The 72,089-nt window shown below is 34.0% G+C and overlaps 3 protein-coding genes, 2 long non-coding RNA genes and 1 other non-coding gene across 6 annotated transcripts; 3 read left to right on the forward strand and 3 right to left on the reverse strand.

The window, feature by feature from the left end:
• The first annotated feature begins 921 nt into the window (after window positions 1-921).
• Window positions 922-3,159, forward strand: LOC126681229 (uncharacterized). Its single transcript, XR_007641360.2, has 3 exons — window positions 922-1,005; window positions 1,089-1,166; window positions 2,455-3,159. It is a non-coding gene; the product is annotated as an uncharacterized LOC126681229 (long non-coding RNA).
• A 1,613-nt stretch (window positions 3,160-4,772) lies between these two features.
• Window positions 4,773-4,880, reverse strand: LOC126685211 (small nucleolar RNA R71). The gene has a single exon (XR_007643322.1). It is a non-coding gene; the product is annotated as a small nucleolar RNA R71 (small nucleolar RNA).
• A 9,671-nt stretch (window positions 4,881-14,551) lies between these two features.
• LOC126681227 (uncharacterized) lies at window positions 14,552-16,819 on the forward strand. The gene is made up of 4 exons (XR_007641358.2): window positions 14,552-14,619; window positions 14,722-14,808; window positions 16,153-16,225; window positions 16,630-16,819. It is a non-coding gene; the product is annotated as an uncharacterized LOC126681227 (long non-coding RNA).
• A 12,143-nt stretch (window positions 16,820-28,962) lies between these two features.
• On the reverse strand, window positions 28,963-31,249 carry LOC126681223 (MLP-like protein 28). The gene is made up of 2 exons (XM_050376709.2): window positions 31,008-31,249; window positions 28,963-29,453 (listed from the first exon to the last, which is right to left on the reverse strand). The coding sequence occupies exons 1-2, from the start codon at window positions 31,189-31,191 to the stop codon at window positions 29,164-29,166; spliced, it is 474 nt and encodes a 157-aa protein (XP_050232666.1). The 5' UTR covers window positions 31,192-31,249; the 3' UTR covers window positions 28,963-29,163.
• A 20,067-nt stretch (window positions 31,250-51,316) lies between these two features.
• On the forward strand, window positions 51,317-53,032 carry LOC126681226 (MLP-like protein 328). Its single transcript, XM_050376712.1, has 2 exons — window positions 51,317-51,540; window positions 52,575-53,032. Exons 1-2 carry the CDS (start codon window positions 51,360-51,362, stop codon window positions 52,841-52,843), a joined length of 450 nt encoding a protein of 149 aa, XP_050232669.1. The 5' UTR covers window positions 51,317-51,359; the 3' UTR covers window positions 52,844-53,032.
• A 4,048-nt stretch (window positions 53,033-57,080) lies between these two features.
• Window positions 57,081-58,248, reverse strand: LOC126682038 (MLP-like protein 328). The gene is made up of 2 exons (XM_050377596.1): window positions 58,060-58,248; window positions 57,081-57,380 (listed from the first exon to the last, which is right to left on the reverse strand). Exons 1-2 carry the CDS (start codon window positions 58,238-58,240, stop codon window positions 57,097-57,099), a joined length of 465 nt encoding a protein of 154 aa, XP_050233553.1. The 5' UTR covers window positions 58,241-58,248; the 3' UTR covers window positions 57,081-57,096.
• Window positions 58,249-72,089: the final 13,841 nt, after the last annotated feature.

The raw sequence follows: 72,089 nt of genomic DNA on the forward strand, positions 1-72,089 counted from the left end.
GCAAGCTGTCCATAATCAGCAAATCTTCTTTCTGAACCTTGTTGGCTTCAGATCGCCCACAGATGGTCTCCACATGCCACTTATGCATGATATACAGTGCCAGATCCTTGATTGATCGAGTCTTGTTAGAAACCCAGGTGCTAAATTTTGGTTCCCCTGTCAGCGCATTCCAGATGGCATCCTTGTTAAACTCAGTCAGTAACTCTCCTATGCCATCCTCTCCTGTCTCAAAAGGTGCTCGCATCCACTCTAAACTAATGGTGTATTCCTTTCCTTTCCACCGAAAGGTCAGAGTCATCACCCCAGGCTCTGGCTGACACACAGTTGTGAAAAACTCTAGTGATATGATCTCCACAGTATCATGGTTCACATCCTCAAGTGAAGTCAAATGCCGCTGCTTCAAATGCTTCCGAACATCCTTTTCGATTTTCATCTTTTTCATGACCTTAAAATCAAGCTCTCTAGCAACCAAAATCTTCCTATCCTTGAGACTCTGATACAAAACCCCCTCTTCCTCTGTCCAGATATCAAACAGAGTGTAATATCCCGTATTTTTCTTTTTATTACTATTAAATTATTTCAAATTTGTGCATTCCGTCAAGGTTAGGTAATTTATTATTATTATTATGATTATATGTTTTTATTAAATTTTATTTTAGTCGTTCGTTGATTCGATCGTGGTTCGATTCGTGTTTGGATTATATTTTAATTTTTTTTTAAAACAAAAGTGTTTAAATTGTGCATGAAATTTATGCATATATATTACCTTCCACGTGAAGCCCATCAATTTGAAGATGGCCAAAAGATATTAGAAAGCCCATCATGTTTGAAAACAGAAGCTAAAATCTTTGTGTAACAGTGTGCTGCATTTTTCTTTTCTCTTCATTCGTTTATTTTACTTTCCAACCCTATTGTTTTTCTATTCCTTCAAACCCTAGCCGTAAATTGTAATCCCAAAATTTTCAGAATTCACATCCTCACCTTCCTCCCTTTGCTGCAAGAAGAGTAAGTTTCTTCTTGTTCTTATTTTCTCAGTTTTGATTCAAAACTCGACAGTCTAGTATATTGATCTGTTCCACTCGTTTCAGCGTTAAATTTGGATTTGTCTCGTCCTAGCTGTAGTAGACACGCACCTCTACAATTCTCATCTTTGTTTTCGCTAAACGGTACGTAATTTAATCCGCTAGAATCGCTGCCGCTTCATCGTTTCTGTATGTTATTATTGGATCTGTTTGTTAAGGAAGTTTCTGCCGATTGTTATGATTTATTTTGATTATAATTTTGGGGTTTTTAATGATTATATTCTCTTGGGTTTAGCTGTTGATCTGTTGAGTTTCTGTTAACATCATATTCTTCAATTTTTATGTTCTACGTTTGATTTGATTTTATTTCTATGGGTTATTCTATTCAAGGCTATATAATTATCGTGTTGGCTTAGTTGAACTGGACGGGATTAATCTTGCTGCTTATATGCTTGGCCTTTTTCTTGTTGCTGTTCCAGAAAATTTGCTATGGCTTTGTGTCTTTGGTTTTGTAATTGGCGGCAACAAGTATAATTTTAATTGTTTGTTTGGTTTTCCTTGGCTTGTGTGTCTTGCATGATGTTTAAAATGTTTTGATTGGTAGTGGTTTATAACTGTTATGGCCATTTGTTTTCCCTTAGATCTTATTGGTTGATTGTTTAATTATTCATTAATTTTGGGTGATTAAATAAAATATTCTTGGATTACACTACATGGTTATTTAATTTGGTTAAACATCTATTTTAAAAATCGGATTTTCGATTATCGATTTGATTTTGAAAGTTCAAATTATTAATATTAAAATAATATTAGTATTAGTTGTAATTTAAATTGTCTTTGATTATTTCTTTTGAAATCGATAATTTATATTATGATATTTTATTGGAATAATTACTAGGGTAGTTATCATTTTTTAAGAATTTTGGGTTAATTTACGTTTTGGCTAAATTGCAATTTAGCTCTTAAATTATTTTCTTAACTTATTCTAGTTAAGTAATTATCGGTAACTATTGGTTACTTGAGTTATAAGTTATTGAGTTCCGTTTTAAATTTTGATTATTATTTTATCAAAGTTGTTTCTATAATTATAAATTATGGTTTATAATTGGATATAAATATATTTATTTTATCAAGTTATTTTTAGAATTATAAACTTTGGTTTATATTTGATAAAATATTTGGGTCGGGTTAGACTACACCCGACATTTGAGGTAGCTTGGTAGTTATTGGTAACTCGGCTAACCCAATATTTGAGGAAATGAATTTAAGTATTATTTAAATATTATTTAAGTAATATTTTCTGGAACGGATTTTAAAGCGGTGATAGGAGTATTTTACTCCTATTTAGAGTGTCGTTTCCGCATGCTTTTATTATGTTTTGTCATGTTTTTATGGTATTCCGAATGCCTTATTGCATGTTTTAGTATTTCAGATACTTGGGAGCATTGCGGAAGCATTTTGGTGCAAAAGATGGAAAAGTCGACGAAAGAGAGGCGAAAGCTCATTTGCAATTCGGAAAAGCTGACCCCTCTGCACTATTTGACCAATTTGGATCGGTTAGAGGTCTCTAATGAGTTTGTGTTCTTCATAAGAGTTAAAGTAGACATCCTGAGCTTTCCAATGGTTCAAGAACCAACTCATTTGGACATTTCTACACCGAGTTATGAAGTTTTGAAGTTCAAGGTTGTGGAGTCTGAAGTTTGCACGAATCGTGCAACACCTTGCACGAATCGTGCATAAGTAGAGCAGAAGCAGATTGTTCCCAGAGATATTGCACGATCCGTGCACCCATGTTAAGTTGGTTTGCACGATTCGTGCAAAGGCTTAAAGTTAGAATCGAAAATCTGAAGAAAAGGACTAAGGCTTTTGCACATTTCCTCTTTTGGCCCAACACTCATTTGTAGGATGTTTTTATTTCCTTTTTGAGACTACTATAAGTACTACTTTATGATTCAAATTAGGTTATGCAACATTCATATTACTTTTATTCCTTTTGTGTTGCTTCCTAAAAAATAGCTTAGAATCTTTTTAGAGTGGTGTGCTCCATCTTTTCCACCATTGTTGGTGAAGTTGAAGCTTTTAATGTTTGATTGAACAAGATCTCTTATTGATTAATGCAAGCTTATTTATTGTGGAATCTTCATTATCTTATATGAGTTATTGTTCTTCCATTTTACTTAAGGTAATCTTTCTCTACTTTTCAATGTTTAGTTGTTTGATTAGTGCTTGTGTTGAGAACTCAAACATGAGTGGCTAAACCCCCTTGTTTGGGGGTTAATATGAATCCTAGTTAATGCATGATTAGGTTAGGGTTAGGGTTTGTGTGAATGTTCTAATTGATGCTCTTAAGCTTGCTTAGATTAGCTACCTAAGTATTGTTGGTTAGATTAAGACTCACCTTGAGAGAGGGTTTGTTAATTGGAAAGAATTGATTAGATGCTTAATTAGTGACACCATGAGAGTGGGTTAGTAATTAAGTGGCCTTTGGGTGGTGATTTATTGTAATTGCTCTAATTGCGTTTAGTGCTACGAGAGTAGGTTAAGCTTGATTATGTGCGGTTTTGTAGCTCTTTGAGGCTCGAGAGAGCGGGAGTTGCGACTTAGAAACGCTCGGCCCTCGTTTTATGACCTAAAACCCGAAACCCGTATTTGCATGACCTAGGTGGATTGTTGACCTCCAAACCTCGTTTATCATTTGAATTCCCGTTAATTGTTAATTGCTTTAGTCTTTTGTAGTTAGTAAGTAGTTGATTTATTGCTAGTTCTTTGTTAGTTAATCATAATTGTTATAATTTGTCATCTAAAACCAATCTTTATTTGTGCTTTCCGAATTGGAATTCAAGATAATAATTCATTCACTTTAAACCTTTAGTCCTCGTGGGATCGACATCCGACTTCCGGATTTACTACGAGTTGGGTTTATTCTCAACACGTTTTTGGCGCCGTTGCCGGGGACTAGGTTGCGTTTAATTGATTGAAAGTATTTTGAAATTCGGTCGAGTTAGCGTTATTTTCTGTTTTTACTTTTATTGTTCATTCTTGCGTTTTTCGTGATTTACGCTCGGTTCTCTTGTCTTTGTTTGTGTAGGAATTTACCCTTTGTGTATGCATAATACACGGCGTGCTAATCTCCCACTAGAACCCTTTCAAGAGGATCTCGGTAGTTACGAAAGAGGCGTAAGAAGGAGAGCCCGGATTCCTTTAGTTATGGAGGGTGACAGACATGATTATGAGGTAGAAGAAGGATTCAATCCTCTAGTGGATGAAGGGGAACAACAATATCCACCCCCTCCCCCACTTGAGAATGTGAATCAACAAAGGCAACAAGATCGACCAAGGGATGTTCGCCCTCGGGTGCAACCGCAAGTGCAAAATCAACCGAGGCAAACTTTGGGCGAGTTCTTCTTGCCGGATGTGGATAATGCCACGTTCGGATGTTTCGCTATGCCGGTTCAAGCGGCAACTTTTGAGATCAAGCCGAGTACTATCCAACTCTTGGAGAACCGTTGTGCTTTCTTTGGGTTGAAGCATGAGGACCCAAATGCCCATATAGCCAAGTTCTTGGGGGTTCTTAACACGTTCAAGCTTCATGGGATAACCGCGGACCAAATCAAGCTCCGGATGTTTCCTTTCTCTTTGAGGGATAAAGCTAGTTTATGGCTTCAATCTCTACCCAATGAATCGATCCATACTTGGCGGGAGTTGGCTCAAGCTTTCCTTAACAAGTACTTTCCACATGGCAAGACAATAAAGCTAACCAAAGACATTCTTGAGTTTGTGCAATTCGATGGGGAGTCGCTCTATGAAGCTTGGGAGCGTTTTAAGGATTTACAAAGGAGTGTCCCCCATCATAAGCTTAACAAAGAGCATGTGATTCAAATTTTATATGATGCAACGAATGTCACCACTAGAGCCACTATTGATGCGGCTTCGGGGGGGTCTTTGATGCAAAAGACGTATGAAGAGGCCCTTGAGTTGGTAGAAAAGTTGGCCATGGTTAGTAGCACATGGGGGCCCACGGAGAGAAGAGCACCGGCTAGTCAAAAGTCGGTAATGACGCTTGACCAAGTTAGAGAGATGGAGGCTATCAAAGAAAAAAATGTTTCACTTCAAGCGCAAGTGGATGCCTTAAGGAAACAAGTTGCTCCAAGAAATGCTCCGGTGGCCTATGTCCAAGTGGGATGCGAGTTTTGTGGGGATTTCAACCATTCGGGAGGCGAATGCCTAATTACGGGGCAAAGTATGAGTGAGCAAGTGAACTACATCGGGGGTCAATGGCAAGCTAATGATTCTTATTCTAACACTTATAACCCCGGATGGAGGAATCATCCAAATTTTGGATGGAAAAATCAAGAGGGGCAAGGCAATGCTTAAGGGTCCAACCAAGCGGGTCCTAGTTTTCAAGGAGGAAATAGACCTCAATATCAACAACAACCACAAGGGCAATACCACAACAACCAACACCAAGGGAATAATTATGGTGGTAGACCACAACACCCTCCCGGTTTCCAACAACCAAGGAACACGGATGAGGGAAACATGCTTGTCAAATTGATGGAGAAATTTGAAAAGATGGAGGCTGAAAATAGGCAACTTCACAATGAAAATAGGCAAAGGGAGAAGAACCAAGCTTCCACCATCCATCACTTAGAGACCCAAATCTCGCAAATGGCACTTTCGCTTCAAGGTAGACCTCAAGGGGGATTGCCCTCTACTACGGAAAACAATCCTAGAGAGCATGTGAAAGCCATCAAAGTTGTGGAACTTCGAAGCGGTAGAGTCCTTGATGTTGATCATGATAAGGATCTGGAAAAAGCTAATGGCAAGAGTCCAATGATTGTGGAGGTTGAGCCTCAAGTGGTAATAGATGTTGCAAGTTCTAGTCAAGAGCTACCAAAGTCGTGTGAGGAGGTGGTCATTGATATTGATGTTGAAGAACAATATGTGAGACCACCACCACCACCACCTTTTGTGCCTAAAGTACCATTCCCAAGCCGGTTGAGAAAGGCTCCGGATAATGAAAAGTTTCATAAGTTTCTTGAAATATTCAAGAAACTTCAAATAAGCATGAGCCTAGGGGATGCCTTGCGAGAGATGCCCCAATATGCTAAGTTCTTGAAAGACATAATTATGAACAAGCGAAGTTGGGAACAAGGCGGAACAATTCCTCTAACGGAAAGTTGTAGTTCTATTATCCAAAGCAATCTACCGACCAAGCTACAAGATATAGGGAGTTTCACGATTCCTTGCTTAATTGGCACTTCTACTTCTCTTAATTGTCTTTGCGATTTAGGTGCAAGTATAAATCTAATGCCGTTGTGTCTTTTCAGGAAAATATGTGGAAACCAACCGATAAAACAAACTTCCATGATGCTCCAATTGGCCGACCATTCGCTCAAGAGACCGCACGGGGTTGCGGAAGACGTGCTAGTAAAAGTGGGCAAGTTCATCTTTCCGGTGGACTTTGTTGTGCTTGATTATGCGGTCGACAAAGATTGCCCCATGATTCTTGGGCGTCCTTTTTTGAATACCGGGAGAGCATTGGTTGATGTTAATGCGGGGAAGATAACATTGAGAATGAATGATGAGAGCATGGTGTTTGACATCAAGCATGCCAAAAGCAAGTGTGAGGAGGAGAAATGCATGAAGATTGATACTATTGAGCCCACCTTGCATGTGCCAATAAAGGAGGTTCCTAAGAAAGAACCCAAAGTTGTGTGTGCAAAAATCGAAACAACACCTCATATCAAGCCACGCAAGGGAAAACCAAGATGTTGGGCATCATGGAAGTTGAAGCTCAACGGGATAGCAACCGCAAGCAAGAGACAAATATGCATGGAAGTTGCTACTCTTGGTGAGTACGTCCAAGTTCGAACTTCTCAAGCACATTCACATGCGGGGAAGTTGATTTCTAAGTGGAGCGGACCATTTAAGATACGGCGCAAATTGAATGATGGTTTGATTGAGTTGGAAGGAGCCAATGGAGATGTTTTTAAGGTGCTTGGAGAATGGTGCAAACCATATCCTAGAGTGTTGATCGTTGAAATTCGCAAGCAAGTCGCTCTTTTTGATCCTCCATGAATTTGAGGATCGCTAGTCGAGCTTTCGACTCTAAACAAGCGCACTTGGGAGGCAATCCCAAGAGGTTCGTCTTAGTGCTTTCATTTGTTTTTAGTGTTTATAGTTGTTTAGTGTTTATGTTTGTTTGTTTATTTTCCGTTTTTTTTTTGTTCAAGATAACGCCGGGGTGTTTTGGTTGTGGTGTGTAGGAGAATTGCGGAAAAGAGAAATTCAGAAATTCCCATCCTGTGCATTGCACGATCCGTGCAAGCCTCTTAAGTTCAGTTGCACGGATCGTGCAAAAATTAAGAAAGGGGGCAGAATGTTTCTCAGACTGTTGCACGGATCGTGCAACACAAATATGAGGCTTTGCACGATTCGTGCAACTCAACTTAAGGAGGGGGAATTGAAATTTTCTCATTGGTCCATCATTAAGGCACTTGGAATGTTGAGGTGGCTTGATCTTAACCTTTCATAAGAAATACAAAACACAAAGATTGATGAGTTGGCATCATCTTAGAGCATTCAAATTAGAATTTGTTTCTTAACCATAAATAGCCACCCAACACTTCATCTTCTCCATCTTTCTTTTCCTTACCTAGCAATCTTCCATAGCCAAAAAGCTTATGTCTCTCTCTTCTACCAAAACATCCACCACACTTAGCCACCACCAAAAGCCGCCCAAACAAAATTCCGACTTCACTTCCGACTACCATTTTCCCTACTCTACAATGTCTCGATGCGAGATCATCGAGAGGATCCCGCACCAAGGAGTGCAATGGGAGCAACCGGCTCCAAATGTTTTTGCGGGTGGAAGTGCTTTTGAGGCGGAGCAACGCCAATTCATGAAAGAGCAAAAGGAAATGTGGAAGTAAAAGGCGACAAGAGAAAAAAAAACTAAGGGATTACTTCAATGCCCAAGGGGGGCCTCGCTATCCATCGCCGACACCATCCCCCGAACCGCCGGTGTTCGATTGAACACTTGAGATTTGATTTTCTAAACTCAACTCCTATTCAATTTTTATATGTCTAATTTCTTAGCATTGAGGACATTGCATCGAAATGTGTGAGGAGGGTTGGAAAATTAAATGTAGTTGCGTAGGACTGTTTGTGTTATTTTTATTGCTTTCTTGTGTTAGGATTGTTTAGTTTATTTTCTTGTAAGCTTTGTTATTGTGATAGTGTGTAGGTTGTAGTGTTGCCTAGCACTAATCTCTTGTCTTGAAATCATGTTTATGGAAATGAGAATTTATGCAATTTTTGAAAATTTGTCAACAATTGATATCTCCCGGGCTATGAAACGTGTAAATGTTTTCATCTAGTTTAAGCAATTCATGGTGGATGCTTGGTTAATGAAATGCAATGGAATTGGACATGTTTAGTTGGCATTAGGACGAGTCTATTAATTGTGTGATTTTCGGACATGACCGAGGTACTTGATTCGGATGCATGATATGTGCTTTAATGGAAATTCTTGTGTCACTTTGAGTATGAACATATGTTGGCATGAATTCATGAGACTTAAGCATTTGAGCATGACACCGCCCTTTTATTTGAGCATTTTGAGCCTAATAGTTTATTGTGAGTGTCGTATTGTCGGAATTCCTAGAATTTGCTCGGTGTCCATTCAAGATTGCATTGTTGAATGATTGATGATTAGATGAGTATGGCATTAGGTGTAACCAATTCTAGAGACCACTTTAAATGCTTACCTTTTACCTCTAGATAGCCAAGTTTGGGCCTAAACCTTTGTTGATATGACCGTATTCACACACTAATCTCGTTCTTCCATTTCCACTTTAAACACCCGAACTTGACTTGAGAACTAGCGTGAGGAGGATGAGGTAGTAGTTTGATGAAAAAGAGAGTTTGAACTTGAATTTAAAAGGGAAATTCCATGCCTAGAAAGTTAGAAAAGAAAGAAAAATACAAAAGAAAAAAAAAGCCGGGCAAAAAAAAGAGAAAAGAAGGAAAATACAAAAATAGAAAAAGAAGAATAAAGAGAAAAGAAAAATAAAGGCATTAGAATGAAATAAGAGTCAAAAGGAGTTCAAATGTGCTAAATTCCAAGCTAGCCCAAGTGTTTGATGATTAATGTTTTATCTAGTTCCAAGTCAAGTTTTAGCCTAAATATCAACTTTGACCTACCCCGACCCTTGGCCACGTTACAACCCGGAAAAGACCATATGATAATTGTCGATCATCGAGCTAAGTAGTGGAGTCTAGGACTATGAGCAAACTTATGGGAATTCCGTATTTTGTGTGCTTCATTTCTTAGCCTTAAACACTTGCGTGTGAGAGCGAAATCTTGTGAGAAATATTTGCTTGTGTTTAATGCTTATGAGTGATTGCCATTGTGTTCATATTCTAAGATTGACCAAATGATCGCATGTCCCTTAAGTGATAGTACTCTTGTGATTGTCGGTTGAAAATTTGTTAAACTTGATGACTTGTCTTGAGTGCCATCTTCATATGTCTTATCTATTGCATTCCTCATTTGTTTGCATGAATCATGAGTTATTGACACTAGACAATTACATTTGCACCTTCATCGATTGGGAGTACTTTTGTTGACGAGTAGTCGTTTTTGCTAAGTTCTTGAATCCTAGTTATAGGTGAGTTTTGTTCTTGCTTGAGGACAAGCAAGAGATTAGTGTGAGGAGGTTTGATAGGAGTATTTTACTCCTATTTAGAGTGTCGTTTCCGCATGCTTTTATTATGTTTTGTCATGTTTTTATGGTATTCCGAATGCCTTATTGCATGTTTTAGTATTTCAGATACTTGGGAGCATTGCGGAAGCATTTTGGTGCAAAAGATGGAAAAGTCGACGAAAGAGAGGCGAAAGCTCATTTGCAATTCGGAAAAGCTGACCCCTCTGCACTATTTGACCAATTTGGATCGGTTAGAGGTCTCTAATGAGTTTGTGTTCTTCATAAGAGTTAAAGTAGACATCCTGAGCTTTCCAATGGTTCAAGAACCAACTCATTTGGACATTTCTACACCGAGTTATGAAGTTTTGAAGTTCAAGGTTGTGGAGTCTGAAGTTTGCACGAATCGTGCAACACCTTGCACGAATCGTGCATAAGTAGAGCAGAAGCAGATTGTTCCCAGAGATATTGCACGATCCGTGCACCCATGTTAAGTTGGTTTGCACGATTCGTGCAAAGGCTTAAAGTTAGAATCGAAAATCTGAAGAAAAGGACTAAGGCTTTTGCACATTTCCTCTTTTGGCCCAACACTCATTTGTAGGATGTTTTTATTTTCTTTTTGAGACTACTATAAGTACTACTTTATGATTCAAATTAGGTTATGCAACATTCATATTACTTTTATTCCTTTTGTGTTGCTTCCTAAAAAATAGCTTAGAATCTTTTTAGAGTGGTGTGCTCCATCTTTTCCACCATTGTTGGTGAAGTTGAAGCTTTTAATGTTTGATTGAACAAGATCTCTTATTGATTAATGCAAGCTTATTTATTGTGGAATCTTCATTATCTTATATGAGTTATTGTTCTTCCATTTTACTTAAGGTAATCTTTCTCTACTTTTCAATGTTTAGTTGTTTGATTAGTGCTTGTGTTGAGAACTCAAACATGAGTGGCTAAACCCCCTTATTTGGGGGTTAATATGAATCCTAGTTAATGCATGATTGGGTTAGGGTTAGGGTTTGTGTGAATGTTCTAATTGATGCTCTTAAGGCTTGCTTAGATTAGCTACCTAAGTATTGTTGGTTAGATTAAGACTCACCTTGAGAGAGGGTTTGTTAATTGGAAAGAATTGATTAGATGCTTAATTAGTGACACCATGAGAGTGGGTTAGTAATTAAGTGGCCTTTGGGTGGTGATTTATTGTAATTGCTCTAATTGCGTTTAGTGCTACGAGAGTAGGTTAAGCTTGATTATGTGCGGTTTTGTAGCTCTTTGAGGCTCGAGAGAGCGGGAGTTGCGACTTAGAAACGCTCGGCCCTCGTTTTATGACCTAAAACCCGAAACTCGTATTTGCATGACCTAGGTGGATTGTTGACCTCCAAACCTCGTTTATCATTTGAATTCTCGTTAATTGTTAATTGCTTTAGTCTTTTGTAGTTAGTAAGTAGTTGATTTATTGCTAGTTCTTTGTTAGTTAATCATAGTTGTTATAATTTGTCATCTAAAACCAATCTTTATTTGTGCTTTCCGAATTGGAATTCAAGATAATAATTCATTCACTTTAAACCTTTAGTCCTCGTGGGATCGACATCCGACTTCCGGATTTACTACGAGTTGGGTTTATTCTCAACAAGCGGGAACTCAATAAACTTGACTTATTAATTTTGAGTATTGTGTTTACTCAAGGTGGTTTGTATTTTGACTCGGGTCATTATGTAATTAATTGTTCTTTCTTCTTTGGCTATGCTTGTACGAGACTTGGTATTGTGCTAGTCCTATGTGGTGTCTAGTAATCTCTAGAGTTAGGGGTTGATTTTAATATTTGTTTTATCATGTCTTAGACTCGTCGGCTACTGGTGCTTCGGAGTCAAATCAGTTTTTGTCGCTTGCCAGGTTTTTCACGTGGATTAGCAAGCAGTGAGTTTGTAGTGCTATTTACCGCTTTATTAAGTACCGCAATTTACTTTAGTATTATAAATGTTTTCGAACTGTTTTAAGCGATTATGGATCTGGATTGGAACGAGCCACTCGATAGGCTTGTATCGAGACTGTGTGCACCGGTAAGTAATCTGGGATCGGCAGACTAATGTCTTGCTTACGCTGGTATATGACGAGGATTTGTTCCCGTCCACTCTGGGTTTATTTTTCAGTATGCTATGTCATACTTACGCTGGGATCATTTCAATACTGTTATTCCATAATCTTATATATATTAGTATAAAAGGATTTGTTTTAAGGGTTTTAAACTTAATAAATGTAAATAGTATTATGAACTCATCTCAGTATATCTGACCCCCGTTGTTTCCCCATTTTTCAGGTTTATTATTTTGAGCAAGTCTGCTGATCTCCGAATCTTTATTCCTCGGAGGTTTATTTTATTTTAATAAATTGTCAAACTACTTTTATTCTTAGACCGCAGTAGTAAACTAGAAGTCTATTATTTTAGTCTGTTTGTCGGATTTGTCTGACTGGTTTAATTTTATGCTTTGGCATTATTATTATTTAACTCTGGTTATTTTTATTTAATGGAAATACTTATATTTAAACTGTTAGTTTAAGTTGGAGTCTCGGTCGCCCCGAGCATTGGATTTTCTGCAGATTTATCTGATTGGTGGTTTTCCGCAAGGCTTGCTACGGGTTTTGGTACAGCCATACCCATACCCTAGCGCCGGTCGCAATCCATGAAATTGGGTCGTGACACAGAGCATCATACTGCTCTCTGGGATTCACACGCGGCTGTTCCGCAACAACAGACCTACTACTCTGCCCTATTTCCCTATTGGCATCATCATCCTCAACATAGCTAGCAATTTTCACCCTAGGCATAGTCCTAAACTTGCTGAAATTAAAATGGCATTAAACTAACTAATACTAGGTTAATTATTCACTCTCGCACAATGATTAACCTATGTATAAATCGATTTTATGATTGTTAAGCAAATTCAAAGAACCCGCACTCGTTAATTCACTCTCGCACAATGATTAACCTATGTATAAATCGATTTTATGATTGTTAAGCAAATTCAAAGAACCCGCACTCGTTAATTCACTCTCGCGCAATCAACTCCTGCGTTATTAATTATATTATTCTATTCCAATTTTACTCTCTCGAGCTAAAACCAAAACATATGGCATAGACTAAGTGATCAGTTTAGGCTAAGGGTTAAGCACAATAATTAAAACCCATCAAGAACAAGAACCCATAAATCCAATTCAATTAAACATACATAATTCTGATTGATAATCCCCAATGAAGGGTTTAGCTAGACATAATAATAGAATAATTAAAAGCAATAATTAAAGAACTCATTCTAAGATTAAATTGAATACTGAATATGAAATTAAAATCAATCGTACCTTGTTCGAAGTAATCTAATAATAATTGCTGTAGAAAATAATAATGAACTACGAATCCAATTGCGAAACAAATAGAAAAAGCTAAGAGCTAGGGTTTATGTGATTACAAAAACTACGCGAACCTTAGTTCGATGTTAAGCTCGCTATTTATACGGCTCCTAACTTCAAAATCTGATATTAGGTCGAGCTAGATGAAAACCCAGAAGTGTCGTTTGAGTTTCTTGGAGTTCGGAGTTAAAAACGGACATTTTTGTCTTTTTCAGTCGTAGCTTCTGAGAAGTATACGACCGTGTAAGGCAGTGCACAAACGTGTATCTTGAAACTTAACCAATTCTTCAATTCCTCAGCTTCCAAACAAAACATGCCCTGCGGCAAAAATACACGACCGTGCACTTCAGTACTGGATGGGAGTGCACGTTCGTGTACCAAGGAACTTAACCAATTTTCTGAGTCCATTTTAGCTTCCAAAACTCACCCTTTCGGCGAAAGTGCACGTTCGTGTACTTTTATACTGAAGGTAAGTACACGCTCGTGTACTTTGATACTTAGCCAAATACTGATTTTTCTCTCATCTTCTCAAAACAACACCCTTCGGCGAAAGTGCACGACCGTGCACATTAGAACCAGAGGGAAGTACACGACCGTGTACTTTGTAACTTGGCCATTTTACTTGATTTCTTCATGCATCTTAAATTCCCCCTTTCGGCAGAAGTACACGTTCGTGTATCTTGAGAATGCACGTTCGTGCATTGGTCAGTTTGGCTAAAATCAACTATTTCCGCTTCCCGATTCACCTTTGATCCATTCCTACATCCGGTAATCTCTGAATAACATCGAAATGCTCCAAATTACGCCATACTTGCACATTTTCTTGAAATACTCAAAATAACAATAAGTACCCTGTAATATCCCGTAAAATTTTGAAGTTTAAATTACGAGTTCCGGTAACAATTTAGTTGTCGACGTAATTAAATTTATTTTATCAGTCGATTCGGAAATGGTTTAATTTTAAGTCCGGGTTAGAAAAAAAGTTAATTAAAATCCGGGTTTCGAAAATATATTTTTTATTTAAAAAAAAAAAAAAAAGTTTCGGGTCGGGTTCGGTCCAACCAGAATCGGTTGGACCAGGTCTCGGTTGGACCAGGTCTCGTTGAACCGAGACCTGGTCTCGTACGAGATGTGCAGGTCTCGTACGAGACCTGCTGCAGAATTTCAGGGGGGCAGTTTTGCCCCCTGATTTCTCTCAATCTATAAGCATTTTAAAAACGCTTTCTAAACCAAATATCTTCACCACACATCAGTCTAGCCCTAGCCGCTTTCCTCATTCAATTTCGCCGAGAATCCTTTCCGAAATCATCAACCAAAGTTTGTCAAAAATCTTCGGTGAGTTGATTAATATTTCAGTTTTGATCAATAAACGACGCCTCCGTTCATAACTGATATCTCACTCGTTTCAGATCCAAATCCAGTTCCGAAACGTTCCAGTCGAAGAAGACTCACGTATCTACAAATCCCAATTTTCGTTTCGTAAAACGGTACGCTATATTTCTCGTATCAATCGCCGCCGTTTTACCGTTTTTAAGAAATTCTGTTTTTTCTATTAAATCGATCTCTTGGGATTTTAATTCGTTTGGCAGCCGTTCGGAGGTCGAAATCAATTCCGTTTGTTTCCCGTGAAAGTAGACTCACGCATCTACGTTTCTACACCTTTCGTTCGTCAAACGGTACGTAAACGAACCCGTAGTAATCGCCGCCGTCTCACCGTACTTAATTGTTCATACTTGAGTTGGTTTTGAAATAGCTACTACCGAATTCATTTTTTTCATTCTTGGGCTTTATGGTGAGATCTTAATGGTATTAAGATATAGGTTTTTGGTTTGTTAAGTGTTATACTCTGTTTTTGTGTTGGAAATTTTGATTTGGATGATTTCTTCGTTGTTCTTGGTTTTCAAGTTTTTGAGAATGGGTTCTCGGTTCCATTCGATTTCATTAGCTTGAATTCATGTGTCTTATTTGGAGTATGGATATTGAGTATGTAATCTTGGTTAGTTGATGGTTAAGGGATTTTGAAGTTGAAATTTGAGAATGGGAGTTAAGAAATTCGGTTTCTGCAAATTGTTGGATGTTGGGGTTTGCTTGAGTTATGAAATGTAGAAGAAGGTGTAGGTGGCTATGCATGATTGGTTGTTTAAATTCTGATTTGGTTAAAAGTTTGTTTTAATCATTGAAAAATTGTGAGTAAATTGAATAAGTGCTTAAGGTTAATTATTAACTAGTTATACTTTATTGTTTTGATTTTAAATTACGAAAGTGAATTCGACTTATTAATTAGCGATTTAAATAATAACATTATTTATAATTTGAAATTACTTCGGGCATTAATATTTTAAGTTTAAATTAAATATTAATTTTATAATAGTTTATACGTAATATTATATATTGACTATACTAAATAAGTATTGGGGATTTTATTTAATTTGAAAGTTGTCAAATTAATTATATTATTTTTAAGGCATAAAAATAATATTTGAATATTTAAAAATTAAATTAATAATTATTGTTAAATTGTTAAATTGATATTTTTGGCTTAGAATGCCTTTGGAATTAAATTTACATTTTAGCTTTATTTTGTTATTTAATTAATTGAGATAATTGCCGGTAATATTTAATTACTTGGGTTTCAAGCTATTGAGTTCTATTTTGATATTAATTAATATCTTATTTAATATTAATTATAAACTTTGGTTTATAAACTCTGGAATATTGGTTTGGGTCGGTTTGGACTTGGGTCACCGACATGTGGGTTTAGCTTGGTAGTTTTTGAAAAACTCGGCTAACCCACTATTTGAGGAATTGATTTTATTTATCAATTAAATATTATTTTAATAATATTTTCGGATTGAATTTAAGTACGAACTCAATAGTCTTAAATTAATTACGGCATTACATTTTATTTGAGAATTGTGTTCTCTGTGATTTATCTGGTTATTTAATTGTGCTAGTCCTACGTGGTGTCTAGTGATCTTAGAGTTAGGGGTCAACGGATTTTAACCTATTTATTATTTTAGACCCGTCGACTGCTCGTGCTTCGGAGTCTACGCAGGGTTAGCTGTTTGCCAAGATCACGTGGATAAGCAAGCAGTGAGTTTGTAGTGCTATTTACCGCTTTATTAAGTACCGCATCGTATTTTAATATTATAAATGTTTGTGAACTGTTTTTACGGATTATGGAACTGGATTGAAACGAGCTACTCGATAGGCTTGTATCGAGACTGTGTGCACCGGTAAGTACTCTGGGAAACGGCAGACTAAAGTCTTGCTCACGCTGGTATATTTATTTGACGAGGATTTGTTCCCGTCCACTCTGGGTTTATCGGTATGCTATGTCATACTTACGCTGGGATCATTTCAATACTGTTTTTCCATAATCATATTATATTAGTATAAAAATGTTTTGATTTAAGGGTTTTAAACTTAATAAATGTAAATAGTATTGCGAACTCATCTCAGTATATCTGACCTCGTTGTTTTCCCAAATTTTCCAGGTTTATGATTTGAAAGCTGGTCCACTCCGATTCTTTTGATTCCTCGGAGGTTTTTATGTTATTAAACTAGTTTCTATTTTTTCGAACTCTTAGACCGCAGTAGAACTAGTTTATACATTACTTATTATTGCACTTTGGGATTGTCGATTTGAGCGACTATTTATTTTTGGCATGTTCACTCCGGATTATTTATTTTATATATAAGGCATGCTGTTGAACTTTTCAGATATTTAAGCTATTTATATTGTTTATTGTTTTTCCGCAAGGCTTGCTACGGGTTTTGGTACGACCATACCCATACCCTAGCGCCGGTCACGATCCTCGAAATTGGGTCGTGACAAAGTTGGTATCAGAGCTTTAGTTTCGAACTAAGGCCAAATTTTCTCATGTTACGTGTTTATCGCGTTAAGGCATGTTAAGTGTTATAGTTGTGTCATAGGATCTACTGCGGAATTAGGATTCAAGTTTTGTCTTTTGAAACGTCATCTTTTGTTTTTAAAACTTTCTACCTTCACCTTTAGGGATGTTTGAGTCGGTCTTATGTGTTACTAATGTTTTACTTTGCGAAATTTTTGCTTTACTCTGGAATGTTTGTGTTATTACTCTGGATAAATTGTTAATTTTTGAACTGTTTAATTATACTCTGGGTATTGCCAAGTGGGCATTATTTGAGAATTGTTTGTTTCATTCTTAGGAATGAATACTCGTAGGCGTGCTGCAGCTCAGGCTGAGGCTGAAGCTGATGACGCTATGTCGATTGAGGTCGACCAACATGAACCAGAGGTTCAAGTTGGTAGGGGACGTGCAGGTGGAGTTCCGGCCGGTAGAGGCCGAGCTGGCAGAGGTCGGGGTGGCAGAGGTCAGGCTGCTGGAGGTAGAGGTAGGGGACGTGGTGGTGCAGGCGTTCAGGCACCAGGTGTACCACACGCTCCTATCGATCCATTTGACTTCACGACGTTTTTGGCTGGGATTACTGCACTCCAGAATAATCAAGTGCAACTGCAGGCGGGACAGATCGCCATGCAGAACCAGTATGCTATGCTGGGACAGATCGTGCAGCAACAGGCACCACAGGCTGGTGGTGTAGCAGTTGGTGGTGTTGGAACCACTGACAGGGATCTGGTATTGGCTTACATGAGGCTGAAGCCAACGGAGTTTGACGGTTCCGGAGACGCGCTGGATTTTCTCGAGGAGGTTGAGCAGAATGCTCGGCGACTACAGGCTACAGAGCGTCAGACCGTCGTTCTGGTAGAGATGTCAATGAAGGGTTCAGCTGGGGACTGGTTTCGTAGCTCTGTTCATGCTACATGGCTACCATCTCCTGGGCTCAGTTTGTGGCGAAATTCAGAGCTTTCTTCTTGCCATTTTCAGTGACAGAGGGTTTCAGAGACAGACTGCTGGTTCTGAAGAGAGATGACAGATCGGTACACGAGTACACTACTGAGTTCGTGAGACTTAGTCGCTTTGCCACAGATCTGCAGACTGAACAACAAAGGGTGAACGATAGATACGTGAAGGGTCTGGGTGCTGACTTTATTAGTCTTCTGACTGAGACGACCAAGGAATTTTCTGCGGTAGTGGACAGTGCCCGTCGGATGGAGGCAAATTTACTGCACTTTGGGAAAATGGCTGAGACGAAGAAGGCGAGCGGTGGTTTTCAGAGTAGTGGGCAACAGGGTGGTAGCAGCAGCTATCAGAACAAGCCTTCCCAGTACAAGAGTCAGAAAGGGGGTGTTCGGAAAGGGTATCAGCCGTATTCTCACAGTTCGGGTTACAGTGGGAATAGCCGTGGGTCTGGTCGCGGTTACAGTGGTACATCTAGCGTTCCGTTTTGTCAGAACTGCAGGCGCAGACATTCGGGACAGTGCACAGTTGCACCAGGTAGCTGCTATGCTTGTGGCCAGCAGGGTCACTTTGCTAGGGAGTGTCCGTCGTCTGGGCAGCAGATGTCATCGGCTAGTGTTGCTCAGCCGTTCTTTCAGCAGCAGAGGCCCGTTTTCACTCCTTCGGCAGGGTATTCTCAACCTGCCGCTTCGTTTGGTGGCCAGCGGGGCCGTGGTTCAGGAGGGCGTGGTTTTGGTGGCCGTGGGAACGGTGGTAGAGGCTCGGGTAGTTACAGTTCTTCTCAGGCACCGCAGCAGGGACAGGGTCAGGCCAGAGTATTTGCTCTGACTCCTCAGGATGCTCGTGCATCAAACGCCGTGGTGCAAGGTACTATTCCCATTTCATTTGTAGATGCCTTGGTTTTATTTGATGCGGGTGCTACACACTCTTTTGTTTCATCGAGTTTTGCTGCTAAATTAGGTGTGACACCATCTAGGTTGTTAGAGCCTTTATCTGTATCTACGCCTTTGTCTGACTGTGTTGTGGTGGATGTGGTCTATCCTTCTTGTTCTGTGGTTATACATGGTAGAGAGCTTAGTGCTGACTTGATTATGCTTGATGTATTGACTTTTGATGTCATCTTGGGGATGGATTGGCTTTCACGCCATTTTGCATCTATCGACTGTCGAGGGAAGTCGGTATTGTTTGGGATTCCGGGTGATATGCCTTTTTCCTTCCAAGGGGAAAAGACAGAAGCGCCTAAGAATCTAATTTCGGCGATCAAGGCCAAGCGTATGATGGGCAAGGGTTGCCAGGCCTTTTTAGCAGTTGTTCGTGACTTAGAGGGTGACAGTGGTGATGTGCATAGTGTTCCGATAGTGAATGAATTCACTGATGTATTTCCAGAGGAGTTGCCTGGATTACCACCCGATCGTGACATCGAGTTCTGTATTGATGTTGCTCCTGGCACAGCTCCTATTTCGATACCGCCGTATCGGATGGCTCCTGCGGAGCTTAAAGAGTTGAAGGAACAGTTACAGGAATTGCTTGATAGTGGTTTTATCAGACCGAGTACTTCTCCGTGGGGTGCTCCGGTGTTGTTTGTCAAGAAGAAGGATGGGTCATTTCGGCTGTGTATTGACTACAGACAGCTGAACAAGGTTACTATCAAGAACCGGTATCCTCTTCCTCGTATTGATGATTTGTTCGACCAGTTGGAGGGTGCTAAGTGCTTTTCGAAGATTGATTTGAGATCCGGGTATCATCAACTTCGGATTCGAGACGTCGATGTGCCTAAGACTGCTTTCAGAACGCGGTATGGGCATTTCGAGTTTCTGGTCATGTCCTTTGGGTTGACTAACGCACCAGCAGCGTTTATGGATATGATGAACCGGGTATTCAAGCCGTTTCTGGATCAGTTCGTCATTGTGTTTATTGATGACATACTGATTTACTCTCGGAGTGAGGAGGAGCATGCTTTCCACTTGAGAACGATACTGCAGACTTTGCGTGAGCATCAGCTGTATGCTAAGTTCTCGAAGTGCGAATTTTGGCTGGATCAAGTTACCTTCTTAGGACACGTGGTGTCGAAGGATGGGATCAAGGTTGATCCGACGAAGATTGAGGCGGTTATGGATTGGCAGAGGCCGAGGTCAGTTACCGAGATCAGAAGTTTTCTGGGGTTAGCTGGCTATTATCGTCGGTTCGTGCAGGATTTCTCCAGAATATCTGCACCGATGACTAAACTGACACAGAAAGGTGTTAAGTTTGAGTGGACTGACAAGTGCGAGGCGAGCTTTGAGAAGCTCAAAGAGATTCTGACTACAGCTCCTGTGTTAGCTTTGCCATCTGGCATTGAGGGGTTTACTGTCTATTGTGATGCTTCCCGTATCGGTTTGGGTTGCGTTCTTATGCAACATGGTAAGGTGATTGCCTATGCTTCTCGCCAGCTGAAGAAGCATGAGGTGAATTATCCCACTCATGATCTGGAGTTAGCAGCTGTGGTCTTTGCTCTCAAGATCTGGAGGCACTACTTGTACGGTGCGACTTGCGAGATCTTTACTGATCATAAGAGTCTGAAGTACATCTTTGATCAGCGTGAGTTGAATCTGAGGCAGCGAAGATGGTTGGAGTTACTGAAAGACTATGATTGTACTATTCAGTACCATCCGGGTAAGGCTAATGTGGTAGCCGATGCGTTGAGTCGCAAATCTTCGGGCAGTTTGGCCCATATTTCTGAGGTTGGGCGGAGACCCATGGTTCGTGAGTGGCATAGTCTGTTAGCTTCGGGATACGGATTTCAGGTTTCGCAGAGAGGTTGTTTGTTGGCACAGTTGCAGGTGCAACCGGTTTTGATTGATAGGATCAAAGCTTCACAAGCTGAGGATCCACAATTGAAACGAATTATGGAGGAGATCCATCTAGATGGAAATTCTGAGTTTGTTCTGGCGGATGGAGTTCTCAGGTACGGTTCTCGACTGTGTGTTCCAGATTCGGATGGTTTGAGAGACCAGATTCTGGAAGAAGTGCACAAGTCATCTTACAGTGTTCATCCGGGTTCTACCAAGATGTACCATGATCTCAAGGGTACGTACTGGTGGAGCGGAATGAAAAAGGATGTTGCAGAGTTTGTGTCTAAGTGTTTGACTTGCCAGCAGGTAAAGTTAGAGCATCAGAGACCGTTTGGATATCTGCAACCGCTACCTATTCCAGAATGGAAATGGGAGCGAATCGCTATGGATTTTGTGGTTGGTTTGCCACGTACCCGACTGGGGTATGATTCGATTTGGGTGATAGTTGACAGTTTGACCAAGTCAGCTCACTTCTTACCGATCAAGGTTACTTACCAGGCTTTGAAGTTGGCACAGTTGTACATCGATCGGATTGTGAGTCTCCATGGTGTACCAGTGTCGATAGTTTCGGACAGAGGTTCAGTTTTCACCTCTCGGTTTTGGAAAGCGATGCAGGAATCTTTGGGTACGAGATTGGATTTCAGTACTGCTTTTCATCCTCAGACTGACGGTCAGTCTGAGAGGACTATTCAGACCTTGGAGGACATGCTCAGGATGTGTGTTCTGGATTTTCAGGGTAGCTGGGATACTCATTTGCCTTTGATTGAGTTTTCCTACAACAACAGTTACCACGCTAGTATCGAGATGGCACCTTATGAGGCCTTGTACGGGCGCAAGTGTCGATCTCCTATCTGTTGGGAGGAGGTTGGCGAGCGCAAACTCTCGGGAGCAGAGATTATTCAGATTACCTCAGAGAAGGTACCACTGATCAAGCGGAGATTGGAGACAGCTTTTAGTCGGCATAAGAGTTATGCTGATCCGAAGAGAAAAGACATGGAGTTTCGGGTTGGAGATTTCGTGTTTCTTCGAGTTTCGCCTATGAAGGGCGTTGTGCGTTTTGGTGTTAAGGGGAAGTTAGCACCGAGATATGTTGGTCCGTATGAGATCATTGAGCGTATTGGGGCAGTGGCGTATAAGTTAGCTTTGCCACCAGATATGTCGTTGGTTCACCCAGTGTTTCACATTTCCATGTTGAGGAAGTGTATTTCTGATCCTTCTCGCGTGATAGTACCCCAGAGTGTTGAGATTGACCATGAGCTATCTTACGAGGAGCAGCCTGTAGAGATTGTTGATACGCAGGTTCGTAAGTTACGGAGTAAGGAGATTCCGATGGTCAAGGTTCTTTGGCGGAACCATTCTGTTGAGGAGTGCACTTGGGAGACCGAGTCGGATATGCGGAGTCGCTATCCTTTTCTTTTTCCTTGAGGTACGAAAATTATTTGCTATGTGAAATTTTTGGTGAGTTTTACTTGTATTGTGTTATTTTAAGTGTTATGTGTTAATTGTGATTAAATTCGAGGACGAATTTTTAATAAGTTGGGGAGAATGTAATATCCCGTAAAATTTTGAAGTTTAAATTACGAGTTCCGGTAACAATTTAGTTGTCGACGTAATTAAATTTATTTTATCAGTCGATTCGGAAATGGTTTAATTTTAAGTCCGGGTTAGAAAAAAAGTTAATTAAAATCCGGGTTTCGAAAATATATTTTTTATTTAAAAAAAAAAAAAAGTTTCGGGTCGGGTTCGGTCCAACCAGAATCGGTTGGACCAGGTCTCGGTTGGACCAGGTCTCGTTGAACCGAGACCTGGTCTCGTACGAGATGTGCAGGTCTCGTACGAGACCTGCTGCAGAATTTCAGGGGGGCAGTTTTGCCCCCTGATTTCTCTCAATCTATAAGCATTTTAAAAACGCTTTCTAAACCAAATATCTTCACCACACATCAGTCTAGCCCTAGCCGCTTTCCTCATTCAATTTCGCCGAGAATCCTTTCCGAAATCATCAACCAAAGTTTGTCAAAAATCTTCGGTGAGTTGATTAATATTTCAGTTTTGATCAATAAACGACGCCTCCGTTCATAACTGATATCTCACTCGTTTCAGATCCAAATCCAGTTCCGAAACGTTCCAGTCGAAGAAGACTCACGTATCTACAAATCCCAATTTTCGTTTCGTAAAACGGTACGCTATATTTCTCGTATCAATCGCCGCCGTTTTACCGTTTTTAAGAAATTCTGTTTTTGCTATTAAATCGATCTCTTGGGATTTTAATTCGTTTGGCAGCCGTTCGGAGGTCGAAATCAATTCCGTTTGTTTCCCGTGAAAGTAGACTCACGCATCTACGTTTCTACACCTTTCGTTCGTCAAACGATACGTAAACGAACCCGTAGTAATCGCCGCCGTCTCACCGTACTTAATTGTTCATACTTGAGTTGGTTTTGAAATAGCTACTGCCGAATTCATTTTTTTCATTCTTGGGCTTTATGGTGAGATCTTAATGGTATTAAGATATAGGTTTTTGGTTTGTTAAGTGTTATACTCTGTTTTTGTGTTGGAAATTTTGATTTGGATGATTTCTTCGTTGTTCTTGGTTTTCAAGTTTTTGAGAATGGGTTCTCGGTTCCATTCGATTTCATTAGCTTGAATTCATGTGTCTTATTTGGAGTATGGATATTGAGTATGTAATCTTGGTTAGTTGATGGTTAAGGGATTTTGAAGTTGAAATTTGAGAATGGGAGTTAAGAAATTCGGTTTCTGCAAATTGTTGGATGTTGGGGTTTGCTTGAGTTATGAAATGTAGAAGAAGGTGTAGGTGGCTATGCATGATTGGTTGTTTAAATTCTGATTTGGTTAAAAGTTTGTTTTAATCATTGAAAAATTGTGAGTAAATTGAATAAGTGCTTAAGGTTAATTATTAACTAGTTATACTTTATTGTTTTGATTTTAAATTACGAAAGTGAATTCGACTTATTAATTAGCGATTTAAATAATAACATTATTTATAATTTGAAATTACTTCGGGCATTAATATTTTAAGTTTAAATTAAATATTAATTTTATAATAGTTTATACGTAATATTATATATTGACTATACTAAATAAGTATTGGGGATTTTATTTAATTTGAAAGTTGTCAAATTAATTATATTATTTTTAAGGCATAAAAATAATATTTGAATATTTAAAAATTAAATTAATAATTATTGTTAAATTGTTAAATTGATATTTTTGGCTTAGAATGCCTTTGGAATTAAATTTACATTTTAGCTTTATTTTGTTATTTAATTAATTGAGATAATTGCCGGTAATATTTAATTACTTGGGTTTCAAGCTATTGAGTTCTATTTTGATATTAATTAATATCTTATTTAATATTAATTATAAACTTTGGTTTATAAACTCTGGAATATTGGTTTGGGTCGGTTTGGACTTGGGTCACCGACATGTGGGTTTAGCTTGGTAGTTTTTGAAAAACTCGGCTAACCCACTATTTGAGGAATTGATTTTATTTATCAATTAAATATTATTTTAATAATATTTTCGGATTGAATTTAAGTACGAACTCAATAGTCTTAAATTAATTACGGCATTACATTTTATTTGAGAATTGTGTTCTCTGTGATTTATCTGGTTATTTAATTGTGCTAGTCCTACGTGGTGTCTAGTGATCTTAGAGTTAGGGGTCAACGGATTTTAACCTATTTATTATTTTAGACCCGTCGACTGCTCGTGCTTCGGAGTCTACGCAGGGTTAGCTGTTTGCCAAGATCACGTGGATAAGCAAGCAGTGAGTTTGTAGTGCTATTTACCGCTTTATTAAGTACCGCATCATATTTTAATATTATAAATGTTTGTGAACTGTTTTTACGGATTATGGAACTGGATTGAAACGAGCTACTCGATAGGCTTGTATCGAGACTGTGTGCACCGGTAAGTACTCTGGGAAACGGCAGACTAAAGTCTTGCTCACGCTGGTATATTTATTTGACGAGGATTTGTTCCCGTCCACTCTGGGTTTATCGGTATGCTATGTCATACTTACGCTGGGATCATTTCAATACTGTTTTTCCATAATCATATTATATTAGTATAAAAATATTTTGATTTAAGGGTTTTAAACTTAATAAATGTAAATAGTATTGCGAACTCATCTCAGTATATCTGACCCCGTTGTTTTCCCAAATTTTCCAGGTTTATGATTTGAAAGCTGGTCCACTCCGATTCTTTTGATTCCTCGGAGGTTTTTATGTTATTAAACTAGTTTCTATTTTTTCGAACTCTTAGACCGCAGTAGAACTAGTTTATACATTACTTATTATTGCACTTTGGGATTGTCGATTTGAGCGACTATTTATTTTTGGCATGTTCACTCCGGATTATTTATTTTATATATAAGGCATGCTGTTGAACTTTTCAGATATTTAAGCTATTTATATTGTTTATTGTTTTTCCGCAAGGCTTGCTACGGGTTTTGGTACGACCATACCCATACCCTAGCGCCGGTCACGATCCTCGAAATTGGGTCGTGACATACCCGAATAAACCTAAAAACGAATACAAATATGCAAATACCATATCAAAAGTACACCTAAATATAGGGGTATTTCTACTCCTATCAGTGATCACGCAAACCTATTGCCGCCCAATAGGTAGCTCGTTCCAACGGACCTCTCTTGGCTAAGTTATACTACCGCGATGATGGTTTTAAAACAGTTGAATAATGATATTTAAAAGTAAACACATAAACTTACAGTACTGTTAAATTACTACTTAGCCTCGTCGTATGTGTGACAGACTTCCCTGAGTCCTGGTCTGACTGCTGGACAGCTAGTCGGATCAAACATACAAAACACACAAGACATCACATCAATAGTTGTTTCTGGTATAAACATTTAGGTTCGGGAACCTAGTTTTAAACTAGCATATAACACATAGCACATATGGTCTCTTTATTTTTAAAAATCATTTAAATCGTTTTCAACTCGAGAAAACGTTTAGACTTCGCTCCATAAGTCGGTATAACAACACCTAAATAAAATCGTTTAATAGTATCGACTTGATTGCCAAAACAATCCACAGTCGTATACTAATTATTTAGCAAAATCGTTTGCTAAATCTTTTAATCTAGTTAAACGTCGAGTTTAACTCTTTTAAAGTCCTTTTTAAACGTTTAACTTTTTTTTAAATCTCATTTTAAAAGTCTTTTAGGTTTAAGATAAAACCCTTTTCATTTCACTTTAAACAATTATCGTTTTTAAACATTTCTGGGTCAAAGGACTCACGTCGGACCCATAGGGAAATAGCCCTGTCTAAGTCCCCCTCTCGGTCAGCGCCAGACCTGCTGTGCAAGGCACAGCAGTTAGCTGCACATTCGTGCAGCAACCATGTTACACGTTCGTGCAGCCATGAAATCAGCCCGGGAAAATCAATTTCCCGGGCATTCCGACGTGCTCGGGACGTCCGGAACGCTGCAAAACGTGAATTTAACGTCCTATAACACATATACATAATCCAAACATAATTCGGACGTTTAAAACGATCGTTCGATTCGGTAACCGTTTATAAACGAATATATATTCAAAATATATCAAAATATATTAAAATAAACGTTTAATACGGGATTAATACCTCGATTACTCGAGTAATCGTCGAAGAAACGGAGTTAGAATTGAGAAACGGACGAATCGGCGCGAAACCTAACTCTCGCCTGCTTCTCAGAGAGCAAGCAACTCTCTCATTTCTTTCAAATGAAAGAAATGGGCTCTGGTGCCCAACATTTTGTTTGAAATGTTTTATATATAGAAAAGGCTAAAATATTCTTTAGTACTGGCTCAATCATGAACTTTAAACCAACTTAATTAGTCGTCCGTAGCTCAAACAAAAACGACTTTCGAATTTCATGAAAACTTACCCAAAAATCTAATAAAATATAAAAAGAATAAAAATATATTTTATTCTCATCCGAATTATATTTTATTTTTAATAAATCATTTTCGATTTATTAGGTCTATATTGACCGCGCTTGATAAAATTTCTACTTTCAAATTTTATCAAATTTTCACGATAACCTTTTTAAAATATTTTGCGAATATTGGCACCAAACATATTCGCACGGGACTTATGAATTATTCTGCACCTAATTCATAAGTTTATATTGTTCCCGTAAACTATATAAATATCCAAATTTAAATTTTCAAAATTTAAATTTGAAATCCTATTGGCACAATATACTTTTAGGGACACTTGTATATTAAATGCATCTTTTAATTTAATTCACTTACTCTCATCTAATAAAATATTAGACACGTGGAAATATTTTATCCCTTAAAATTACAGGATTTTACATACTTGATGCTAAAAATTTCAGGTTTGAGACTCCAACAGACCTGCTGCAAATTGGTTTTGAGGATGAAAGTTTACAGTCAAGTCTACAAGGAATTATGCAAGCTACAAATAATCAATAGTTTGTAGGATGTGGTAGTATATCGGCATCTTTACTGAGTGTGGAGGTACAGTACTCTGAGGGTTTGCTGGAATTGTTGCAAAACAAGGATGACATCACGGTTTCTTCACATGAGCAGATTCCGGTGGAGATTTATTCAATTGTGAACAGCCCTAAGTTGAAGTTTCAAGGACGAAGTGTTGAGGTGCAAGATGACCAATTTTCTGTTGATAGTCGGGTTTCCTCATGTAATCAGTTTATGGACGTTATGCAGGGACAAAACAGTAGCTCTTTCGTGGGAGTGTAGGATATTCTAGGCGAACAAATTGTTACTATTCGTAGGCCAACAAAACAAATTGATTATTTGAGCAATACTTTCTCTTGTTCTATTAACCAAATAGAAGTGGGCGGCGAACCTTCAGATACAGGTATTATTAATATGAATCGATTAAATGTAGAAGCAAGTCAATGGTCCATCAACTCCAGTGAATAAGGCAAGCAAGACATGGAAAATCGGACAATGATTTGGGTATTTTTCAATGTAAAACCAGATCAGCCACAGTACGTAAGTTGGCGCAACAATTGGCTACAAACAATAGCGGTTAGCTATTTAGGTTCGTTTTCCTTTCGAAGTTTTTTTTTTCTTGTCCATGTCTTTGCCACTTTCTTTTATTTCTTGGAATTGTAGAGGAGGTCTGCTGAACAACAGGAAGCAAAATTTTATTCGTCCTTTGATTTCTTCTCATGATTTATTGTTTATTGGCTTAGTGGAGTCCAAAAAGGAAATTTTTGATAATTTTCTCATTAAAAATTTGTGGCCGAATTTAGACTTTAATTTTGATTGGATTCCATCGAATGGTGCTTCAGGTGGTTTAATTCTTATTTGGAACTCAGTTCTGATCAGTAATGCTTCGGTTAGTAAAGGTTCTAGATGGATGGCATTAGACTTTGTTTTTGATAATGTTTGGTATCATCATATTCTTATTTATGCAAGTAATATTGCATTAAATAGATTGTTGTTATGGCAAAAGCTTAGTCATTTACTGAGTTTCATGGGGACTATCTTTATCAGTGGTGATTTTAATGAAACTCTATTTCCGGAGGAAAGGTGGAATGAGACGGGTTTTACAACTTCCATGTTGACTTTTCTTGACTTGTTGAACAACTCTGAGCTCTTGGATCTTCCTCTCCAAGGACGTCTTTTTTCTTGGAAAAACTCGTTCTCAAAATCTCGTGTTGATAGATGTTTGATCTCTGCTACTTCAAGTTCTCTATGGCTAGATATGTCTTTGACGACATTGCCTAGAGGTCAGTCTGATCACGTTCCTATTTATTTTCGCAGTGCTAATTCTTATTATTAGGGCCCTAAGCTTTTTCGCTCGGTTGATTCTCGGTGGAAACATGAGGATTTTAGTAATTTTGTGGCTGAGAGTTGGGTTGCGGTTTGTTTTAGCTCTCCAAACCTCATTCAAAGATTAAAAGAGCTGAGGCAAAAAATTAAAATTTGGAACTTGGAGGTTTTTTGTGATCAGAACAAGATTATTAAGAACTAACTCATAAGATTTTAGTTAAGGATATAGTTGTAGAGGCGTGTTTGCTGTCTGAGGGTGAAAATAATGAAATCTCAAACTCAAAGGTGATTGATGGGTAGCTAAAAAAAAAGTCGATTCGTTATGGGTTTAGAAGTCCAGATTGAAATGAAATGTTGAGGGAGACAAATACACTAATACATCATCAATAAGAAATATCACCAATACATCGTCATTTATTTATTTCACATATCGATCGATCACACACACATATATATATTAATATTTAATTAATTAGGTTCATATATCATTTATTAATCCGGTTTAGATAAGAAATTCTGGTATAATTAAAATCAAGACCGTAAAAATTTATGCAAATTACGGTATCTTTTTAATTGGGTTGGGCTACTTCATTTTGGGTGAGGTGAGAGCAAACATCCTTGCTGGTAAGGAGACCCAGATCGAGCAATGAGTGAGGATCAGGAATAGCCTCATGCAACTTCTCATAGGCCAATGTCCAGTGCACCAAGCTGCCTCCTCCTTCCTTTGGTGTAGCTTTTACTATAAACCTAAATTCCTTGTATTCCTTCAGCACATCTCCTTCAATCACTTTGAAAGTTGTTGACAAATTCACATCATCTATCTTTTCAATAATCTCCTTTGCATATTTGGGCACTCCATCTGATCATTTTCATAAAAACATTAATATGTCATTACTAAATACATACATGGAGATTACATCATAAAAACAGAAAAGGAGCTTGAATACCTAATACGAAAGAAAAGAACATCCAAACGATCATTTTATTTATCTTGGAAGAATGAATTTATCTACGAACAAAGGGTCAACGCGCCCCCTGAACTTGTGACACGGGATCATCTAGTCCAAATTATACTTTTTTGAGCAACTAACCCATAAACTCTTCATATTTGGGTCAAATAACCCCATAATTTATATTTTTATTTCAAAAAATAGATCTAAGATAATTATATTGCAACAATTAAGGGAGTATCTAATTTTTTTTTGCATCTCTCACCTTCGATTTGTATTTTACGCGTTTTAAAAATATAATTATGGGGTTATTTGACCCAAAAATGAAGAGTTTTAGAGTTAATTGCTCAAAAAAGTATAAATTGGGTTATATGAACCTGTGTCATAAGTTTAGGGGGCGCGTTGACCCTTTGTTCATTTATCTACCATAACATACCATCATCTTTAAACTATGTTTGTTTTGTCCATCACTTTTGCGACGTTTGCCAAATATACTCACAACACATTTGGAGTTAATTAGAGCACCATTATACATCCACGTGTATAAAATATAGGCTTAATCTATTTAGAGATCCCTATACTTTATATTTTTTTTCTGTAGGTCCTTATATTTCATTTTTGTATTATCTGATCACTCTACTTATCTATTTGGCTTAATGGCAAAAAAAACCCAAACCTTTACGATTTGTTGCAATCCAAACCTTTTAATTTTTGCAATAATACCTAAATTGCATTATTTTGTTGCAATAATATCCAAATTGCACTTTTTATGTGATTTTGTTTTGAGTTTTTTGCCATTTTTGGGACTTTTATTATATTATTATACATCAAAACATAATAATAGCCTAATATTTTAATTGAAAACAACAAATTTAACCATCAATTTGACTATTATTGCTACAAAAAATATAATTTGGATATTATTGCAACAAAAAAATGCAATTTGGATATTATTGCAAAAATTAAAAGGTTTGGATATAATTGCAACAAGTCGTAAAGATTTGGGTTTTTTTACCATTAGGCCTATCTATTTTTGATTTTCAGGTACTTTTTGAGTTTTTTCCAGTCACTCTACTTACAATTGTTTTTCCTCCAGTCACACAAAAGAACTGGAAAAACTCAAAAAAGACCTAACAAACAATAGGTAAGTAAAAGAGCCAAATAATACAAAAATAAGGTTTAAGGATCTACAGAAAAAAAAAGTGTAAAATATAAGGACCTCTAGATGGATTTGGCCTAAAAAATATCTCACTTGGTATTTATATAATTTCGTGATACATCAGCTCCAAAATAGATATAGATATATCTGGCTATGATATCAAAAATGATAAACTAAACCGACAAAATTTAGAAATGATGATATATTTTGTAAACAAATTTTAGTTGTGGATATATAAGATCATCTTGTCTATCTTTTATTATAGTAAATTACAAATATAAAAGTTGTGTGATAGCGTACGTACCATGAGTGTAATTCCAGCAGATGACAGTGCTAGGCTTACCCCATTCACCTTCATGAAGATCAACACTTTGTACATTAGGGCTCATAACGTTAACATGGTGTGGTCTGCAACTGAAAACATTATGGAATTGCTCTGCCGGAGCTTTGATCGCCACATCGCCTTCTAACTTTCCGACCAGAGCCATTACTATGAATACTTTGTTTTCTGTGGATATTTAAGATATTTCTAATAAGTCTGCTGAAGAAACCTGTTTGATCTTCTTGTATTTATATAGATTTGAAATATTCTGTTTATGGAAAAAAATAACATATTTGCCCTTACCTTCAATTCATTATTTCTTATTCTCACTATCTTCTCTAAGATCAAATATTGTGAAGCGTCGTTTTCTGAACCAAAAGAAAAGAAGAAATTCGAATTACTTTTTTTTTTTTGGAAAAAGTATATATTTTATGTATCAATATTTTTTATTAAAATGATAAATATATTTTTGAAAATATCCATGACAATTTAATCCGTCAACTTTCTAATTTATGATAAATATATTTAATCTTTATTTTAAACTTATTTTTAAAATTTGTTTTTATGCGAAATGTTTTTTAATATTCACAATGTTGATCGTTTTGTCATATATATCTAAAATATAATTTAGACATTCTGATTTGTCAATTTTTTAAATTGAAATAAATATATCCAGCTTCAATTTAACTAAATTTTCCACATAATTATATCCAAATAATTCTTACTAAAGTGAAATTTAGGAACTACTGTGTAAAATAATTAGTTATGAAATTAAAACATTTATGAAAATAAGTTCTAAAAATAGATATAATTTGGGCCTTTGATACTTGTCCCAATTAATTTATAAAATTGATGGATCACTATATTTTAAAGATACATTTGACAATATAATTAAAGTTATGGAAAAGAAAAATCATTTTGCATATTCTTTTATAGTTAATTTTTTTGATTCTTTGAATAATGTCTTATGTAATTAACTTTTTATTTCAATTTAAAAAGAATTATTTAAGTTTAAAATGAAGATTGTGTATTTGCATTTAGATCAGAAATAAAAATTTGATTTATTTGTTGTAAATTGTAAAATTAAAAGATCAAAATATCACTAAATAATTTTAATAATATATTCATCGCTGGTCAAAGAATGTAAAACTATTTTGCCTGCGTTTTTCTTTAAGGACCTTATTTCATGATTTGATAAACAAGTCGATCGATTATTAGAATTTAGAAAGAAGATTCGTCTTTTCTCAAAAAGGAAAAAGGAAAAAGAAAGAAAAGCCGTCCTGAAAGATAGGATTAGCTGTCAACAAGTCAATAATTATTCCATGAATCTAATAAAAAAACTGATGAAAAAGATGTACTAGCATTTATTTTAAACCAAATAATTTTATTTTATTTTAAAAGTGAAATTGAACTTTATTGATTAAAAAAAATATTTACAATTTTACCGATAGAGTAAGGAATAACCCCGTCAAAAATGCGATTATTACCGATTAGAACACCCTATTTAGCAAGGGAGTGAGCTACTTGGCTACATGGTCTTCGGACATGTTCGAACGTGACCTCTTGATCGTTTCGGCACTCCAAACAATCATCAATGATGAGTCGAATAGGATTAATAGCATTATTGTTTTTCTTCAATCTAGAAACAACTACAGATGTATCAGATTCACATATCACCTTCATGAAAGGAAGGGTTAAAGATAACTCCAGTCCTAGACGAACCGCATCGGCTTTAGCTAACTCCGCACTCGTAACCCCCTGGAGAATTTAGACTCTATAACAAAGCACAGCACTCGTCGAATCTCTACAAATCGCACTACCTATCGAGTAATTCTGTTTATTCGAGACTGCTGCATCTAAGTTAACTTTGAACATCTCCAACGGCGGAGGCCTCCAAATCATGTTAGTACGTTGCATCATCTTGCTGCCTATTATTGCTGATCTGTGCATTTGATACGTTTAAAATCATCCATAGACATAGCACAAAAACATGACAGTCGAGGATTTTTGAAAACCACATTATTTCGATCATTCCAAACCATCCACAGACATAGCACAAAAACACGACAATCCTCCCTTGTAAGTTTATCCAACATTAGCGTGATCCACTCAGTGACAGTTTGTCCCGCATTATCGTCAAACTGGAGTCCCAAAGGGGACATTAGCCCAAAGCCTCTCCCTTTAATTATCATAATCACGCAAGTAATGTAGCATTGATTCATCGGCTAAATTACAGTGAGGGAAAAGGCTATTTACCTGGACATTACGACGGATCAGGTTGATATTACATGGAAGGACACCATGGCAAACTCGCCAAAGAAAGTGCTTGACTTTTGGATGAATTGAACAATTCCAGATTTTGCTCTAAAGAGAGCCCACATTTGCCACAATACTTGAGTTACCTGTAGATTTGTTATTCAGTTCAATAGCTTTATAATACCCAGACTTCACAGTATACATACCCATCTTGCTATGTGGCCAAAACAGCTTGTCCAGAGGAAGACGCTTGTTAATCAGAATTTGGAGGACCTTGGTTGTTTCTTGCGCAGAAAAAACAGCATTTACCTTGGTTGAATCCTATTTTGCATTATTTTCATCAATAAAATGACTAACCATCCGATCCTCATGAAAATTTGACACTTCAACAGGTTTTATATTTTCAGATGGAGAAATCTAGTTATCCTTTATAGCATTCACTGATCTATCGCTCCAAATCCTCCACGTTAATCCTGATAGTAACATTTTTGGGCCTTTAAACATAACTAGCACCCCTTCTCGGCATAGCAAAACTAAACTTAGATGTCGGCTAGTACTTTGCTTAAGAAACTATATTGCATAAGGAGTCCGAGCTTTGAGTGAGCCTCCATGCTTGCTTTGCTATTATTACTTGATTGAAAGCTCGTAGATTTCGAAAGCTCACCCTGCCAAATTTCTTTACCTTACAAATAGTCTCCCAGCTCACCCATGGTATCTTCTGCTTTTCCTTAGATCCACCCCACCAAAATCATGAAATCAATATTTGCATCTCGTTAAAAAAAGCAATAGGTAAAGCAAAATAACTCATTATATATGTCAGAATTGATTGTGCCACTAATTTGATAAGAACCTCCTTCCCTGCTATAGACGAAAGCTTTCCTTCCATCCTGAAATCCTTTTTTGCATGTGGTCTCTTAGAAAATTGAAGATTTCTTTTTTTTTTATTGGCTTATCATCGTTGGAAACCTTAGGTACTTCTTTATTTTATCCACAACTTGGACCCCTAGAGTTCTCTGAATATCTACTCGAGTTCCTTGAGCCACACTGGAACTGAAGAGTAGTTCAAATTTTTCCATATTAATATGTTGCCTCGAAGCGTTCTCATAAGTCTTATTGGCATCACAGATGAAGTTGAATTCTCTCGTATTAGCTTGCGCAAACAGGATACTATCATCTGCAAAGAAGAGATGATGAATTTTGGGACCACCCCGTCACACAATCGTCCCCGAGAGATACCGAAATTGGCTCCACTTCGTAATAATGATGAAAAGCCCTCTGAGCATATAAGAAACAGATCCCCCTTCCGCAAACGACTTTGTGGCTGAATCAAACTATATGGCTCCCCATTAATCAGGAATGAGAAAATGACTGATTGAAGGCATACCATAATAAGCCGTATGAAATGAGCAGGAAAATCCATTTTCTCCATCACTTTCTTGATAAAACTCCATTATACTCTGTCATATGCTTTACTTATGTTGATTTTAATCGCACAAGAACCCCGATTACTTCAAGATCGTTTAGCCACGGAATGGAACATCTCAAAAGCCACTAAAGCGTTCTCTATGATGAGTCGACCTGGGACGAACACACTTTAAGATTCGTGAATAATATTTGATAAGACCCGCCTCATTTTGTTCGCTAGCACTTTAGACACCAACTTGTAAACAACATTACACAAGCTGATTGGGCGAAAGTCTTTCATAGACCCTGGGGCGGCTAGTTTCGGAATTAGAGTAACGAAAGTATGATTCATCTTTTCCGGCATAACTCCACTTTGCAAGAAGCTAAGAACACTTTTAACCACATCGTCTCCAATAATATTCCAGTAAGAGATATAGAACAACACACTCTTCGTTCGCCTGCTATGACGTCCTAGAAGAGCTGCCTCGCTGCGGCCTGCTATTCGGGCCTGCATCTGAATATGACTTTAGGAGATCTAGCAAATCTTTTAGGACGTCATCGCCGTACGAGTTCTCCATAGAAGATTGTTTTATTTGAGGAACATTTTCTTCCTGATCTTAGGCTACCTTTAGAGCCTTCCATTCTAGAGGTTTGTCTTGCTTTAGGTATTTTTCCAGGGCAGTTCCACCCCAACGCTATTTCAGTCCTTGTTTCCTTCGTAGAATCTTATAGGGCTTATGGGAGAGTCCCTTCACTGAGTTATTTTACTTATTGCTAAACCTTTTCTAAGTGAAACAATGAGACGTTTATTTATATGCGACTCAGTTTACTATATTATTCTGGAGTTCAGTTTCTATCAATTATATACAATATAAAAAAAATTAATAAAAAATACGAATTTAATAACATTTAAATTATAAAAATAAATAATATTTAATCAAAACTAGTTAATCATGTTTAAGTATATTTAAACAAGTTATGCGTGTATAACCCATTTACAGGGGCGGAACTAAGGAGGGTCGGCCGACCATCCTTGACGGAAAATAATTAAAAAAAAAGATCTTTTGGGGTTTTTTCTCGTAGGGGCGGTTATAACCGCCTCTGCATACTAGAACTACAAATTAAAAAATTTGCATGTATTTACTGCCGTTCTATTTTTCTAAATAGTCGAACGTAAAAATTTCGACCCTCCTAAACTGGAGTCCTGGTTCCACCACTGCCCATTTAGACAAAAAAATAAATCGTATCATAAATGAGTTGACCTGTTTATGAACCAAACACGTTTACATCAAATTCAAACCTGTTTAACTTCGTGTCATGTTTAAAAGTTCCAGGTCTACACACATGACAAATTTTCAAAAAAAAAACTAGTAAAACCCGATTGCCAAGTGGAAAACTTTAGCTGCCATACAAGCATTTTTGTTGAAAAAACATTTTGTTAAAAAAAAAACAATGTATAGTAACAAAACAATAAGAGCAAATTATTGATAGAACTAACAAGATTTCTTAATTGTTAACAAAATTAAAAGTGAGGAATCAAATCGTTATTTTGGCTGAAAAAACATTTTGTTAAAAAAACAATGTATAGTATCAAAACAATAAGAGCAAATTATTGATAGATTCCATAATTGTTAACAAAAAAGTGAGAAATCAAATTGTTTGATTTTCGAATAGGAGGTACCGAAATGTGAATTATAATATTTATGGGGGGCCTGAGAATAATATTTTCACAAAATACAGCATGATAATCAAAATAAAATAAAATTTAGATACTCTCAAAAATAATTATCCGGATAATCCTTAATAATTTCACATTTATTAGTAGAAAACACGAACACACATGGAATCGATATTTTAGTTATAACATTACAACTTCAATAACGAGTACGTATATTAGAAGTTTCAACACAAAGATGCAATTGTACGCGATCGAGAAGTAGATAATAGCTAGCCCATAGTTTATTATAGTTATATATAAAAGCAAATTACTCTAAAGCCCTCCACATCATAATTAATAGGTATTGAAAATCAACGATTTAATACCTCATTTTCAAATTTCATTAACAATTATTTTTATGAATATAAGTATATTAAAAAGCCACAAAAGATGCAAAATCCAAACTGTAAACTTTCGCACAAGAAGTGGCACACACAAGATGGCACATTAGAGGTTACAGTTTAGAAAAAAGAGTAAAACCAATCAGAAGTTTGAAAACATAATACAATAAGGATTTCTGAAAAAATTCAAATCAGAATAGCAGAAATTCTCATTATAAGCTCTAAATTAAAAGACTGCCTTAAAAAGCAAATAATAGTAGACTTCTGTTAGTTCTGTTAATAATTTGGTATGCATTTGCAAATGATTTGGTACCTCATTTTCAATTATGTTAATGATTTGATATCTCACTTTCAATTATGTAAACGATTTGATACCTCATTTTTAAACGATTTGATACCTCATTTTTAATTCCGTTAACGATTTGGTACCTAAATTTAACATAAGGTCGTAATTGTTTGCAAAATTAAAAGTGAGGCACCAAATTGTTTGATTTTTAAATAAAAAGTATTAAACTGTAAATTATAAAATATGTAGGATGTCTTACAGTAATTTACTCTATATATAATATGCTTTATTCTTGCCGGTGGAAGCTTAAGCTTTGGTCACTTGGGCATCGAGTTCTTTGGTGAGACTGACCACAAGTTCAGGAATATTTGCATTCAGCAACAAATTTGAAGGGTCCAATTCTTAGTCGTAGCTTTAGCAATAATATTAAAAGCCTTATATTCCTTCATAATGCCTCCTTCAGTCATTTTGTAAGTAGCAGATAATTAAGTTGATTTTTTTTACCAAAGTAGCAGATAAGTTGGCATCATCAAAAGTGCATTAATCCAATGGTCAAAACAGAGCCATAAAGTAATACAAAGAGTTTCAATTTTACTAGATTTATTTTTTCAAAAATAATGGTATATAATTTATATTTGAAAACTAAACAAGTCTAATTCTTTTAAAAATAATATATCATAAAATCAACATGTTTAAGAGATTTTCTTTTCACTTTTTGTAAAATAAGTGATGATTATTAATAAAAATAACATAAAATTCAAAAATAAAATCAATATGTATAAAAAAACCAGTTTATTATAGAAATTATTGAAAATTTTAATAAAATATAAGGAAGACAAAAGTGCACTTTTACTAGAACAAAGAATTTAATTCTTGATATAAGTATTTTATTATAGTATTCTTTAATTTTCTTTGGATATTTTTAAAGTTAATCATTAGATGCAAATCAGTAGGGTTATACAAATAGATTTTATGAATATCATAATAGGTTGTAAATTCATGGTATTCGATCCACATTTCATTATAAGAAATAACTACAAAACAATTGTAAGGAAACTGAAGAAATCATTAGAGAGATGAAGATAAAAAATCGATATAAAAGATTTTTAAAAAGACAAAATGTAAAAAATGCATTATATACACTCAATAATTTAAAAAAATTAATTATTTGAATATATTTTTATTTTATTAGTCCATAAATTATAAAATATTAAATTGTAGTCATTATTTACATGAAATTATTTTTAAAATATAATTACTAAATAATTATTAATTATATACCGTGCAACTACATTGACTTACGACTAGTATATAAAAATAATTTAGAAAAACAATTTTTTTTATTTTTTTTATCAAGAGTGAAAATCGACTCTTTAGAGTCTCATGTTAGTTGTTAGTTACCGAGGCGTGATTAGAACCCACAACCTCTCGACGCATTTAAAGACGTCTTAATCATTGAAAATATTAGAGAAAATACTCCAATTTATAAAATAATTATAATTTTTATCTCAACAAGAAAAAATTAGAGAAAATACATCATCCATTTATTTTTTTACTTCAAGACATATCTTTATTTATTATACTAATACCTACTTTTTATTAATTTTTACTTCAAACATCTTTTTTTTTATTTCCAACCACTACTTGTCACTGTCACATGCTCTCTCCATCTCTCTTTTATTCTCCATTTTTTTGACCTGAATATTTTTTTCATCCATTTTTGATTTTTTCTTCTTCTTCATTTTCTTGTTCTTCTTTATTTCTCTGCTGTCTCTCTGTCGTTGCTCTGCCATCGCCCCCTTATCTCTTCGCCATCGCTTCTTCGTCGTTTCGCCATCGTTTCGCCACTTTTTTATATTTAATTTAAGCTATTTTTTTTTAATTTGTGGTAATAAATACGATTTATTTTAATTTCATATCTAAATAAAATTTTCTTAAATTTTTTCAATTTTGGCTCTAAAAATCTGCATAAAACGATTTTATGATGAAAAAAACGATTTTCAGCATAGAATAACGATTTTCTGCAAGAAAACAACATCTGATTATCATATGAGTATCACTGCATTATCATAACATTTACAGAGAAAAATGTTTTTCTATAAAAAAGCAGTTTCTAATTATCATATGAGTATCACTGTATTATCATGTAGTTATCATAATATTGCAGGAAAAAAAAGATTGTTTACAAAAAATAATATTTGATTATCATATTGTTATCATAACATTATCATGTCGTTATCATAACATTATCATATGATACCAAGATGATAATATTTATGTACCTATGTTATGATAATATTTATGAGACTATTATGATAAAACAGTGTCTGATTATCGTACCAGTATCACTACATTATCATGTCGTTATCATAACATTGCAGTATGACAGAGTTAATGATAATAGTATGATAACGTACGAAAAATAAGTTACGATAATAGTATGACAAAGTTACTGATAATAGTATGATAACGTACGAAAAATAATTTTTACAAAAAAAATTATGATACTAAGATGATAATGTAAGTACTGCTTTTATGATAATGGAGTAAAATTATAATTATATTAACTCCGAGAGTAAAAACATAAATAAGGTAAAAAGATGAGGTATTTTTTGTAACTTTTCTTGTTGAGGTAAAAAGTGCAAATATTTTTGTCGTTTAGGTAAATACTTAAATTTTCCTGAACCATTTAGTCTAGGTCTACATTGGCAAACAATTTTTTTATTATTGTTAATTAAAGTGGTAGATTAACATTTTTAAAAACTGTGACAATTCGATTTGTCAATTTTGTGATTTGTGAAAAATATATCAAATCCTCAATTTAAATTTATTTTCAAACATATAATCCTAACTTTTAAATTCAATAGCTTATTTTAAACTGAAATAAAAAAACCAGCAGTATAAATAATCATTCATATAATTAAAAACTAAATAATCAAAACAAAAATAAATCGTGAAAATAAATTCGATATATTTATCATAAATTTAAAATTATGGACTAAATTACCATACTTTTTTAAAGATATATTTATTATTTAGTTTAAATATTAATATATAAAATTATTTTATCGAATAATTTTTTTGGAACAAGTATAAAATAAAAATAAAAGGATTCACGGTAAATATTATGATCAATGAATGTTCTATCTAGTTCAGGGGCGGAACTAAAAAGAGTTTATTGACAATTATCTATCATATATTAAATATTTTAAAAAAACTATCAATACATATATAATTGTATAATAATTTGGCCACATCTTAAAATCTGTAGTCTCCATCTAAAATTTTATATTTTATCAATTTTACTCACCTTTTAAACTTTGTCTATCTTATAAAAGTTTCTATCTCTGCTATGAAAGTATTCTAGTTGCTTTTGATTTAAGTTCTCTCATGCTTTAATTTTTATAATTTATTGTCTCTTACGAAATACAGCATGCTGGCTTTTTCATTTCCGTCTTAATCGAATCTGATCTGATTTTGAAATAATTTTATATAAAAATTGTTCATGATTCAGGTTTTCTTCTAAAAAATGTAATGTCAAATCCTAATCCAATAAATTAATCTAAATCAGTTCCTATCGCCACGATTTTGCTACTCAATTATACCTGCTCTTGTAAAGATATTATATTTTTGCTTACCTTATTTAAATATTATATTTTTGCTGCTCAATTATCATTTTCAATTATGATCTGTATTATCAAAAGTGGCTGTCGACCATGTTTTGCCGGTGGATAAAAGAAATTAACCTTATCATTTTCTAAAACTTTAATACAAATAATGCTTTCGTAATTAAAGATAAATATCATAAGATTCTTGGTTGTGTATGATTACTCATTATACTTTTTTTTAATACTTTGGGTTAGGAAAATTGGCATTGAAATTTTGTTGATGCAAAAAGTATCAACAATGAAAGAAAAATAAAGATAAAATTTCTCAAATTTAAGCATTGATTAAGTTGTCGAACAATAAAATGAAGGGTTAATTGAAAATTAATACATAAACTTTATCCTAATTTGCAATTACAACACGAACTTTAAAACTTGGCAAATTGGTACACCGATTTTCATTTTTTGGCGAATTGATACACCGAACTGGAAAAACACTAACGTGGACATTGTCATATACAGCCACGTGTTGTTGTATGATTGGTCGGTATACTAATTTGCCAAAAAAAATGAAAGGTGGTGTATTAATTTGCCAAGTTTCAAAGTTCGTGTTGTAATTGCAAATTAGGATAAAGTTCGTGCATTATTTTGCAATTAACCCTAAAATGAATGAATAACGAACTACAGTACAAATAGCACAAGCACTGGTAGTAAACTATTAGGTCGTGAGTTCGATTTCTCCCACAAACGCTGCTCTTTTCTCCCATTTTTTTTTTTAAAAAAAAACAATAAAATGAATGGAAAAGGATTTGGACAACAAAGTCAAAATCTCTAGTAACAATAATTGAAGTTTTAGATTTTTTTTTCATTCTTAATTTTTTAGAAATTAGTAGAACTGCTACTTTTAATCTAACATTAATAATTAATTCTAGATAATAGTGCATGACACAATCAATTAATCATTCTAAAATTATTTAATGTTGCAGTGAATTATTTTGCTATGTGTAATAATTTCAAAATGTTTTATTTACTACTGTATTTAATTAAATTTTATTAAAGTTTGAGCGCGGAAAATTTTTTAGGTAGACTCAGTACACCACGTGATCCGTTGACTAAAGTAATCATATCATAACACCTCATTAAAATAGAGATATTTTTATAATATCATTATTTAAAAGTTTATGCAAATAACAAACGAAATTATAAGAATACCCTCATTTTAATGAGGTGTTATGATATGATTGGGTTAGTTCACGGATAATGTGATAGACTGAGTCTATCTAAAAATTTATCTTGAGCCCGTAACATGAAAAATGTTACTATAATTTTAAAAATATTATCAAATTATATATTTTATTTTGAAAGAAATATAAACTTTTAATTTATGTGACACCTAACTGGACTACTGATACGACAAATATATTCTGAATATTATATCTTTGTCGTCCAAATAAATAAATATTATCATAAGTCAATAGATCACCTTCTACTAATGGAAAAAAATAAATGAAAATAATTAAAATTCATCTATCATTGTGTATATTTTACAAGAAATCTCTAACTTCATATTTATACTGCATACAGAATATCCATGTATTTTCGGAATAATGACCTATTACAATCGAAAAGTATTTTACGGGCCTCAAATTGTTGGATGAATCTATTTTTTGCTTAATAAACGGGATGAATTTTCAAACAACATAATTTTATTATCACCATAATGTTCATAATGTTCAATACTGCTATTGTGAAGTGGTTGTGCTTCCTATTAATTGTATTATCACCTACAAAACATATATAGAATTACAAGAAAGGTAAATAAGATTAGACTCAATGTCATTATTCATTGATAAGCAATCATTCTCTATCTCTTTTTTTTAATTCAAAGTAGAAAAATAGTCTTCCTTGAAACATTAATAACTAAGGGTCCGTTTGGTTCAAGGTTGGGAATTGAAATCGGAATGGGAAGGAATGTGAATGGAAATGATTGTTTTCATTTTTTGTTTGGTTCAAAGTGTAGGAATGGGAATGGAAAAATTTAAGAAAAAAATTATTTATTATTTATTAAAACTATTTTTTTAAAAAAAATATATTTTATATATAAAAAAATTATCTTTTTAAAACAAAATATTTTTTAAAAAAATAAAAAAAATATTTTAAAAATAAAAAAAAATATTTTTTAAAAAAAAATATTAAAAAATATTTTTTTATATTAAATATATTTTTTAAAATTTTAAAATAATTTTTTTAATAATTATATATTTATTATTTATCATTAAAATATTTTGTTAAATTTTAATTTTCATTCTCAAAAGTTCATTTTCATAGGGTAAGGGGGGAGGTGATTCCCATTGAAGGGGTAATCACATTCTCATTATATAGTGTAATTTGACAAAACAAACATAAATAATGGGAATCATTTCTATTCTCATTCATATTTCTTCTTTTTTTGGCGAGCCAAACGCTCCTAGAATGTTTAAAATTATTGTTTCGAGCTCTTACTTTAAAGCTTAATTATACAGCTTCTTCAAAAAGTCATGATGACAAAATATAAATAATCCTTATAACCAGCATGACACACTTCTCATATTAGAATATTGTACATTCAATTTTTCATACGCATTAATTTGTTTTTGCCATACATATTCATTAGTGGATTTTTCAAAAGTCATATGATGACAAATATAAATAAAACAACAGAAATTGAAAATGAAATGCTTAAAGTAACATAATAGCTAATTTGTGTTAATATAGATATGAATCTCTGGTAACCGGTGTTGGAATATGCTTATAAGAATTTTAATTAGTAAAATATTTGGGAGAAGAATAATTTTGTTATTATTGGCTAATTAGAAAATATAAATCCAATTAAAATTAATACCCTAAATGACATTTAGATTATTTATTCACTATAAGTAACACTACCTTGTTCATCTTTAAGACATCACCAAATCCGGATACACAATGTAGATATTGATGTGAATAAAGGAAAAAGGGGTGTGTGTGATGTGAGAAATATAAGTTAATTCTTACTCTTTTGGGTTACTTCTTGTAAAGAGACAAACACTTTATGAGTTTTTCTTATAAGGTCATATTTATTTAGAGATGTTCTCTATTTGGTGATTCTCCACCAATTTTGTACTTCTTTTGATGATTAGTGGACGGCTCGATTCTTTCGCCCGTGGATGTACACTTTAATGCAGAACCACGTAAATTTCTTGGGTTATTTATTTATTTTGCTATATTGTTGTTTGTTAATCAAATCCATGATTAAATACCTAACAAATGGTTTCAATTCTGCTGCGCATACCAATCCGGTCACGAACCGGTCACAAAAAATGATACCAAAGATTCAATAATAAGTATCAATGTTACAACAATTGTTAACAGAGCCAATGTAGTTTCCATAATTAATATGGATTATGATTACTATGGCAAAATTGTTATTTGAAGGATTTCGCAATTTCAAGGGAAAATTACTTGACACAAAGAAGATGTTTTAGAGATAGAGAAACCACCAATTTTAAAGTGCCGAAAGTCGTTGATTCAGATTATTAAAGTACAATTAGACCATTCACTCATACTAGTCACAACACCTTAAATCAACTAATTTAACTAGACATAATTAAATTAAGCAAAAGAAAAAAGTATCATGTATAATTGAAAAAAAAAAAAAAAAACTTGCTCGACAAGACAATTTGGCTAGTTGAGCCAGGGGTCACACATGAGCCTTTTGGCTCAAGCAGCATTTTTGGCTCGCCGAACTTGTGCTATAGCTTGATGAGTTGACACCTCTGCGCAATCATCGACTTCGAGAAGTCATAACTCTCTTTAAACACCTGCAAATGACTTTTTTTTATTCATTTGAGAGTTTAAGATGTCTAATTAATTTTTTTATGAAGAACATAAATCCATTAGAGGTCTCTAAGAATTAAAAAATATTCACTTAATTTGAAAGGATCAAACTTGTAAGTTGACTAAACATCTTCGAATGATGTAATTCTTAATGTAAGGATGACTATTATAATTCATATGAAGAATACTTGCTCATTTGAGGTCTTTAAAAATAAAACAAATACTTGATCAATTTGACTTATTTTTTTAATTTCTTTTGCCCAATTGCTCATTTTGAAATCTGATATGCTTCGTGTATGAATACCTATAAAACCGACTCATTTCCAAGCATAAATTCATAAAATATATGATATTAATCGCATTAAAACCATACAATATTATTTAAAATATTGTTTCTAGTGTCACTTTTGTATTTAGATTGAAAACATTGTGTGTATCCATATTTTATGTAACACATATCAACAGTATGATCATTATATCGACAATAAGATTACTACCTTGTATTGTTGGGAAAGAAACCTCCCCTTCATAAATTTCATCTTAATTATTTGCAACTCTATCTCTAGCATAACAAACATTTGATTCATATCCTGAACAATATTTATCATGATAAGAGTATAAATACTTCTATTTTCCTACTAATTTTACCATGTGAATTTGCATATTTGTTATATATTTTAAGCTTCATTGCCTTATTATTTTACTTGAGATGTTTCAGGGTCATATGTTTAATATCAAGGCATTTGTGGGCTTAATTGGAGCATTCCGGAGGTTATCGAAGAAAAGAAACGACGAGAGCACATTTGTGAACTTGTAATTTTGACCCCTTCAAATAAATTACTGATTTTAGGATATTAAAAGTCCTCTTTTAAATTTGTGTTCTTCACAAAAAATAAAATATACATCCTAAGATTTTCATAGAATCAAGAAACAACTCATCCTGAGTAGTCTACAGCGAGTTATGGACTTTTGTAGTTGGCATTCGCGCAGGCCTTTTTTGGTCTTAAGAGCTCTTGTGAAAGCAAGCAAAAGACCATAAATTTGGTAGAAATTTGTCTTGCTAGCGCAAGACATCTATTGAGTTTTCAAAACACTATGAAAGACTGATTTTGCGCCAAAAACTCGCAAAACTTCCCCTGAAGACTTAGTACAACTCAAGAGCAAAAGTGGAATCTTCTAGGGCACACCTATTTTGACTAAGAGGATATAAAAGGATCTTATTTCAGCCCACTTCATTCCACAACCTACCTCCATCTTCACCATTTTTATTTAGCTAGATTAGAATAGATTAATATAGAATAGCTAAGTATAGTTGAGTTTTAGATATCGTAAACTTCTAGAGCTTGGAAGTATAAGCATTGTGAATAATCATTGTTGGATACTATTATATTTAATCTTGAAGTGTTTCCATATCTTCTCCTTTTCTTTATTGTTCTTGCCTTATTCATGGTAATGTATAGTTAAACTCCTTTAATTGAGGTTATCATGATGTATGTCTAATGCTTGTTACTGATGATTGGATTATTGGGTAGGGTTTGTATGTTGTTGATTTATGTCTAATGGTAGGATTAAACTCATGACTTAAATCTTGATTTTGGCTGTTACTTTTGACTCTAGGGATCTTATCTTTTAATTGATTTAATTAACAACAAATTAAAACCTAATAACATGGGAATGGGCAAGAGATTAGTTGCTTCTAAGGTTTGTTTAATAAGTTTAATTGGATAGTTAATTGAGTTAGTATTTATGCTAGGGTGAGTTACTAAGGAGTTAAATATCCTAATTGATGCTTTAGTTAGATTTTATTGACTCAAGAGAGCTTGATTTGACGCTGGGAGAGAAGCCAAAGAAGCAGCAGCCTTAGGAGCGGGAAGATCATCCAAAGCAGTGCAACCCCAACCTCAATGTCAGATAGAATGGAAAAAAAATAGTAGACGGCCAGTCAAGTAGAGGAAGACTAGGCGTGGCAATGACCTCGTCATCACTCAACATACTAGTATCCATAATATTAAAGATGTTATTTTCCATTCTTACAAAAAAAACCGAAAGCAGAAGAAGACAAAGAAAAGAAAGCAAGAAAATTTGAAGAGAAAATACCAAAATAAGAAGGATTTATTTACAATCTTTCCTTGAAATATAAAAAAGAGGAAACCAAAAGGGGAAAAGGAACAAAAGAAGATGTAATAAATAGAATTAAAGTAATTACAACTACTGCCAATGCTAGGAATGAGGAGGCACAAGCAACCCAACTGCCAAACCATAACCAAGTAACAAACGCATGATGTGCGAGAAAATGAGGTGAATTCAAAAAGACAAGACAATTGTAATGCACTGCCCAGGACCCTATAAATACGAAGAAAGAAAAGCCAACAATGCATACACAAAGAGAAGAGGAAAAGAAAAAAAAGAAAGAGGAAGAAGGGATTCTCTTTGATCATTTGGTAACTTGCTTTGGTTGGTTAAATAAAATTCAAAAAACCAAAACAAGTTACAAAATGTATGAGGCGAACTTCGAGATGAAGGAAAACAAGAAAAGAGAGGTCGTTTCGGCCACTTTTGTGGCTTGTTTTGATTCAGTTTACACAAAAGCACAAAATCAAAGCACGCCACAAAAATGGATGAAACGAACCACTGAGAACAAATAGACCCTCCAAAAACCATGTGATCATGAGGCACTAACAGACGAAACAACATAAACAAATAAGAAATGACAAGGAAATAGAGATGAGGTAGAAACAAAAGAAGAAATGCAAGTGCTAAAAATTGCGATGAATAAATCAAAGCATAAATACCTACCTAACATAAAACTGATGGGAGGGATTAATGATGGAATAAGCATAAAAAAATTAGAGAAAAGGCAGAAATGCTGGAAAAGGCACACACGCTGAAAACGCTATAAATAGGGCACAGACCCATCCGCCCAGAGGTACGACTAATCCTGACCAATACACATTATTCATTTCAATAAGAAAAACTACTGACTTATTGAAGCAATCACGGGTCCGGTGACCCGCCTTTAACCAATTCTCTTTTTATTATCCAACTTGTATTAAAGACGTACGTTCCACGTCCAGATCCATCAATTGCAAACTGATAAATCAATAATTTCCTCTTTTATATGTATGAATTAAAAGAATAACCTATCTACTCCAAACTAGCTAATAGCTTAAAACATTAAGATAATTTTAAAAACAATCAAACACACACTTACTACATGATGATGTTGAGACATGCACACTAGTGGGATAGACATAAAATATTGTTAGGGAGGATAAATTGTAGCCTAATCCAAGATTTTTCATACCAACTAGGACAGAGCCCTAAATCAAGATTTTTTTAAAGAAATGGGTCTCCGATCAATTTAACTAGGGCAAGCGCCTGAATCTACATGTGAGTGGTTCCGCAACTAAGGTAAACATTAAATATTGTAAAGGAGGACTAATTGTAACCTAATCAACATTTTCCTCGTACCAATCAGGCCGGAACTTTTAATTAAGACATTTCTTATAAGTCAATTTGGGTCTCTGATCATTCTGACTAAGGTAGGTGCACGAGTCTACTTGTGAGTGGTTCTTCCACAACACATGATGAATGTGAATTTGCTTATGATATTTTCACAAATTAAAAATATGAGTAGCCTACCAAGTCGGCTGCAGTCTGATGCAATCTTCTAGTCTTTAAGAACTTTCTCTTCTTGCTTAAGGAGCTGACTTATATTAATCCCAGCTTAATATGCACAAACATGTGTTAGTTTTTAAATGCGTTTGGATAAAAAAATACAAAAAATGAAAGGTTGAGTCTTTTTGTACAAGGCTTTTTGTCGGCCAAACTCATCTGCATATCCTTTTATAGTTTGAGTTTTGTTTACTTCGTTTTGGGCCTACTTTCTTTATTTACTTGATTTCTGTACTTTTATAATAAGTTTCTTGTTAAAAGGGAAAATTCGTTCTCTGTTAAATTTAACTGTGCTAGATGGCATAATACTGAATATACGGTTCGGTGTTACATAATCTCATTTTAATAAAAATTATATTATATAATAAATTTGATGATAAATTTGTTATTTTCCCATCACTCTTCTCAACTGCTACAGCGTACCGTCATCATTTTTTTATAATTGTGAGGGGGAAACGCTTGTGGAAAACCCACAACCTTATCAGAATATTACCCAGTGCTTATAACATTTAAGTTATAACTCATTGATGATCATCATTTTTCTTAAACTCACTAAATCTTTATTATCTTACGTTAGTTCTCTTAAATCTGTTTGATTGTTGAACCCTTTTATTTCTTCTATTAAATTAGTTTCGTAGCTAATTTGAATTAGAGGAGTTTTTTTTAGCTAGCATTTAGAATAAATGCAGCAATAATCTGTCGTCCCTCTCGTGTCGCCGACAGTATATTTTTCTCCGATTGTCGTTTGTTAATTTCTTGCTTTTCGTCGAATAATTGATTGGGACCCTTCAACTTTAATCCACAACGCTTACAACCGCATTCTTGCTACATTGAGCTACACATTTCACTTCCATCCATTGAAATACTAAATGTAACTAGATTTTTAGTAGAGGGACCAAATAAGAAAAAGTAAGTCAGAGACAAAGTAAATAAAATTCAAAAGTATGGGGATCGAAGAATTAAATTTTACCTTTTTACCATATAACTTATTAGTTTAAATTTATAACCTAACTAAAAAATGAGAATAAAAAACTTCATATAATATTTAATTCTAACTAAAAAAAATTCAAAATATAATTTCTTTACTTGCTTTTGCTATATTAGTATTTAAACTAAAAAATTAGAAATAAGTCTTTCATCTAATTTCTTAATTAATAACGACATAAGAAAACGTAAATTTGTTCAATAATTTCCCACATAAACTAACAATATTTAAACTAAGCTCTATATCTAATATTGATGTCCTAGCTCTCTTTTAGGCTTCTTTTCACCTATCGTTATGACATTTGAACCTTTTAATACCATAGTCCCTAAATTTCATGTTCGGTCTGTAAACCCCTAAGCTTTATACCAACGCTCACAATACTCCTTTGTCCAAAAAATGACTAAAATAACCCTAAAACATATAGTATATTTTTTTGAAAAAATCTAACTCTATCCAAACAAACACAACCAAAGACCATTTAATATATCGTTTCATCCATCATTATTGGATATTGGTGGCTGGAGTGGCGGTGGTGAGGCAATAATGGTGGATGAATCGATAATAAGTAAGCAACGGCAACGGATAGAGCAACAGTGAGTGGCGAGAATTGGGTTGAGTGGGTTTTTGATTTGTTGGGTGATTTTAGGTTTGATTGAGTTAAATTTGATTTGGTTAAATTTTTATTGTAAATTAATTATAAGTCTCTAGGGGTATTTTAGTCATTATTTGGACAAAATGAATTTTGTGAGCGCCAATATAAAATTTAGGAGGTTTACAGGCGAAAAATAAAGTTTACTCTTTTCCAAAGATAAGTCCAATGGGTCGCCCTATTTCCAACAAGAAAATTTCATTGAATAGAGATGCTCTTATGCGTTCGTTGTACTCCCTCCATCCCAATAGAGTTGTCCACTTTACCTTTATCACACAGTTTAAGAAAAACAATTATTACTTATGGATTTTGTAAAAAAATTCTTACTTTTCTTGTCATACCCCTATTTAATATAAGGTCCACTTGCAATTTACTTTCAATTTACTTATTAGTGGATTTTAAATAGGAGTAATATAGAAAAATTGAGTGAAAAAGTTAGTTACCTTTTCAAAGTGTACAAGAGTTTTGAGAAAAAAATATTTCTCAAAGTGGACAACTCTATTGAGACAGAGGGAGTATAATTTTGGCTTAATCGTCCAAAAATACTTTATGTTTAATAATTTGTTGTTTACGACCATACTTTTTAATTTTTAGTTTCAGTAATACTTATTTGTTCAAATTGTAGTAGTATAAAGTTCAATATGTGATCTTTTTTTATTGATTGATATTGTTTCATATCATAAAAAATAATATAAAAAGTATATTTGAAACTTTTCTTCGGATATTAAACATCCTATATCACTGAATTTAGCTATTATTACAGAAAGGATACTAAACTTTATTTTGTTATAAAAAGGTTACTGAGTTATACCTTTTATTACAATGGGAGGTCATTACGGCGGATTTGGTCAAATTTTGTTATAAAAAGGTCACTAAACTTATCAAGAATTATAAAAAAATCACCGAGTTATATTTCTATTTGTAATTCCGACTTGCCAGTTAAGCAAAAACGGTGCGTTTTAATGTCAAAATGGTACATTTTATATGAGTGACATTTTATTATAACTAAATACTCCCTCCGTCCCAATAGAGTTGTCCACTTTGCCTTTATCGCACAATTTAAGAAAAGCTATTATTGTTTATAGGTTTTGTCAATATTTCCTTACTTTTCTTATCATACCCCTATTTAATATAGGGACCACTTGCAATTTACTTTTACTTTATTCATTAGTGGATTTTAAATAGGGGTAATATAAGAAAATTGAGTGTAAAAATTGGTTACTTTTTGAAAGTGGACAAGAGTTTTGGGACAAAAAATTTTCTCAAAGTGGACAACTCTATTGGGACGGAGGGAGTAATATTTATAGTTAAAACTAAAAATTGAAAAACTGAACTATTTAAAAGGGAAAGCCATAAACAAAAAAAGTTGAAAATTGAGATATTTTTGAAAGATTGAGTATATAATTTTTAATCATTAATCAAGATTCAATTATTGATATTTTTCATTAAAAAAACTCTATCTCTATCACAAATTTGTATATAAGATAGGGCAAACTGCATAACTTTTGCATCCGATCATATTATCTTTTGTGATTAGTAAAATTTGAAATATAAGAAAAGAATGGTTGAAAAGATAGAGACGGTCCTAGAACTGAGTTGTACTCCTCAGCAATTCTTCAACGTATGGAAAAACGAAGCTCACCAGATTCCGAATCATACTCCGACGAACATACATGCTGTTCATTGTCATGATGGTGATTGGGAGACTGTTGGATCTCTCAAGGTCTGGAAGTGTACTATTGGTATGTTAACCTAAAATATATTTTCAATTTTAAGATCTTTTACTTGGACTACAATCTATGAGGTTTTTATTTATATACGGTATCAGAACGTCGAATGTCTTAATCGGAGATCTTTTTTTAGAAATTTATAATTAAATTAGCATAATAGATTAGATCTGTTAATGATTTCAAACTTTAGAGAGAGAAGCTAAAAATTTAAGGATGAAAGAATTTTTCATTCATAATAAATAAAGTCAAAATGACTTAGGAACCATTTGGAACAAGAGTTTTCACAATCCATGAATTTTATTAAATCTATAGAATGTAGAATTGATGGATTTGTAAATTCCACTGTTTGGATTGATTATAGGCTTAATGGCGGAAAAAATATCAAACCTTTACGATTTGTTATAATTTAAACCAAATCTTTTAAATTTTGTAATAATAATCAAATTATATTTTTTTGTTGCAATAATATTTAATTTTGGATTTTTCTATTGCAAGTTTGGCCATCAATTTGACTATTATTGAAACAAAAAAATGCAATTTAGTTATTATTATAAAAAAATTAAAAGATTTAATTTAAATTATAACAAATCATAAGAATTTGTCTTTTTCGCCATTAGACCTTGAATATAAAATTCATGAATTTATAGAGATAAAATTGGAATACCTACAATCCATTATTCATTAAAAATGATGAAGTTTAACTTTTCCACATATGAAGTGGAATATTAAACAATATATTTTGGAGGATGAAGCATTGTCATAATCCATGAATTCTCATCATATTTTTTACAACAAACGATCCATGAAATTCATGAACTGTGCAAAATGTATGGATTTTGCATCTTCAAAATCGCTAAATCCAAATAGTGCCTTAATCTATTCATTTTTATAGCATATTTACCATATATATGAATTGTATCAATCTGATCGCTATTTTTATACTTATTATAAAAATATATAATTATGTCTAATTTGGAGCAGTGGAAATAATATCTTAGAACAACATGTAATGTCTCTTATATTATTTAAAACTGAAACACAAACAGGTGGGAAAAGTGAGATGTTCAAAGAGCAGATAGAAGTAGATGAAGAACAAATGAAAGTATGTCTGGTCGGAGTTGAAGGAGATGTGATGGAATCTTACAAGGTCTTCAAGCCAACTTATTACCTTGCACCTAAAGGTGAAGGCTGTTTGGCCACATGTGTCATTGAATACGAGAAGATGAATGACTCTGTCCCACCTCCGGATAAGTACATGGAATTCATGATCATTGTCACTCAAGAAATTGCTGATGGCCTTGCTCCCAAAAAATAACTATACAATACAAATGCTTAATTATTATATAATATGATCAGTACGTATCTTATGTGTGTTTTAAAAGATTTGGCTTCAAATTATCAGTGAGTTAATTAATTGCTCTATGGTTTATGTAATTATGTATTATGTTTGATTGTAATTATACTGGTTTCTTTGCAATAAAATTATATATGTTTGTGTGTTAAATATTATATGAAATAGTTCATCAATAATTGTATTATTTTCATGTCAAATGAGCAGTCTTTGAATGGAGGCAGGCCCAGATGCCACCATCTTTTATTCACAGCTTTTAAAAAATTACTTTACAATTTTACGATCCCAGCAGTATAGTGTTATTTAATTTAGAAAGACAAAAGACACTGATAAACCTCTGTAGTCAGAAACCAGGAGTATTAAAAAATTTATGGTAATTGCCGTCTCACTTAAGTATATATGTATAGACACTTATTTTCCAAACAGATAAAAAGTGATGAGCGATTTTCAGAGAAGTTCGTCCGGATAACGAATTATCGATTCTTTTGTTTGAATTCAAACAGGCGTGATCAGTGCATAACTACGAACTTGAAGGATTGAGACGTAATTAGTCGTAATAACTTATAAAATTTCAAAAAAATTGTAGTATAGTTCTATAAATTGGGCTAATTGCAATATTTTAAAAGTTTGCGGGCAAATTTATAAGTTTGACGGACTGAAATTGACCATACCCAAATCTTCAGGGTCCATAAGCATTTTTTAACACTTTCAGACACCAAAAATAACTTTTAAACATACTTTACTTAGCTTTTAACAAATAATACGAAATTAATTAATAAAATAGCAGTCTAAGAGCATCTCCAATGGGATGCTACCTTTTATGCTAAATTTAGCATGAAAAAGTGGTAAAATGCTATAGATAGCATAACATTTCAAATTTTACTCCAATGCACAAAGTTAAAAAGAAATGTTATAATTATTTATTAAGATAATTATCTCCTAATTTTATTAATTGCTAGTTTTTTAATAATTTTTTAATTAAATATTTTAAACTAAAATTTATGCAATATTTTTTATAATTTAATAATGAGCTTTTCAAAAGATATAATTAAAAGAATCAATGAATTATATATAAATAAATTATTTAATTTTTTTATTATATTGATGTATGGTCTACAAAAAAATCAAATCGATGTTGTAAAATTAAATAGAAGCACAAAATTTAAAATGAAAAAAGTAAAAAAAAATAAAAAAGTAGGTTAAAATAATTAATGCAAAAAATGACCGTGGTAAAATTGTAATTAATAGTGAATTGCTATTGGTTGTTGAATTTTAACATATGCTATAGTGTGTGCTAAATTTAGCACGTGATATAGCATATGCTAAATTTAGCACAAATTATAGCACTGCATTGGAGATGCATTTTAAGATTAAATGCTAAATTATAGCATTAGCACTTTATTTTAGCATTGCATTGGAGATGCTCTAACCTAATCCTAACTCTAAACTTATCTCATCACTTCACACTCTTTTACCATTCTTGTATATCTAAAACTTTAGCTAATATAATTTTAATTTAACTTAGACTCTAGAAAGTCTAACCCTAATTTCACCTCTATAAATGAAAACCCTTTACAGCCTAGCTAAAGATGGGGTCAGTAAAATTTACCACAGAAAAAGTACACCAAACTCTAGAATTTCACGAACCCTCATACACACACACACACAAAAACATTAGTATTCCAAATAAGCTGGAACACTTTAAACACTCAAGAATGCAGTATTGTGCATTGATCCAAAACTGGATTCTACATCTGAATCACCAGAAAACGAGACAGAAACTCGGAACGGTACTTCTAAGGACCCATAACTCTCTTATCACCTTTTTTGCTGTTTTTATGCTCTAATTGTTGATTTCTGTATGTTAGAACACATGCTTAGATTACTTTGTTTATTTTCGCCATTAATTGTTGAAATTGCCTAAACTGTCATAATTGTTTTTTTAGTATTCTTACCATGATTTCCATGCAAAATTAATCAGAAGCATGTTTACGGCTGTTTAGCCATGTTGTATACAACATATCCAGATTCCATTTAATTTCGTTGCTTAGAATGCATGCTAGGTACAATTTCTCATGTCTTTGTGTTTTTAGTAGTTTTTGTCATGATAACTATAAAATCATCTTAGAAACTCAAGTTTTAGGGTATTTAATTTAGTATTAGACATCATGTTTTAATTCCATTACATTCAAGAATATTTTCTTGTGCGTTTGATGTATTTTTGAGTTGTTTTTGCATGTTTCCAGGACCCGAAAAGTGCTCCCTAGACTAAGCCAAAACTAGTGCCGCCTCCAGTTTATAGGGCCGCCGGCGCCATTATGCAGTGCCACCTCTGCCACATCTAGTGGCGCCGAGTTTCTCCTTTCCCCCTTCCCAAAACCAATTACAGATCCTCCGGACTTTGATTCGATTGATTTTCGTGTTTCCGATTTCTTTTGAATTCATAATTGGATCCCGTTTGAACCTACGTGTACATATTAATTGTAGAATTAATTTATGTCCTGTAATGGGTGTGTACCAATTTAGTTCGGATCTTGAAACCCAATCCACCTTTGATTTTAAAACAATTCAGGCTTAACCTTCCTCTATCTCTGAATTTTCTACAAGCTTATTTCTAATTTCTAATTTTATCTTTACTTCTAATAAATCTTTGATACTAGCCGGATGTGGAGCCTATTCTAACCTAAGGATAAATCGGCACCTGGTCAAATATATCTATGCTTATTTTTTAACTGGTGTGGCGCAATATTGTATATACCCAAATGAATTTTGTATAAAATTGTGTCATGTCATCTCTAAATTAGGTGTGGATATATTAGATAAAGATAAAAAAAATAGTCAATCTGACAGAAATTTAAATTATGATACATTTGCCAAACGAGGTATAGTTTTAAAAATATAAATTTAATTACTAAGATAGGTTATCAGCATGTCGAATAAAACCAAAAGGACATAAAATATAATTAGCTTAAATGTACAAAAATTTATTTTAAATTATTCAGAAAGAATATATAATTAGGAACATCAATATGGCCGGTTAGGGATGAGAAACTCATCCCCGTCCTCGTGTCTATGAGGAATTCCCATTTCCATCCCCTTTTAATAAATGGGGATAAAATCATCCCCGTCCCCATTTCTATGGATTCTCCATTCCTATGAGAATTCCCAATTCCCCGTATAATTTATTATAAACTTATAAATAATTTTATTATTTTTATAAAATATTTGAATTTTTTTAATTATGGAAAACACTATTACCTTTTATGATATTATATCTAAATATATACTAATAAAAAATTAAATTAAATTATTTAAAATTATAAATAATTAATAACTATAATATAACGTAAAATATATAAATATAAATCGGGTGGGAACGGGAATAGGGATCCCTATGGAGATGGGGATGGGAATCCCATGGGGTGGGGACTATACTCTCCATCCTCTCCATGCGCCCGATGATGAGAAATGATTTTTTCCCATTTCCATACCCATAGAGATAATTGATGCGGATTTTTTTGCCCCATTAGGGCGAGTCCCCATGAATAACGGGAAATCCCCACCTCATTACCATCCCTACACATAATAAGTTCTTTTATTTTTTCTTTTCCGCACCTTTAATGTTTTAAAACATTGTAGAAAAAACCTTTTAAAATTTTGAAAAGAGCACCGAAGTCCCTATAGTTTATTTTTTGAACACTTAGGCCATCACATATCTGGTTATTTATGTGGTTTTTAATTTTTCAAGTTTACAGGTTTACTTTTACCATTTAAAAACATTAAGAGCCTAACTGGCCAAGATAAACCTATAGAGCTTATATGCTCTTTCTAAATAATTCGGAGAATTTTCTTATACCTTCCGCCAAAATATGATCTACAAAGAAGTCTATGCAGCCTTTCGTTTCAGGCTTAAACACAGCTTTTTAATGCAAAGGGTACTCTATACATTCCATGTCACGATTTAAGAAATTGAAAAGCAAATTCATATCATCACTCAAAATGAGCAAACTCATATGAAGAACAACATATATATGATAATTATAATCAGCCAAACCAGGGGAACAGCAGCAACAAGATCTTAATTCCCTTTTATTTAAACATATATACTCATTTTAATTGCACAACTAAATATAAAAACATTTCAAACACTGAAATGCCTATGCATGCAATGCAAACTTCTATATAGTACAAATATATTTGGTCTCTCACAGTTTTACTTAGTTTTGACAATCAGATTCCCTGATGAGCCCTTCATCACTATCTCTAGTGATTTGGATAAGAAAATCCATGTAATTATAAGGAACAGGGACAGTCCTATTTAGCTTCTCATATTCAAGAGTAATTTTGGCCAAGCTGCAGCCATTTGGCTTAGGAATGAACTCCCAGATGGGATTATAGACCTTGTACATGTTGAATACTTCACCTTCTAGACCAATCGTAGCCACTATTTTGTTCTCATCGTCCACTATATGCTTTTCTTTGAATACCCCTTCTTCCCCACCTGCAATTAATTTCATTACAACATTATTTGATTACTACTTGATACATGTTTAATACTAAAATGGAAGATTTAAGTGTCAATAGTAACCAATAAATTATAACTCAAACGCTATAAATGCTTGGCAACAAACTGTTAAATCGTGAGTTTAATTACTCCGACATGCGCTTCCCCCTTTCCATTTATCAAAAAACAAATGTCGATAATAAAATCCTGATTGAAACAAGTCTTTATATCTGTAAAACTGCTCAAGATGTTTGCTGTCTGATTCATGCATAATATCATGAAAAATGGAGATTTAAAATCATAAGCGTAAAAAAAACCGTGCAACCTATATTAATATTTTAACGGTTATCGAACTATAGTCTTCTTATAAAATGATTACCGAGATATATTATAAGATTATAAATCGGTTATCGAACTATAGTTTTTCTACAAAATGGTTATCAAACTATAGTTTTTCTACAAAATGGTTACCGGTTTGTTGTATGGTTATACAACTTTTTCTATCAATCCTATAATATGATAGCCGTTTCCTAACTTTTTATAGCTTGTTAATGTTTTGCAAACAATAGTATTTCGGCTACTGTTTTATAATTCATTAACCGTTTTATAAAAAGCAGAAATTAATATTAACCCTTTTAATTAAGAAATCGTGATTAATATTATGTACAAATATTACCCATGGTGTAATACCAGGCCAAGATGGAGCCAGAAATCCCCCAGTCACCTTTACAGAGATCAACTTCCTGAACATTGGAAGGGGTATAGGTAGGCACCTCGTAGACTCGATCCTTCCATAAACTATAGAATTGCTCAGCACTTGACTTGAGTTTTAACACAGTTTCCAGTTTCTGAACCATGTTTTTCTACCAATATCTAACTGATGTTGGTGCAGATTTCAGTAGCAGCATTGTCTTTATATAGCAGCCAAGCTTAGCAGCATTGTCTTTCTACAGATTGTTGTAATTTTATTAAAACTGTAATAATAGCTTAATTTTAACATTTTATTGCATTTTTAACCAATTTTTCCTCATCAATTTAATTATTTCTATTTTTAGTTGAGTTTATAAATTAATACGGTAATAAGCAAAATCTATTTTTCAGAATTTTAAAAATTACCTTCTAATATGAAAAAAAATCAAATATAGCATTAAAATCTAATGGTAAATTCTCTAAATTTTTTTATGATTGAAGAAAAAAAACGATTTTGAAGCTAAAAATCGGAAAGACAAACGAACCTAATATGTATTGTGTTAAGGTGAAAAGTTTAGAAAATTAAAATATTTGGATAAAATGGCTATTGCAACAAAATGTTAAAACTGGGCTAAATTATAAAAATTAAAATCTTTGAATAAAATATCAACAATCCGTAAAAAATTTGGATATAATTTACCATTAGGCCATTATATTTTAGTATGTATTGTTTTTATTCTGAATACCTATTATGAACTTTATTCTTAATTTATTTTTGTAATTAATTGTTAATTAATAATATTAAAGAATTTAAATGGGTCAAAATATTTTACGGCTACTGAACTATAGGCCTTCACCTTCTGACCAGTAAAAACGAAACGGTTCCTCCGTGGCACAATCAAGATTTGTCCTTAAATTTGTATTACATTGTTTCGTTTCGTTTCAAAATAGATCAAGTGTTAGAATATATTTGATTTTTAAATTTTCTATATAATTTGATTTATTTGTTGTAATTCCATTTATTTTCGACATAATCTTTAAATTAAAAAGTGAAAGATATATGTTTGGAACTTGAAAGTTTAAATACGCATTTTTATTATCTTGCAACACTTTTTTCAAAGTCAAAAAATCATCCGTATGTCATAATTATTTTCTATTTTAAGTATATAATGTAATAATTTTCTCTAAAAAGTGAAAAATCTATTTTTGGAAACTTGAAAGTTTAAATACGTATTTTTATAATCTTGCAACATCTTTTTCAAACTCAATAAATCATCAGTATGTTATAACTATTTTCCATTTTTAAATATATAATGTAATTTTCTATAAATTATAACACATAAAAGTAGTACAAATTACTCTAAAACCCCTCACGTATATCACAATTTACAATGTGATACTTATTATTTGAAAATCAAACGATTTAATACGTCACTTTCAATTCTATTAACAATTAGAGGCTTATGTTAGTTCCGTTAATAATTTCGTATTCGCTTTCAAACGATTAAGTATCTCACTTTCAATTGTGTTAACGATTAGCTAGCTACCTCACTTTTTAATTATGTTAATAATTTGGTATCTCATTTTTAATTCCGGTAACGGTTTGGTACCTCATTTTTAATTCCGTTAACTGATTGGTATTCAGATTTAACAGTTGTAATTGTTTGTAAAATTTAATATGAGATATCAAATGGTTTGATTTTCAAATAAGAGTACTAAACTGTGAATTATAACATATGTGAAAGGCCTCACAGTTATTTGCTCATAAAGAAAATCTTCAAAATTTCTCACAAAAATTACTGTTAAAAAAGAGAATGAATTTGGTGTAAGCAATGTTAATATTAGATTGATGATCGTTTATACTGTCGCCCCATTTTTTGGTTGTGGTGGGTAATTAATTCTAAAAGTTACTGAATTTTTTTAATTTCAATCACAATTTATTTTTTTTGATTACTGAACTTTTTCTTTCAGTTTAGTTTTTCGAGCTAAAAATATTTAAATGATAACCGGAATTTGACATGTGGGAGCGGCTGGAATTTGCTAGTTTTACTTTGAAAATCTATCAAACATGCATTATTTTATTTTGGACATGAGGTTTTAGAACAAATTACGCATACATGGCAAATTTTCAGGTAAAAATAAATAAATTTCGTTTACCATCTAAGCATTTTTAGCTGGTAAGAACCACAAAGAAAAACAATTAAAGTTTAGTTAAAAAAAGAAAAATATTGATGTTTAATGATTGAAATAAAAAAAATAAAAAGTTCAGTGACTCTCAGGGTTAATTACGTGGTTGTGGTACACATCCGACTTGAGCTATGAACCTATTGGATTTGAGTGAAATTCTGAAAAAACTGAAAGTGTTTTTCCAGGCTATATATGGTTTGATTTGACTGGTTTATCAGTGATATTTTAGTTCAAACCAATTATATTGCATTGACAAATTTCTAAACCAAAATCAGATTAGACAGATTATAAACCAGCAAAATTGATTTGGTTTGGTTTGATAATGTTTTCTTTGAAACTAGTTCAAAACATCATCGAACAATTATTTATTCATCGTGTAAAATAAAAAAATTTAATAATTCAAAATTATTTATTCATCATGAAAATAAATATTATATTTACGTAACAAATTATAATAATGACTAACAAATAAAAAAATTATAAAATTTTTATATTATAATTTTTACATTTTATTAATACGATATCTTAATATTATAAAAATATAATATTTATTAATCGATAATAAATATACAAATATTAAAATTATAAATAATAATAGTTATTTCATCATATTTAAATATATTATTTTATCAAGTACAGTTTTAAAAATAGTGATAAAAATTTTATTTTTAAGTTATAATATTTATAATTTTTATAAAAATATGTATATATGTATATATATTGGTCTGTTATGGCTTATGTTGGTTTATAGTTTTTAAAACCGTAAATCTGACTAATAATTAGTTTTTTTCTATTTTATAAACTAAAATTAAACCAACAATCTTCTAAATCCTAATATTTAGTTTGGTTTGGTTTGTTTTGATTTGGTTAAATTGTTTTGTCCTGTTTGGTTTGAATTTTTCTTGTACAGTCCAAGTGCTTTTTATGTTAGATGTATTTCTTCGTTGCTTGAGAATAATTACTTCATTGAATTTATAGTGATGAACTTTCTCAAAAAGGCTTTAGACCTCAAGAGATATTCACTTCTATGAGTGGAATAAAGATAAATCTTTTCCAAACCACTACACTTACGCGCATCGTCTAGGTGGTTAGTTGGTCGTTGGTTGGTTTGGCTCGAACTCTTATTAATATTATTTTTATTTTTGTATTTTAAATATTATAACATTTTTTTTATTGTAGAAACGATTTATTACCATTTTAATTTTATTTTCTATATACACTTCTTCTTCCCCATTTTGTATAAACGATAAATCATAAAACGTAAAGAGAAATAACTGCGTTGTAAAATACACTTTTTAATGCAAATCTCTTTCATTAAATCATTATCCGAAACGAGTACAAAATTTAAGACTTTAGGACCGCTAGAAAGTCATTCCCATAAGGGTAGATACTGTACGACTTGCTTCTATTATAGTTATGGTGCAGTTCGATTTCCATCAATTACAAACGAAAATTCAAATAATATTAAAAAGCAGAAATATTAAATAAAAGGCATATAAACTATAAAAAAAAAAGTAAAGATAGAAAATAAAATATTTCTAATGAAAAATATTGTACTTTGCAATTTTAAGTGCTGATCTAAATATAATACACTCGTTGTGATATTAAAAAAATAAAATAATATATGTGAGATAAATATTTTTTTGTGAGTAATAATTAAAAATAATAAGGATAAAAAATTTATTCAATGATAAAACTAATATTTAATAATTTAATGTTTTCAGTAAAAAAAATAAGTCAAAATTTTTAACTTATTATTTTAAGTGGTTTTTAGCTTAACCGAATAAGTTAAGTTGAACCTTTTTGAATTATCAAACTAACTTAAAACAATTAAGTGCTTAATATATTAATTTAAGTAGTAAATTGGGTTATCAAACACCCCTTAACTCTACTTAACCTTTATTAAAACATTAATTAATTCTATTTAATTTAAAATTTAATTAATATAAAATTGGAGGCTTTTTCTACCCTTTTGTAATACCCCAAAACATTGAAGCATTTAATTGGACTACGTGTCCAGTCCTGTTTCGCCAGGGTGGCGATATTGGAAATAATTTTCGAGAAACTTAATATTATATTTCAATTCTAAAGTTAGAATTGGAATTAGAAGGAAAAATGTCAAGAAAAGCTCGAAATAAGGTACAGGGACTAAAGTGGTAATTTAGCCACTACGACTTAAAATGTAAATTATATCGCCAAGGTCCGCGAAATGTTTTATAGTATATGTGGTAAAAGTCTCGATTCAATCGGAGACCTTTTAAAATCTGGACGCGGATGCGTTTTGGGCTAAATTGCAATTTTGTAAAGTTCAAGGACCTAATTGTAAATTAGCCAATTAAGCCTCGAGAATAGCAATTGAAAGATTATTGACGGAAAGTAATAATCTTGTGTTAGTATTATTTATTGGAATATAAATAATACGTAAGTAATTGAGTTAAAGTGAATAATTAACCATTTGGTTAAATTAGAAAGTTTAAAAGAGAATTGGTTTAAGTTAAAGAAATTAAGGACGAAAGTGGTTAATTAGCCAACATATATATATGAATTCCTTAAGAATAAGGAAAGGTTAAGATCAGAAGAGGAAAGAAAGAACAGACGAGAGAAATGTGGCGATCGACTTCGATCCGTCGCCGTTTCACCGTTTCTCGTCCAAATCGCGAGTTCTTTATATCGATTCGTTCAGAATTCGATTCTCTATCATCTTTGAGCTTCAAATCGAGGTAAGCTTGACGTTTTAGTTGCTGAAATTGAAGAATATAGGGCTGCCATGTCGAGATCGAATCGTATCAACCGTAATTACGTTGTTTTTGACGTTTTTGATGATTATTGAGTTGAATATTGTGTTATATTGATGTAGAAACATGTCGGAATGAGTTAGGGATGTCGGGAGCATGTCGAGATGATGTTTGGTCCTGTTTAGGGGTGTCGCACGACGTGCGACTATGTCTCACGACGTGCGACATAGTTTCGTAACGCGATCAAACTTAAAATCGACATAACTCCTTCGTTCGGACTCGGAATTGAGCGATTCTCGCGGCCACGGAACGAGAAAAGGATCCTCTATCATTTTACAGCCTCAAATCAAGGTAAGAGTTTCGTTTTGATGGTGAAATTTGCTGAGTTAGTGGCTGTTTCATTTGAAAAGTTACGTTTGAATCGTTCGGATATAAATCGAGTTACTCTTGATACGTTTGAGGTGTAAAATGATAAGTTAAGTGTTTATATGAGTTAGATGCAACTTGGTATGAGTTTTGGATGATTTGGGGCCTCAAAAATGGTCTAGAGCATGTCGGAAACATCGTACCCGAAGTGGGCACGACGTGCACTACCAGAAGTGCACGACGTGCACCACAAGGGTGCACGACGTGCACCACCAGGGGTGCACGACGTGCACCAGTGAAGGGCACGTCGTGCCCTTCATGAAAAATGAAGGGCACGATGTGCCAAGCTGGCACGACGTGCCCTACTTCGATTGTGACCTCCCTGGGACTTCCGGGAGCGAAAACTGGCTTCCGATGGCATGATACGGGTGTAGAACTCTGACTAATGTCTTAAAATGAATATTAATAAAGAAATTATAAATTATCAAAAAAAAAAAAAGAAATTATAGCAATGAACATTAGCATGATAAGTAATCAAGATATGAATAGATATCTGCAGAGAAAGATATGTTTAGAGCACGACGGTTATGTTTCGTGCTTTTGTCGTGTTAGGTATCTAGTGCAGTTTTTAAGAATAGGATTCTCTAAATATATGTTTTAACGATAGAATCCTATGATAGATGTAACGGACTACGAGTATAACGAACCAAGAAGCTCGACGAGGATTGACGGACCAGTCTCCAGGAGCTTACGTTTGGATATAAGGAATAGCGGTCACTGTGAGTGGCAATTTACTTTCGCGTATTATTAGTATAAAAGTTACCTTCATATATATATATACGTATATTGTTTATATGCATCGCATTACCTATAATTGATTGAAATGTTATATGTTCACTTAATTTCTATATACGAGAACTAGTATGCGATCCGAAGAAACTAGCTACCTATTGGGTGTCAATAGGCTGTGTGATCACCAGTACCGAGTCGGTCTAGTATGTTTGCATATGAGTGATGAATTGATATAACCCAGCTGGAAGCTGATGATGAATATGAAATTTACGATTGGGTTATGATTTAGATACGCAGAGTGAACTCGGCTACGGTGTAGCCTGGAAGTCCCCGTATCTAGTGGCTGGGCCACCAGCGAGTTGGACTCGCAATTGATATTTACGATTGGGTTGAATGATATATGATTGTTTAAGAGATGTGTCGCATGCTAGGATATTAGTTTCGTACGGATCAAATACATGTTATATGTTTTATAATATCATTTTCTTAAAATGCGATGCTGTGTCTTTAATGTAATACTGTTAGTAAATGCAAACTCACTCAGTATTTCCCAAATACTGACCCCTCACTTTGATGTTTGCAGGTAGTGGAAGTCGTATCAGACAGACCATCTCCTTTGTGTCAGCAGCCCTTTTGGCTCACACAAAGTATGAGTTTTATAGAGCTGCAGTAGTCAATAGGTGTCAGTATAAAGTCTGTGATTCGATTTCAAACGGTATTTGAAAAGTAAACTCTGACATAATTTTATAAATAAGTCATTTATAAAGATGATGTTTTATCCGTTTGAATTGAGTACCAATTGCCTTGAGAGGAATTGGTTATGTTTGTGATCAGAAACAGGGCGGTGCTGGATATGAGATATCGCTCGGTAAGACCCTGGTTTCTAAGGAATTGTGCTGCAAACGTTTTCCAGGAAAGGAATACAATATTTCGATATTTGAATTATATTATTTAAAGAAGATGTCTGAAAACGTTTTATATATAATAATATGTTTTAATTCGCGAAAAATTAATAACGGTTTTAGGCTTGCTACGGGTTTTGGAGCTACCACTCCCATTCCCTAGCGCCGGTCTCGACTCAATAATTTGGGTCGTGACAATTGTGGTATCAGAGCAGTTGGTCCAGTTACCTCTGCTAATATGTGTTTTGTCGGTTTAATTACCTTGGAACTACTGCAGCTGTAGAGTTGAGTCTGTCTGATCCAAGTCGTGAGTTTGATTTAATTTGAGATAAGTATGATAAGTTGATTTGTGAAATGCTTACTTGTTTCTTGTGACACGTATATACGAGATATATACGTATATATTGTTTTGATGAGACAGACATATATGATATGCTTTTTGAAATGAAGTTTCTAGGAGAGGTATTGCCTCCTATGAATAGAATATAATTGATATGATGGTGATTTGATGTCATATATATGGGTGTTTAGTATCAGATAGCGTGAGAAAAGCTATAGAACTCGATCGATCGAAATTTCAGAAAGAGTGTGAAGAAGGAATGTAAAGTTGTAGAAGTTGAGGAACTTTCCAGAAGCAGAGTTTAAAGGTCTAGAGAACTTACAAAACTCGAAGTTTATAACTTTTAAAAGTTATTTGTTTAACGATTCTGAAAGCATAATTGTGCCTAGACCCGATATAGAAATACATGATTGCCACGGCATTGATAGAAATGCATCACTACATACATCAATACATGCATTAATAGGACATGCATCATATGCATTATGTTCAGACAAAGAGGTGAGATGTGGCAACTCTTTGGGGATGAGAGACGTCATCACCCTAGTGCACAATTTTGCTAAGATTTAAATGAAATTTTCAAATGAGTTGTTTTATTTGAAAGAGTTTTCAAAGAGTTTTGTTTTTAATGTGAGTATACCTGGACCAGAACTCTGTGACGGAAGTAAAGTGCTCGCGAGCAAGCTGTGATTAAGGCTATGAGACGAATGAATATGTATAATTGAGAAACATAGGATTTGTGCCTCTAGTTATTGAATTCAGCCTTGATTAAACAGACTAGTGTACGATCAGAATAGTAAATGTGTTCGGGTAATAATTTATATCCGATTAATAATGTATAGAACATGTATGATGTGATTTGATACCCATGATGTTTGATTAAGTCCATGTGAGTGGAATGCTCGCAAGACTTAAGAGGCGATACGTAATCAAGAAAATCTAGGGGACACTGATTTTCTTGAATCCGGTCAACATAGATGCTTATAGCTACGATAGTAATATGCGTTTAACATATACAACGCGAGTATATGTTTTGGCAATTGGTTAGTCTATGATGAGTCAGAACACTCAGAAGACTAGCAATAAGAGACGTATCATAGAAGGTAAAAAGCGAGGAGACGTTTCTAAAGTCCAACGTACGTGGACAGCGATTAGACGTGATGATTAGTAAGGGTGATATTTTAAGGAATTTATCAGTTTTCCTTTATATAATCGCTATACTATGAACAAAGAGCTGCGCGAACGTGTGCCGCTGCACAACAAGTATATGAGGCGCGAGAAGAAGATCGAGGTAATTAAAGCAAACGCAACCTAGTCCTATTGGACAGTGAAGGCCAGAAACGAGATGAAGGTCAATGGGAACCTAGCAAAATAAAGTGGGATTATACAGGCATCGGGAGTGCCGCAGTAATCCAACGTCATTATAAATCAGTTAGCCGTAAAAGCAACTGATATAAGGAATTGTGTGCCAATGAATGGACGATGGATATAAAGATAATATCAACGTGAAGAAAGGAACACCTATAGAAATTTGATGTTTGTATACATAAGTTGAGACTAAAGGAGTTTGACGGATGAAGCGGTATGCTAGATCCACTAGGGAAGTAAAGTAAGATGCTCGTACACATCGAGCAGATGAAGGACAAACAGTAATGTCGATAAAGATGTCGATGAAAGGTTCAACCTATGATTAGTTCCGGCATGCAATTAGAGCAGTGAAAGACCAAATAACATGAACTAAGTTTGTGACCCGATTTGGGAAATTCTTTCGACTATTAGTTCCGGTTAAGGATAATCGGGAAAGATCAAGGTACAAATGTAATGGATGCTTGTGAAGTGCTAAGCCTTAGACTTCAAGTTAGATCAAATAAAGAGTGACGTGATCAATATAGGAGATTGACTATGATCCTTGAAGGATTAAGATGTATTAGGCACGATCAAACTTGTTTGATACATTCCCAGAAAGAGATCCTCAAGAAGAGGACTTCGGGGAAGAAGAGTTATCAGACGAGTCTGATGTCAAGGAGTACCGGAGTGAGCATTTCTGGTCCAGTGTACGGAAATATCACAATCTGAGGGAGGATGCAGAGATAGCCAATGGTCAGACACGAGTGGCTCTGATCAGGTTAGGAAGCAAATGCGCTCCTTTTCACAAAAATGCTACCAGTAGGACTATATTCCACTGATTTCCTGCGTACGATCGAGGGATTGCTAAAGGTACATGACGTATATGATAAAGTATAAAGACGCAAAAGTAGATTATGGATAATAAGAAGTTAGTTAAAGTAAACAGAGTTAAGGAAAGTACGGATAACCTGCGTATGTCGCAAGGAACTTGATAAGAGTTATTGAGAAATGAAAAAGAGAAAGTCACGTGGAAAGATGACGAGAGGATCATATGGATTAAATTCTATGTAGTCGTCAACGCATAGAAACAAAAAGGGATAAAGATAATCAAGAAATATGATAAAAGCGTGAATTAGGAACGCAATAAGAGTACCATAGGATAATAGCATTTAGACTATTAATCCTATTGGTTAACTAAGGACAAGAAGTCAAAGAAAGTAACGAAGAAGTGTACCTACGATATGGATAGAAGTAGGAATAACAAGTGAAATGGAAAGATTATAAATAGTAATGAGAAGTAAGTTTAGTACTACGTGATAGTAAAGAGAAATGATTTGAAAGCTAAGAGCCGATTAAGATTGAGAATTGGAAGGAAGGAATAGATAAGAAAAAGTTAGATTATGATGAATAAAAAGATCAAGCATGGAATAAGTAACGATGTCATCAGAGGACATTCTAATGCAAGTATATGATTGGAAAAGGATTAAGATCCTCATTTAAGGATTATAAGCAAAGAAAGCTTACCAGAACATTGGTCACACGCTGTCTTATTAAAATAAGAATTCAGCGACCAATATGACAATCCTATCTGGCTGAAAACCAGATTGATGAAACAGATCGATGTGAGGTAAGAAGAGATGAGGAATTTCAAAGAATAGTACGTCATGCTTAAGAAAAAAGAAAATAAATCAATGGATATGCAAACGAATAAAGAGGTATATGAGATATCAAGATGCAAGAAGAAGGTTCAGTAAGCTTTACAAGAAAAGTGAAGACCTCATAAGGATATATCCTAAGGATTCACTTCATGGATAACCATGATTAACGACGATAGCGAAAGAATCTTCATATGAGAAGTGAAGTAACAAGACAAAAAGAGAATAGTGGATAATGGGATAAAGATCCCAACATAACGATAAATAAGAATCAGGCCGTGATGACGGCCATATGGAAGAGACTACAAGAGTAAAGAATTAAGAACGGCGAATCGTAGATACATATGAATACGACTAATGTCGTCATAAAAGGGAGATGTTGAATGACAAAGATTATCGTCTTTAGTAATAAAACGTCATTAAGACGAACTGCCATTGGATAGCAGTAAGGAACTAGAAGTTCAAAGAGATGAAATCAAAAGTAAGGTTGACAGTGTTAACTGACATCAAAGGGTAGGAAGTACAGAAATTGAAATAACGATTTCATGTGCTGACTAGTGTTGTAAGATGAACACGGTATCCCTACTAAATTCTAGATGTAAAAGAGATTAAGGTAAGAAAAGAATATGAAAATTCGAGGACGAATTTTTATAAGGGGGGAAGAATGTAATACCCCAAAACATTGAAGCATTTAATTGGACTACGTGTCCAGTCCTGTTTCGCCAGGGTGGCGATATTGGAAATAATTTTCGAGAAACTTAATATTATATTTCAATTCTAAAGTTAGAATTGGAATTAGAAGGAAAAATGTCAAGAAAAGCTCGAAATAAGGTACAGGGACTAAAGTGGTAATTTAGCCACTACGACTTAAAATGTAAATTATATCGCCAAGGTCCGCGAAATGTTTTATAGTATATGTGGTAAAAGTCTCGATTCAATCGGAGACCTTTTAAAATCTGGACGCGGATGCGTTTTGGGCTAAATTGCAATTTTGTAAAGTTCAAGGACCTAATTGTAAATTAGCCAATTAAGCCTCGAGAATAGCAATTGAAAGATTATTGACGGAAAGTAATAATCTTGTGTTAGTATTATTTATTGGAATATAAATAATACGTAAGTAATTGAGTTAAAGTGAATAATTAACCATTTGGTTAAATTAGAAAGTTTAAAAGAGAATTGGTTTAAGTTAAAGAAATTAAGGACGAAAGTGGTTAATTTGCCAACATATATATATGAATTCCTTAAGAATAAGGAAAGGTTAAGATCAGAAGAGGAAAGAAAGAACAGACGAGAGAAATGTGGCGATCGACTTCGATCCGTCGCCGTTTCACCGTTTCTCGTCCAAATCGCGAGTTCTTTATATCGATTCGTTCAGAATTCGATTCTCTATCATCTTTGAGCTTCAAATCGAGGTAAGCTTGACGTTTTAGTTGCTGAAATTGAAGAATATAGGGCTGCCATGTCGAGATCGAATCGTATCAACCGTAATTACGTTGTTTTTGACGTTTTTGATGATTATTGAGTTGAATATTGTGTTATATTGATGTAGAAACATGTCGGAATGAGTTAGGGATGTCGGGAGCATGTCGAGATGATGTTTGGTCCTGTTTAGGGGTGTCGCACGACGTGCGACTATGTCTCACGACGTGCGACATAGTTTCGTAACGCGATCAAACTTAAAATCGACATAACTCCTTCGTTCGGACTCGGAATTGAGCGATTCTCGCGGCCACGGAACGAGAAAAGGATCCTCTATCATTTTACAGCCTCAAATCAAGGTAAGAGTTTCGTTTTGATGGTGAAATTTGCTGAGTTAGTGGCTGTTTCATTTGAAAAGTTACGTTTGAATCGTTCGGATATAAATCGAGTTACTCTTGATACGTTTGAGGTGTAAAATGATAAGTTAAGTGTTTATATGAGTTAGATGCAACTTGGTATGAGTTTTGGATGATTTGGGGCCTCAAAAATGGTCTAGAGCATGTCGGAAACATCGTACCCGAAGTGGGCACGACGTGCACTACCAGAAGTGCACGACGTGCACCACAAGGGTGCACGACGTGCACCACCAGGGGTGCACGACGTGCACCAGTGAAGGGCACGTCGTGCCCTTCATGAAAAATGAAGGGCACGATGTGCCAAGCTGGCACGACGTGCCCTACTTCGATTGTGACCTCCCTGGGACTTCCGGGAGCGAAAACTGGCTTCCGATGGCATGATACGGGTGTAGAACTCTGACTAATGTCTTAAAATGAATATTAATAAAGAAATTATAAATTATCAAAAAAAAAAAAAGAAATTATAGCAATGAACATTAGCATGATAAGTAATCAAGATATGAATAGATATCTGCAGAGAAAGATATGTTTAGAGCACGACGGTTATGTTTCGTGCTTTTGTCGTGTTAGGTATCTAGTGCAGTTTTTAAGAATAGGATTCTCTAAATATATGTTTTAACGATAGAATCCTATGATAGATGTAACGGACTACGAGTATAACGAACCAAGAAGCTCGACGAGGATTGACGGACCAGTCTCCAGGAGCTTACGTTTGGATATAAGGAATAGCGGTCACTGTGAGTGGCAATTTACTTTCGCGTATTATTAGTATAAAAGTTACCTTCATATATATACGTATATTGTTTATATGCATCGCATTACCTATAATTGATTGAAATGTTATATGTTCACTTAATTTCTATATACGAGAACTAGTATGCGATCCGAAGAAACTAGCTACCTATTGGGTGTCAATAGGCTGTGTGATCACCAGTACCGAGTCGGTCTAGTATGTTTGCATATGAGTGATGAATTGATATAACCCAGCTGGAAGCTGATGATGAATATGAAATTTACGATTGGGTTATGATTTAGATACGCAGAGTGAACTCGGCTACGGTGTAGCCTGGAAGTCCCCGTATCTAGTGGCTGGGCCACCAGCGAGTTGGACTCGCAATTGATATTTACGATTGGGTTGAATGATATATGATTGTTTAAGAGATGTGTCGCATGCTAGGATATTAGTTTCGTACGGATCAAATACATGTTATATGTTTTATAATATCATTTTCTTAAAATGCGATGCTGTGTCTTTAATGTAATACTGTTAGTAAATGCAAACTCACTCAGTATTTCCCAAATACTGACCCCTCACTTTGATGTTTGCAGGTAGTGGAAGTCGTATCAGACAGACCATCTCCTTTGTGTCAGCAGCCCTTTTGGCTCACACAAAGTATGAGTTTTATAGAGCTGCAGTAGTCAATAGGTGTCAGTATAAAGTCTGTGATTCGATTTCAAACGGTATTTGAAAAGTAAACTCTGACATAATTTTATAAATAAGTCATTTATAAAGATGATGTTTTATCCGTTTGAATTGAGTACCAATTGCCTTGAGAGGAATTGGTTATGTTTGTGATCAGAAACAGGGCGGTGCTGGATATGAGATATCGCTCGGTAAGACCCTGGTTTCTAAGGAATTGTGCTGCAAACGTTTTCCAGGAAAGGAATACAATATTTCGATATTTGAATTATATTATTTAAAGAAGATGTCTGAAAACGTTTTATATATAATAATATGTTTTAATTCGCGAAAAATTAATAACGGTTTTAGGCTTGCTACGGGTTTTGGAGCTACCACTCCCATTCCCTAGCGCCGGTCTCGACTCAATAATTTGGGTCGTGACAATTGTGGTATCA

Source organism: Mercurialis annua, linkage group LG5, assembly GCF_937616625.2.
Source record: "Mercurialis annua linkage group LG5, ddMerAnnu1.2, whole genome shotgun sequence".
In the NCBI taxonomy this organism is placed as follows: domain Eukaryota; kingdom Viridiplantae; phylum Streptophyta; class Magnoliopsida; order Malpighiales; family Euphorbiaceae; genus Mercurialis; species Mercurialis annua.

What these genes read in the sequence shown, in the direction of transcription:
- LOC126681223 (XM_050376709.2), bottom strand. Translation starts at nt 31,191, where the DNA reads ATGGCTCTGGTCGGAAAGTTAGAAGGCGATGTGGCGATCAAAGCTCCG. An exon ending in CTGCTGGAATTACACTCATG is followed by an intron (nt 29,454 to 31,007) that starts GTACGTACGCTA and finishes GAAAATGATCAG; the next exon opens with ATGGAGTGCCCAAATATGCA.
- LOC126681226 (XM_050376712.1), top strand. Translation starts at nt 51,360, where the DNA reads ATGGTTGAAAAGATAGAGACGGTCCTAGAACTGAGTTGTACTCCTCAG. An exon ending in GGTCTGGAAGTGTACTATTG is followed by an intron (nt 51,541 to 52,574) that starts GTATGTTAACCT and finishes AAACACAAACAG; the next exon opens with GTGGGAAAAGTGAGATGTTC.
- LOC126682038 (XM_050377596.1), bottom strand. Translation starts at nt 58,240, where the DNA reads ATGGTTCAGAAACTGGAAACTGTGTTAAAACTCAAGTCAAGTGCTGAG. An exon ending in GGCCTGGTATTACACCATGG is followed by an intron (nt 57,381 to 58,059) that starts GTAATATTTGTA and finishes AATTAATTGCAG; the next exon opens with GTGGGGAAGAAGGGGTATTC.